General features: G+C 39.4%; 1 protein-coding gene and 2 pseudogenes across 1 annotated transcript; 1 reads left to right on the top strand and 2 right to left on the bottom strand.

The window, feature by feature from the left end:
- The first annotated feature begins 21,592 nt into the window (after positions 1-21,592).
- On the top strand, positions 21,593-55,403 carry BTLA (B and T lymphocyte associated). Its single transcript, XM_045186066.2, has 6 exons — positions 21,593-21,880; positions 40,264-40,587; positions 47,154-47,189; positions 48,512-48,652; positions 50,377-50,423; positions 53,385-55,403. Exons 1-6 carry the CDS (start codon positions 21,793-21,795, stop codon positions 53,658-53,660), a joined length of 912 nt encoding a protein of 303 aa, XP_045042001.1. The 5' UTR covers positions 21,593-21,792; the 3' UTR covers positions 53,661-55,403.
- On the bottom strand, positions 28,873-29,163 carry LOC112320622 (dynein light chain roadblock-type 1 pseudogene; annotated as a pseudogene).
- A 12,188-nt stretch (positions 55,404-67,591) lies between the features above and the next one.
- LOC112320578 (eukaryotic translation initiation factor 3 subunit E pseudogene) lies at positions 67,592-68,948 on the bottom strand (annotated as a pseudogene).
- Positions 68,949-72,089: the final 3,141 nt, after the last annotated feature.

Below are 72,089 nucleotides of genomic sequence, written 5' to 3'. Positions count from 1 at the left end.
TCCTGTAACCAGGGGGTGTTGCTTCCCAGTCCCATCTTGGGTGGAATTTGGTCCCACCCCCCCACCCCCCCCCCACCCCCGCTCAAAGCGTGGCCACAGCTATTTAACATATGTATGAAACCAGTTAAAGGTTATAAATATGTTAAATGACTGTGCCAGGGGTTAGCTGCAAAGCTCTTGCTACCCAAAACAGCTCTGAATGGCCCTGTTCCATGTGTCCCATCCCCCCTGGCTCAGGCCTGTGGGGGTGAGGACATCCTATATATATTTTTCTAATATTTCCTGGACACCTTGAGCTCTGGACCCCATTACAAATCCCTTCTTGGGGCCTTCCTCTTGGCTGCACCCTGCTTCAGTTGTAAAAGATACTTGGAATGCTTTTAATCTACTTAAATTTGTTGACTTGTTTTGTGACCTAACATGAGATCTCACCAGGGGGATGTGTTTCATGTGCACTTGAGAGGAATTTGTGTTCTTCTGTTGTGAGGAGAGTCCTACCCCCTAAGTATATTCCCCCAAAAATATAAAGACCGTATCAGTAGGATGGCAGAGCAGGAGGAGCCAATGCTTGTCTTCCCCACAGGCAACAAACACCAAACAACTACGTACTGATGAAAAGAGCGCCGGGGAGCTCCAGACTACGATGGGTAGCTGCTGATGCCTTGTGGAGCACAGCAAGCAGGCCAGGTGTGCAGAGGAGTGTAGGAAGCCTGCCTGTGTCAGTCACCTCACCCCCTAGTCGGCCACAGCTTGTTGCCAAGAGGGATGGGTCTGACCTCTCTCTTTCTTCTCTCTCTTTTCTCTGTGTTTTGTAATATTTTTGTCAGGTTTTGATATTCTTGGCACACCGACCTCATGAAACTAGTTGGAAAATTTCTTTTCTCTGCTATGTTCTGAAGTGATTTATGTTAAGATTGGCCTTATTTTTGTTTCCTTCAATATATGGTGGATAGTATCTACTAGCACAACCTTCGGGGTCTGTAGCCTTCTTTCTAGAAAGATTTTGATAACAGATATAATTTCGTTAACATATAGGCCCATTCAAATTTTTTGTTGTGTTTTGTATCGTATATTTTTAAAGAATTTGTTCATCTAAGATGTCAAATTGGTTTGTATAAAGTTATTTATTATATTTTCTTCATGTTTTGAATGTATATGAGATCCATGGGGATAACTTCTTTTCCATTTCTTATATTGGAAATTTATGTTTTTTCTAGCTAGAACTTAGTCAATTTTGTTGAACTGTTTAAAGAACTAACTTCTGGCTTTGCTAACTTTCCCTGGTGTTTGCTTGTTTTATTTCATGTAGTTCTGCTTTTTTCTTTCTTCTTTGGGTTTACTTTGCTCTTCTTCTTTTGTTAGTTTTTGAGCTGTAAACTTGGGCCATTAACTTTTACCTCTCTTCTTTTCTCAAATAAGCATCTAAAACTATAAATTCCCCTCTAAGCACCGGTGTAGCTGCATCCACAAATTTTGATGTTGTATTTCATTATCATTCTATTCAAGAGTTTTTAATTTCTCTCATTTTTTCTTTTTTTACCTATAAGCTATTGAGAAACCTGTTGTTTAATTTCTAACTTAGGGAGTGTTCTAAATATTTTATTGACTTGTAATTCAATTGTAGTCAAAGTACTGTGTATGATCGCAGTCATCTTAAATTGATTGAGACTTGTTGTGAAGGGAAGATACACTCTGCAGTTGCAAAATACTGATCTGTAAAATCAGTGAGGTCGAAGTGGTTGGTAGTGTTCTTCCGATCTGTCTTTATTAACAACTGCAAGTACCTAAATATGTCATTCACTTCAGACTGTAGTATGTATGGAAAAGAGGGAAAATAGCACCTCTTGTCAGTGAGTTTGATATTTTAGAACTCTGATTTTATTACAATTTTACATAAACATTTATATGGTCACTAATTAGTAGAGCTAATGGTTGGGATACTTGCAGTTAATTACCCATACCTGCTAGTAGAAATAACAGCTCTGAGTGTAAGGGTATTGTGCGTAAAGGTAAGGGGTTGCTGGTGACTTGGCGGGAAAATAGTTCAAAGCAGGAGGAATTTTTTATCAGATCTATGGGAGTTTGAGATATGGTTTGACCTGCTGCTGTTCAATGAATCTGCTGTGTTGTGGCCGGTTTGCTGGGCAGCCCTTTTCTAGGGAAGAAAAAAATCCACCATCCCTGAGCCCCTACTATGTGCAAAGCATTGGGTAATGAACTTTACACACGAAGGTTCATTTTTACTCCTTAAGAAGCCCTTTTAGGTGGATAAAATTACCTCCATTTTTAAATTAAAATTGTTTTAATTTTAAATTACAGTTGACATTTAATATATTAGTTTTAGATTTCAGCACAGTGATTAGACAATTATATTACTTTGAAATGATCCCCCTGATAAATCTAGACCCCTCCTGCCATTTTGTATTTCTCAGTCTCTTCACCTTAGTGCCCAGTCCCAACCCCCTCCCGTTCTTCCAAATGAGGAGACTCAAAAACGGTAATTGTCAGGTGCACAAAGTTAGCATGGCAGCGATGATGCTTTGTGTTCATCAACATTTAGTTTGATGATTTTTCTTCCTGGACCTGAAAAGTTTACTTCCCATCTCCCTGACGATAGTTCTAGTCAATGAGGTTTGAGATGCAGCAGTGAAAAGACCCTGCACCGCCCTCAGGTGCTCTCTCCCCTCCTCCCCGGATGCTGGGACTGTGGACAGGAAAGGCGGAAGGGCTGGGTCACTGCTGACACACTGTCGCCCTGTAGTTTCCCGGACTTCAAGCAGACACTTGAAAAGGAAGGAATACACTTTTGTTAAACCGCTGAGATTTGGAAGTTATTTGTTATTGTATGAAAGCCTGAACAATTCTGATTAAAACAGGAGGAACTGGAATTTGAATTCAGATCTGTTAAACACTGAAAGCCATGGATTTTTTATTCCCACTTGTCTCCCCCACCACACTGGAGTCGGGGTGGGTATGAAAGGAGTGTAGAGCCATCTTTCATTAGCCAGAGTGATTGGACTGGATATTTACATTACAAACCCACTGAGTGTTGGCTATTTTTGAGGTTATACAAAATTAGACTCTTTATTTGCACTGTGTACTTTTAATTAATTACCAACCACACATCAACTGTGCACTGAAAAAAATCCATTCTTGCATAGGTATTTGTTTTTAATGTAGGTCACCTGATCCTGAGTAGGTATTTCTGTTCATTGTTATTGCCTGACTGCTCCCCAACCCTGGTTTGCAAAATTTTGAGTATAAGGGCGTCGTGCATTTTTAGTAGCCCAGAAACAATAGAGCTATGGTTACCATATGGTAGCCACTAGCTGCACATGACTATTTAAATTTAAATGAATTAAAGTTAAACAAATTAAAATTCAGTTCTCTAGTAAATTTCAAAGGTTAATAGTCTGCTTTACACTAGCAGCTGCTATATGGGATAATGCACACTGTGGGCATTTCCATCGTCTCAGAGAGGTCTGTTGGCTGGTGCTGCTGTGGAGCTCTCATCAAGTTGCAGCGTCTGTGACTACAGCACTGTTAAAAACCATCGAAGGAGTGTGGGTGGTGGCTTCGCGGTGTATGAAAAGAGCTGTGTCCCTAAGAGGTGAACTACGACTGTTCAAGATGATCATGGTGGGTCTGCGGTATGAAATATAAGGGCCCAAAGTATAATCCACTGATCCCTTAGCAGGTAGAGACTTTCTACTTGGGGGGCCCTCTGTCACTTTTTTCTGAGGTATGCATGAGAGAAATGAGGTGAGAATGTTGTACAGACTCAGTGACTTAAATAAGAGAAATTTGGTTTCTCAGAGTCCACATTCGAGACACTGGCAAGTTCTGTTTCTGGTGATGACTCTCTCCTTGGCTTGCAGATGGCTGCCCTCTCACTGTCTTCAAATGGCCTTCCTCTGTGGTGAGCAAGGAGAGCAAAAGAGAGAGAAACCTCCTCCTTTTCCTATAAGGACAGCAGCCCTATTGGATTGGAACCTCACCCTGATGACTTATTTCACTTAACCTTTGTTAGCACCTAATAGGTCCTATCTCCAGATACAATCACATTGGGGGTAGGACTCTCACATATGAATTTGTGGTGAGGAGGGTTGTTCACACTTCATTGCAAGTAAGTATTTTCTAGAGATATACATCACAATTCCTGTAGCAAATGACAGGAAACAGGAAATTTCTTCACAAAATAAGTGTTAGGAGGGCACTGACTAAAGAAAAACTTGGTGTCAGACTGGGGTGCAGAAAGCTTTGAAAGAAATGTCCTCTTCATTCATTCGTTTATTTGAGAAAGAGATCTTGGGCATTTACCGTATGGCTGGCATCACGTTTCACACTAGGGCGTATGAAATGAACAGGATATGATAAATGCCACTGATCACCTAAAACTGAGCACACACTCAAGTCTGCGTAAGGTGTGGGCAGCCTGGAATTGTGAGCGGGTGAGTCATGGATCCTGTTATGTAAACTGGGTCTGTGGCTCAGAGTTAATGTTTTGTTTTAGATTTCCTGTGGTTTTTATGCGCTGTGATTAGAGATAATTAGAGATTAACTCAGAATAGTTTTGTAGAAAGTCTGGCTTCCTGAAGGCCTGCTTTTTTCCCTTACTAGGCTTAGAACATAGCAACACACCTCAAATATTAGAAATGGCAAAAAGAAAAAAACTATGAGGAGAAGAAAACAGTTTTTGCTCAGGCAGGGTAGTGAGTGCAGGCAGAATGATAATCTAGCCAAGGCCCTTTCAGTGGCAACTGATATTTAAGCACCAAGTAATCGAAAGTTTTAGGGCCAATTTAATTCCCTTACTTTACAAACAAGAGAATGTGAGCCCAGAGAACTTAAAAGGCTGTGAATGATCACACAGAATACTGATGTCAGAGCCAGGAAGAGTATCTGTTTTGGTATCTGTTCCTCTTAGTGCTACCCAGGGGTGTTGGTGTTCATTTTGCATTTATCACAATATAGGTACAGAAATTGAAAGTAAGCTTGCAGAAAATTTTCCAGCAGTTTGACATTGTCGCAACGTCCAAGAAATTGATCTTATTTCCAGTAATTCACTTTCATGGACTTTACAAAAGTATTGCTCCAAACAAATTGGAAAGGAAAAAGAAACTGGTGTTTTACCACAATTAGGCTGCTGTATACTGAGCCTCTCAAACAGTACCTGGAGGAACTGGTTCTGTTGATCTATAAGGGTGAGGCAGCCTGAGACTGGGACCTGCTATTTGTACAGACCATATTTTTCAGACCGTAAGATGCACCTAGTTTTAGAGGAGAAAAATAGGGAAAAAATTTTGAAGCAAAAAATGTGGTAAAATATTTAATAACATCCTTTAAAGCAGAAATCCTTTTCTGCTTTGACATCTCCCACAATACGGGAGATTCAGCAGGAGACTACGGTACACTATCCCATCTTTCTACAACAAAATACAGTAATGAGGGAACTATCAGCACTGTGCCCTTCATAGTTATGGGGGCGCTGTAGCTGAGAACGTCAGTGGATGATGCACTGTTATGGGGGGATCTGCTGCTGACACTGTTATGGGGGGATCTGCTGCTAGAGGGCCACAGGTTGTGCAACATTCTTGTGTGGGGACAACAGTTTTGCACAACCTGTGTGGCTCTGCAGCTGTTGCCAAATTACAGCTCCCATCATCCCAACCTGCCCAAGCATGATGGGAGTTGTAGTTTTGCAACAGCTGCAGGGCCACATTGACAGGTGACCCAGCAGTGGACTTTGCCTATGTTAATATTAATGGAGGACACACCAGTTCCGTGATGGAAGCACGTACTGGCGCTGCAGGCTTTCTTCTCCTAGCGTGCCTGCACCGCCTGTACCCTCCCTTCCCTAGCACTGTAGTATGCCGCAGCGGGGACTCCGCTCCTGCCTCCCTGGCTTCGCACCACCAGGACACCCCCTCCTTCCAGACCAGGGTCCCCAGCATCGCCCCACTCCTGCTGCCGCTGGCTTCCTGCAGCAGCAACCCTGCTCCACCGCCCCTGCACCCCGGCGAGCCAGGTGAGCTATATTCGGACTATAAGACGCACCCCTATGGGAGGAGAATGGGGGTGCGTCTTATAGTCTGAAAAATAAGGTATTTTAGGATAAAATAGCACCTCTAGTTAAAATTTGGGAAGGCTACAGAGTCTGTATTAGTCTATATTGACCTCTACATTACATCCATATCGCTTATTGAGAGAGACCCATGGTATTCAGAGACATAGGGATTGGTACAATTAGATTGTCCTATAATTACTTACTTACTTTATCCCACATTTCACACATAATAGTCTTAGAATGACAATATGTTTGGTTTCAGGAAAATTTTTAATTAGATGTTTCAGTATTTTTTTGCTTCGATTTTCTTAATCAGGAATTTATAGTAACTATATATTCAATCTTCTGTGCCTTCTTTTCTCAAATCCTTTTTATCTATTTATTTCTTTTGAATTTAAAAACTTGTTTCATTTTCACCTTCCATTTTATTTATTTATTTTTAGAGAGGGATTAAGGGAAGGAGAAAGAGAGGGAGAGAAACATCAATACGAGGTTGCCTCTCACACACCCCCTACTGGGGACCTGGCCCACAACCCAGGCATGTATGTGCCCTGACTGGGAATCAAACCAGTGACCATTTGGTTCGCAGGCTCACGCTCAGTCCACTGAGCCACTCCAGCCAGGGCTCACCTTCTGTTTTATTAAGGCATTCATTATCTGTTGTGTTATCCCACCTTTGAGCTCCTTCTTGTTCAGTCTTTGCTTCTGAAATAAGTTTATTTTATTTCTAACTCTTTTCCAATTGTCACCTCATTTTGTTTTTCTGATCTAAATTATGCTCTTCTATCATGTCTTGTGTTATTTAATCTTTTAGCTCTTCTTATATCTGCTCTGTAAACATGTCTTTCTGGCATGCTTTCACGGTTTGTAGGGAAGTCATTCTGTTCATTGTTCTCTTACAATAACATTGTATGGGATTCGACCTTAACACCTTCCTGTTTCTTAAGTAGTGTTTCCAAATTTTTAGAAGAAGGAATGATTCAGGGTAGATTTTCTAACTTTAAAGAGCTCTATTTTCTTGGGGTGGGGGGTGGTTCATAGAGTTCAAAACTATTGTGGTTTGCTTCTTGAACTTTGTTTCTCTCCTTTACCTTCCTATAAAATGTTCTTCTCTTCATCTATATCATCCCTGTCCTATACTACTACTCAGCACAGGTCCCTGGCTCTGGAGGGAGCTGCAGTGGCTCAGATTTGAAAGTTAGTGGGGACTAGATTTCTCCAGCCCTCTTACAGTAGTCTCCTGGGATTACCTGCTAAGGAGTGGGCACAACCCTCCCCGTTTCTGCTGCTGTCTTCCACTAGGCCCTCTGTGTGCTCCAGCAAGCACCCTTGCATCTGTTGGATGCCCTGCTGCATCCCTCTGCTTCCTCCTGCACTGAGCTGATGCCGCGCAGGCTTTTGACTGCTGTAGTTTGTCCTCATCTCTGGTTTGTGGGGCAGTTTGTTACCAGGTTTTTTTTTTTAATTTGTTTGGGTTTTTGTTCTTCTGTAAATGTTTGGCTATATAGTTGCTCTGTTTTGATGTGGAGATTTAGAAAAATTCGAAAATCATGCTGCTGCTACCCCAGTTACCCCAAAGCAAACAATGAGCTCTTGAATCATGTTAAGAATATAAAATTTTCTGAAATTTATTTGTTTCTCTTAATAAATCTCTTTCAAAGAGAGGAGGTTCCTTTGATTCTTTGGAGTTGTTTTCTCTTTTTAAAATAATGTTCTGTAGGGTAGACGGAGTCAGTCAGGCTCCCTCACCCTGATGTCTGGGCAACTAAGATAAGCAGTATCCCCATAGCCTTGAGACTGGGCCCGATAAAGTATTCCCATGACCTTGAGCCGGCCCTCATGAAAAGATCTCGCTGTGTTATACAGGATTCTGGCACCATGCTGTGCATTCAGTACATAAGGGAGTTGGGACTCCCCGCCTGCACAACACCCAGTGTGACACTCAGCTTGCGCGAGTGTGGAGCACCCACCTGTGAATAAAGGCATGTCTGGCATTCCCAGGGCTCCACACATTTTCTTCTGTCGGCCTGAATCCCGAGTGAACCTGCTCAGCCTTGACAGGCTGCAACACATGTTCAAAATGTGGTGGGTTGTTTTTTCAACTCTGTGTCCCTCCCTCCATCTCCCTCTGAAACTTTCCTTACATGTGTGCCCTATCTTTACATAGATATCCTATCATTTTTATCCTCTCTCACTCCCTCCCTTTTGTCCTTCCTCTCTTAAACCCAAACAAAGATGAATAAATGGGCTATCTGTGCTTTCAGTTATTAACCTGTAGCCAAGAGGAATTACAGCAGATGGTGTTCGAGCCCCAGCTATATCCATCACCCTCACACTTTGGTGCACACTGCCCCACTTGCAGTTGCTGGCCCTTCCCCGCTTTGCTGACAAGCTTTCCTTAGCCACCAGCGCCTACTTGGTCTACCTGAGCAGCACGCAGGAGGTCCTATTGCCCCTCTTGGGAGTAACGCTTAACTAATGATTGATCACTTATATGATAGTCAGAAAATCAGCACACTCAAAGATGCCCACGTTCTAATTCCCCAAATTTATGAACATGTTACCTGATGTGGCAAAAGTAATTCTGCAGATGTGACTAAGTTAATGATCGTGAAATGGAAGATTATCTTGGATTATACAGATGGGTCCAATCTATCACATGAGTCCTTATAAATGGAAGAAGGAAGTCACAGTTAGAGAGAAACTTGAATATGCTGTGCTGCTGGATTTGGAGATGGAGGAAGGGGACACCAGCCAAGCAACGCAGGCGGCTTCCAACAGCGGAAAAAGGAAGGAAACGAATCCTCCCCTCAAGTGTCTGGATGCAGCCATGCTACCACCTTGATTTTAGCTCCGTCTGACACAGTTTGCCCTTCTCACCTCCAGAACAGTAAGATAACTATTATTTTACGTCACCATGTTTTTGGAAATTTGTTATAGGAGCAATAGGAAACTAATAAAATGGCTAAGTGCCCCAGCATCCTCAGTTTTCAGTGGAATGACTCTCAGAGTTCCCAGAGGTGGGGGTTAGGTGTCTTAAACACAGTGGTAACTTGCTAGAAAACAAACAATGTATTAGCTTCCTCCCCTTTCTTCTCTTACTTTTTTACTCCCCTACTGTGTTGGGAACACTTGCAAATAATTGCTGGCACTTAAGTCTTTGAGTCAGGATTTGCTTCAAGGGGAAGCCAATCTGAAAGAGAACTTGAGATGGCTTTGGAAGGAGATTGATGTAAGTACTTGTTCTAGTTCTTCAAGTTTGGAATGAAGGAGAAGAGAGAATTATAATTTTTATGAATTTTTTTCACTTCAAAGATGCAGTGGTGCAGGGACCTTGAGAAGCAAGTGGAAACCTGAAACTCGGATTGGTCACAAAATGTCTCCCTATCTTGGTTACAGAGCCCTTTGGGGGGAAGGGGGGTGTTTATTGTGTGATTCTTCAGTACTTTGAATAAGACAGCACTGTGCGCTCCCCGAAGTGATTCACAGGGCCTCCATGGCCACCAGGGACTATGAATTTTAGGATGAAATTTGAGCAGATACTACAGATCAGCTGACTCTGTACCAGGTTTCTTGATGTTGGCACCATTGACATTTTGGGCTGAATATTTTGTTTTGTTGTGAGATCTGTCTGTACACTGTAGGATATTTAGCAGCATCCCGGGACACTACCCACTAGATACTATTATCACCCCGCCCCCAGTTGTGACAACCAAAAATGTCTCCAGACATTGTCAAATATCTCTAAGGGACAAACACCCTTCGATAAGAGCCACTCCTCTATATAACTCCAACTCCGTTTTTCTCCTGCCTTCTGGTACATTGGCGGTAGGCGAGCTAAAGACCACATTCCCCAGACTCCCTTACACTTAAGGTTCTGCATGTGAGACGTGGAACACGGAAGTACATCGACATCCTGGGGCAGCAGCCGGACACCTCCTCTGACAAGCACTGCCGTGGAGGCATTTGTCCTGTTTGCGTTCTGCGACGGTCCTGGTGAAAACGTCTTCTCTGCCTTCATTGGCAGTGAGCGCAGCAGCAGCAGCAGCGTGATTTTGTTATAACAACCCTACTGAATAACAAGATGTTTCTCTTTGCTGTATTTTTCCTCAGTATGTAGCACCTAAATTGGTTTCCTGGTATTCCAAGAAATTTGAAATGAATCCTTTTCTGATCAAACTAGCTACAGACAATTTTGTTATCTGAAATAGAGTCATTTTTTACCAGGACTGTGTACAGAGAGCATCACAACCTAACTTATGGCTTTGTCTTCATAAAGAAAGTAGGAAAAAAGATACTAGGGATTTAGATTTTGTAGACTGGAAAGCTCATAAACCCAGTTATATAATGTCGAACTATCCTTGTACGGTGGAACTCCATGCTGGCTAAGTCTGTAACATTAACCAAATTGCTAGGAATAACTAAAAATATTAGTGTGTGTGCTGATTTGTACTGCTTTCAGCAAAGTCCTGCAAGAAATAGATCAACTCAAACTAGAGGTAGAAGAAAGTAGCACTTGGCTGGGAGAGGCCAGGGGCCTGTGATCTGCAATCTGAGTAGACTGAGCCCTAGTAATTTGGAACCTTGAAGAGTTTTTAAAAAGTCAACTTTGGTATTTACTCAAATGGGTTAAAAACTTACGTCCTCACAAAAACTTGTGCATAGATGTTTAATAGCAGCTTTATTCACAATTGCCAAAACCTGGGAAGTAGCCAAGATGTCCTTCAGTAGGTGAGTGGATAAATAAATCTTAAATGCATATCCTACTAAGTGAAAGAAGCCAATCTGAAAATGCAATATACAGTATGATTCCAGCTATATGACATTCTGGCCACAGTGTTTGCCAGGGATTGGAGGAGAGCAAGGAAAGGATGGAAAAGTGGAGCACAGTGATGTTTAGGGCAGTAAAACTACTCTGGGTGATACTATAACGGTGAATAAATGTCATCATACGTTTTTCAGAGAAGGTGCAACACCAAGAATGAAGCCCGGTGCAAACTGTGGACTTTGTGTGATAGTGATGTGTCAGAGCTGGCTCATCTATTGTACCAGAAGTACTACTCCGGTGCAGGATTTTGATGTTAGGAGGGACTGTGTTTGTGTAGGGAAAGGGAATATATGGGAACTCTGTAGTTTCTGCTCAATTTTGTTGTGGACCCCAAAACTACTCTAATAAATAAAGTCTATTTGAAAAACCAGCTGCTTTTTTATCTCAATAGTGATGACTCTAAACTGTCACCCTAGAAGTTTTTTTTTTTTAATTTATATTGAATTTACGGGAGTGACATTGGTTAATAAAATTATATAGGTTTCAGGTGTACAATTGTATAATACATCACCTGTATATTGTATTGTGTGTTCACACTCAAAGTCAAGCCTCCTTTGGTCTCCATTTGTCCCTCCTTTACCCTTTCTCCACCCCCCTTTCCTTCTGGTAATCACCATGAATACATACGTGCACCCCTATGTTCATTGCAGTGTTATTTACAATAGCCAAGATTTGCTAGCAGACTAAGTGCCCATCAGTAAGGGAGTGGATAAAAAAGCTGTAGTACATTTTTACACAATGGAACACTACTCAGCAGTAATAAAGAAGGAAATCTTACTTTTTGTAATGGAATTGATGAAACTGGAGGGTACTATGCTAAGCAAAATAAGACAGTCAGAGAAAGACAAATACCATATGATCTCACTTATATGTGGAATCTAATGAACAAAATAAACAGAATAGAAACACTCATAGATACAGAGAACAGACTGACAGCTGTTGGGAGGGGGGTTGTGGGATTGGGTGAAAAAGGTGAAGGGATTAAGCAAAAAAATAAAAACAACCCCCAAAAACCAAAACCCAACAGACACAGACAACAGTGTGGTAATAACCAGAAGGAGATAAGTTTCTGATCTCAAGATTTATTTCAAAAGAGTTCCTTAAGAGTTCTTTGCCTGATGATCAGAGCTAGGTCATTGATAAAGATCAAATTAAGAATTGTCTTCCTATCCAATCCCCTTTCAAATAGTCTCAGGATAGCTGGCGGATAGGCTGAACGTAGTGGCCAGTGAGAAAGTCTTCTGGCTTAAAAATCCACGACTACACAAGTTCCTTAACTATGGTTATTTGTGTATGAAACTTACTAAAAATAATAGAAACACATCTTACTAGATTTTTGAGGGAACCTCAAGACTAGCTTAAAATAGCCTGTGACTATGAAACACCAAACACTGTACCTGGACTCCAACTTGCACAAGCAGAAGGTAGAATGATAAAGCTGTGCATCCCCAGAGTCATCCTCTCTGATTCCCAGGTCAGCTCTGGCCATAAAGGAAAAATGATCAGTGTACTAGAGGCTATGATGCACCATTCAGATTCCCTTACGGGCTGAAGAACTTGTTTCTGCAGCTCCTGGGAGTGTTTCCGGCTGTCAGTCTTGCCTAGGAATTTGCTGAAGAAAAGTTCTTCACCTTTCTTGGAGACAGCCTACATCCGGTGGCTGGTCAATGTGAGTACATAAAGTCCCAGGCTTCTTAACCAAACCAGAAACCACTGTCTGAGGCCAAACAGTTTGACACGTCCCTGTGGTTGGTTGAAGCTTTGGCTGAGATTTCATCACAGTCTAATGACTCACCCTGCTTTATCCTGCTCTCTTCTCTGCTCCTACACTCGATGTCTATCTGGACCACTCTAATAAATCCCATGCATGCTATTTTCTGTCTCAGCATCTGCTTCCCAGGGAACTTAATCTTCATAAAAGAGGGAAAAAGTACAGAGGGCAAAGGCTAGGGCAGTTGGATGCCCTAAGGAACTCGTCCACTGTTGTAGTAGGCACTCTTGCTGTTGACCAGTCGCCCCCTACATTTTCTTTACACCCTCTTCTGAATAGAATTGTGTGTGTGTGTGTGTGTGTATCTTTTTCCTGAAAACTGAAATCATATCAACATCTTTGCCCTTGGCTTAAGGCGAGTTCTATGTAATAGGGAGCTGTGATGCTCCACAACCTAGAAAGGATATACATAAACTTATGTTATCTTGGTCAATATAGACCAAATATTATCCAGTTAGAATTGAATACTGTTATACAATAATTTGAACTATGATTATGTATTATTTCCTCATTTGGGGAGGGCAGTAATTCTAAAAGTGGGACTTATTTAAGTTGTGCTTTATTATAGCAAGTAACACTTTATTCAATAATCAAAACTTGCTTGTGAAATTTCTAAAAGCACTATCACAGAAATTTGGGGAGCACATAACTTGTTTTTTAGTTTTTAGACCATGGAACCATGGGAAGACACATACAAATCTGATGGAAAAGATATGCGCCCTTCAAATATCTTGGCTTTGGATAAGCGAGCAAGGTGAGATATTGTCATTAGCCCTTTTGGAGCGGGGAGCATGTTCCTCCTGAATAGTTAGGTGGCCAAAGTGTTGCATGTGCTACAGACAGCTTTGGCCCTTCTCTCTTAATAATAGAACCTAGAAATTTAGATGGGTATTTTCTGCCTGGATAGAAGATTTTATTTCCAAGCCTTCCTTGTAGGAAGGTATGGTCATATGAGTAACCCGTGGTCAATATGCTGTAAGTGCATGTTTGGTACTGGATTTCCAAAAAGTCTCCCTACAGGGTCTCACTCATGCCCCAGGCCTGTCCCTTTTGCCCTCTGCCTCTCTGAGGGCCTGCAACTATTGTGACTGGAGCTGAGGTCATCCACCCTATACTTTGGATCCGGGGGAGGGATATCAGTTAATATCATGAAGCAAAAACACAGGAGACAAGGTTGCTTGTGAATGAGGAGTCACAATATTCTCCCTGTCCTGTCTACTTCTAAACCTCTTTTGAATGTGAAGGAAACAATGCTAAATTTTATTTAATCCATCACCGTTTGGGATTTTTCCACTATATACAGCTGAACTTAATCCAAACTGATACAGAATTGAAGTGATGTAATCCTAAACCATCCCTTTGACCTGCCATCACTGCTCCAAAGGCAGGACGGGGGACAGGCTGCCGGTGTGCTCCATAGTTATCTGGCACACCAAGCTTCACAGGAGATTAATGAGGTCTGAGAACTTTATAGTGACTTATGGTCCAGCCTTAAGCTGCACTATTTGTAAATGAAATTCCATGAAAGTTCTACAGCGATGCAAGTTTCCTCTTGTATTAGTATAGCATATTTACTGGACATTAAACATTTTGACATTTACTGGGAATTCATGTGATGGAGAGCAAAATAACACCACTCATTACTTTTCTACTGCCACTGCAACAAATCACCAGTCTCAGTGGCTTTAAATGACACAAATTTATTCTCATCTCTTTAGTTCTAAAGATCGGAAATCCAAAATGAATTTTACAAGGCTGAGGTCAGGATGTCGGCAGAGCTGGTCCCATGTAGTGGCTCCCGGGGGAGAGTCTGCTCCTCCTCTCTCCCAGCTTCTACAGGGTGGTGGCATTCTTGACTTGTGGCCACATCACTGCAATGGCTGCTTCTGTGGTCACATCCCTTTCTCTAACTCCTTCTGTGTCCCTCTCGCAAGGATCATTGTATTACAGCAGCCCCCTGCGCCCCCAAGATAATCCAGGATAATCTCTCCATTTCAAGATCCTTAATTTAACCAAATCATCAAAGTATCCTTTGCCAAATAAGGTGGCAGGGCTGGCAGGATTTGGAATGTAAACACATTTGGGAGACTTCACCCAGCTAGACAACCTAATTAGAAATTATCCAGGGGAGGTTTTTTTTCTAATTTAAAAGTAACAGAATTGGTTAGATATGGTTACTTTAAACAAAGCAACTTCTATAAATTAAAAACTACTATCAGAATGTTGAAAGGTAACCCCCCACACTATTTCCTGAAAATGGAACAGGCATGGTGACAAGAATTCAATATATTCAAATATACAATATTAAACTTTTAAAAATAGAACGAAAACCACTAAGACTTTAATTTCTTGACAAGCAACTAATTGTGCATGAATAACAATTCACGATGATAAACATCCTAAAATCTATTCATCTTTATTAAGCATAAAACTCCAGAGCAAATTGAATGTTCTACTTTTGAATTATGATGACCATGAAAAGATGTTACTAGTGCTGAGGGTGCAGTTAACTGTGTCTGGAGACCCTCAGAACTCGCTGCTAGCCATACACGTTGGCCTTGCTTGGGAGTCATTTAGCGCTCATTATCAAGAATTCAAAAAAATGTTCACATTTTCAACCCAGTAATTCCACTTTTGGAAAATCATCCAACATGCAGAAGAGCAAAAATTTTCATCTTTATGTGAAAAATTGGAAAAACCTAGAAGTCCTACAATAGGAAAATGGCTAAATAAATAGTGCTATAATTATAATAGCTGGAATATGTTATTCAGCTATTTAAATATATGTCACTGGAGATTATTCTTTCTAAATGACTTGGAGAAATGCCTAGAAGGGCAGGGAGAGCAATTTACAAGGCCACTGAGCAGAGAGCTAAAAATCTGTGCAAAGGTCAGCAGAACATGCCTTCCCCAGGCCTGGGCTTTCTGAGTTTCCTTTCAAACCATTAGGTTTGGCAATTTAGATATATAATTATTTGGGTTATTAACACTGACTCCAATCAGCATTAAGGGATAAACAGGACCAAAATTCAGTCAGTTACCATTGGCGTGGCTCCATCAGATACTGAAGTGTGAAATACTGAATTTCTGAACTAATGGGTGAAGGGCAGCTGGTTGCTGCCCTGAGCCCTCAGGTACTCCCTGCTTCCCTGGCCTCCTGGGCCCCTTCCTTGGTACCCCTCATTTGGGATCTTCTCATTGTTGATCAACTGAAATGGCGCATTTGGGGCCTTCAGGAAGCTGGTCCAGCTCTGTGGCAAGCGTGTGAGCTCACAGGTCCTACACTGACTGGTACGTACGTCTACGTCCAGCTATCTATCTATTTCCATTTCGGGACACACTTCTCCCAAATTCTCCCTTTGACCTTCCTCCAAAATAAAGCTAACTCGATTTAGTTTCTCTTGGAATCTATTATTTACCTCATTTTATTGATTTTTTCTCATACAGCCACACAAATCAGGAGAGGCTTCTGCTGCTGAGACAAATGTAAGTGGAGTATGTGGCATGCAGCTCTGAAGACACCGTTCACTTTATGTGATCTGATCCCCATTATGTTCTTGGCTACTTTCACTTTTACAGTTAAAAATATGAGTTTTGCACGTTTCTGCCAGGTTTATAATGCCATTTTTTAACCAATTTTTCCCATCGATTTGGCTGGTTTTCATGTTTTTCTCCCAAATTGACTGATGTATCCCTGCTATTTCTACCAATGTGCTTTTATGCCTTCCTACTTTCTAAAAATAGATTCTCCAATGAGACAATATTATGCACTGAACCAGGATAAAGGGAAAGCAAAATAAAAGTTGTATATTCAATTTGTCATAACTATGCAAAATTAATGTGTTAGACGAGGCTCTCCAAAAAAGACTCCAAAATAGGATACAATAGGCAAGGATTAGATTAGAGGAAATGCCTGTGAGGAAAAAATGGCATATTTCTCGTAAATTAGCTTGAACTATGTAGGAGAGCTGGAAGAACCATCAAACCACAAGTGGTGCCGAGTGACAGGAGCAGGAAGTGATTTGGGCAGAAGCTTCCTACCCTGCTGCTGTGCTCCAAGGAAGGCTCAGCGAGACTGCAGGGGAGTCCTGAAGCTAGAGTGGTCACTGGAAGAGCCCTGCGCCTCCCAGAAGTTGACCCGCCTGGTGTTTCTGCTGTGCTCAGGCACTGGGTGGGAAGTGTGGCCTCATGGAATGATGAATTTCAAAATGCAGGCCTCAGGGATCTTGGCCAATTACACCGTTTATAGTAAGAAATCTCTAAGGTATGTCACCCTTTGTTTTTCATGTAACCTCCTCCCCTGGCCCCTCCTGGAAGAATAAGCTGATGGTTTTAAACTCTCTTTGCTGAGGTCTGAAGCTGCAAGCACATCAAAGCGTGTATACATCCACAAAAGCAAGAGATAAAACAATTTGCAAAGCAATGATGCATCTGTAAGTTGGCTTCATAAGAAAAGCATTGAGGTAAACATATACAATGGCACAAAAATATAAGCACATAAAAAATAGTACACATAGGTTTATAGGATATAAAAGAAGCCAACTCTCTTTTTGTTCACGCTTCAAAGATACAAATAAACAAGACATAGGAAGTCTATACTTTTCTGTCTGAGTGGGAGGAGAGAAAGAAAAATGCATTTATCAGGAAATTAGTTTTGTGCCAGGCACTGTGTTAGGTGATTATCTTAAAATATATTGTATTACTTCTGTCCCTTATCAAATACTTGTAATGTTCTGGTAGGTGTTATTATTTCTCCTTTACAAATGAAGTAATGGGATTCAAAGAGGTCATATATAAAAGTTATGAATAACAAAATAAAATATTTGTCTCTGGCTGGCGTGGCTCAGTGTATTGAGTGCCGGCCTCTGAACCAAAGGGTTGCTGGTTGGATTCCCCGTTGAGGGCACACGCCTGGATTGCAGGCCAAGTCCCCCAGTAGGGGGTGCATGAGAGGCAACCACACACTGATGTTTCTCTCCCTCTCTTCCCCTCTCTAAAAATAACTAAATAAAATCTTAAAAAGATAAAATAAAATATTTGGAACTTGAAAGTATTCACAGTGGTCTTTGGTAGGCTTCCACAGCCATTACGTAATCTTTTTCATTCTTCTGGATTAAAAAAAAAAACTCTGATAAATGAATGTTTGATTTTTGACTGAAATCCACAGGTAAAAAAAAAAAATCTGCTTTATCACTAGGGAAAAAATTTAAGGAACTTGTCTAAGTTCACACATCTAGTAAATGATAGAACCAGCATACATTTCAAGTCTGCCAACAGGGTATAAGGGGAGAGGGGCATTCTTGGGTGTTCTCTGTACATACATTTTTTATTGCAAGTGATTTTTTTTCCCCAAAGCATCTTCATTCTTCTAACTTTTGCAACTGAGGGTATTTTATACCATCTTTTTGGATCAACCCTATCACTCTACAGTCTGAAACCAATCCTCTCACCAAAGGGACACTTTAGGAGTCAAGGGGAGGATCTCAATATCAAATCAGCTTCCTTGCCTAACTCAGGTGTGGTGCCAATGACTGTGATCCTTTTCTGTATTCCAGATTCAGGAAGTGGTCCCTGCCTTGATTAGTTGTTAATCCCTCCAGTCTTGCTCTGACTCCATGACTATTTTGACCCCTTACAGTCTTTCGGAGGGTTAGATAGACCTCTTTCCCTGAGGGACAGACCCAATGGCTGGGCCCTTTTTAAGACCTCTTATCTTTGGGCCTCTCATTCTTTCTGCCCTTTACTTCTCAGGCCTCCCTGCCTGGCTGATTCATCCTTGTGAGATTTTGTGGAATTCAGATCATCTGTAATCTGCTACATTTCTCTGCTCATCAAAGCTTTGTTATGACATTTACTTCAGAGCCTCTATGCAACAATGACTCTTGTTAGCAAATAAACACTTCAATTCGTTCTACTATCATTATTTTTTTGCCTGTTAATATAGGGCTTCCTGGTATCCATCTTGTCCAAATGCAAGCCCATCTTTTATTCAGGAATAATTATAGATGCAATTTACTAATTACTTTGCATACCCCAGTTAACCAATGTAACAGATAGATATTATTACCATTTGTGTCCAGGAAAATTGAGATGGGGAGAGCAGGAAATTGAGATATGGAGCAGATTTGGTGCTCTGAAAGCAGACACTGAGATAGATTAGGGATCAACACCTGTGAAAGTAAGGGGGCAGAAGCGAGATTCTTCAGAGAAAGAAGTCAAACTGTGATGCAGGCCTACCATAACCTTGGCTCACTCGACCCGGAGCTCTGGGTCAAGTATTACCCAACAGCAACCATGTGAGGCTGGCATGGCCAGCTCTTCATACACTTTCTTTGCTCCATTACTGGAGGCAGGCTCTCATGGGAAAGCATGACTTTGGACAAAGGGAGTCTCAATTGAGTAGACCCTGGAGAAGTTTACGCCTGGAAGCTGACTGCTGACTCCATTCCCCACAGTTAAGAGCAAATCTGTCCTTGGAGAGGGATCTGAGTGGTGCATTTCTGTGTTTCCTGAGACTCCAAGAATCTAGGAAATCTGTACAATTCTACAGCTAGTAAGCGACAAAGATATGACATCAAGTCTTTTATGACTCAGAAGTCTACACACCTCATCAATTTACAATTAGTTTCTAAATATCCATTTCCACCAACTGAATCAGAATCGCCTTAGGAGATTTCTTTAAAATAGGCATATTTGGCCTCAATCCTGTAAGAATCACATTCAGTGGATGTGGATGAGACACAGGAATCATACCCAGTTTATGAAAGTGTCCAAGCTCATTCTGAAATACAGAAACCATCGACACCAAACAATGGGAAAGGCTTTAAATGCTGGACTCCATTTATGCTAAAAGCTGTACAATGTTTTGGGGGTGTTAAAAATTCAGAACCAAGATTCGTCCCTATGGGCTGCTGTCTAATGCCAGTGTCAAGACCTCTCCAGGACTCAGCTTCTTGTTTTGTGATTGCTGTTTCTCTGATCACCCTGGGGTAAAAATACTGGAGAAAGTGCAGCTGTTACTATTCTCGAAAGCAAGTGAATCTGTAAGTGAATTGAAGAATTTACCCTCTAATTAGCTCCTAAAATGTCTGCAAAGTGAATCTGAAGATGCCAAATTATACTTTGCCTTTTGCCTTTCACCACAAATTAGAGATAAGTTCATGTTTTAAATCGTTTATAATATACAATGCAATCACTTTTAAGGATGTAGTAAATTCTTTAAATTTGCGCTTTTAAATAAATGTATAGTTTTCTGATCAAATAGTACATGATTATAATGAGACAACAGTTAAGATAGAAGCTTTATTACTAGACAAGACGTAAATGTAGAACAAAACTGACTTGTTCCCGAGCTCACAAACTTCTGAGACAGGCTTCTTTCAGTTCTTCTTTACTAATATGAAGATAAGAAGTCAGATCCTGAGGGAGGGTCTGTCTACAGCGGGGCATCCAGGCCCCCAGCTATGGAAACATAAAGCACCAGCCATGCTGAAATAAGTAACAAAACAGATACCAAAACAGATAGTAAAATAATGTACTAGTTGTTGCATAAATTTTTCCCCACATTTTACCTAATTAGCATAGACTTTTTTATATGAGAAAATCTTTAAAATAGTGAATCATAAAGGTGGTGTGCTGAGATAAACAAAGTTGGTACGACTTCTCTCTGGTTTGTGACAGTATCCTGAGATTTTTGGCTTATAGCTTGTAGCTTTTGACTTCTGAGACCATTTAAAAGGGACCATGAGCCTTGCCTCAGTTGCCATAAGCGGTTTGCACTTCATCTTGAGCAAAGAAGGAGAGTTGTGTAAAGGCTTCATGAATATTAGGCAGGATGTTTACTGGGTAATGGAAGTTCTAAGAAGCCGTGTATAGTTGCTTTATGTTACACTGTGGTGGTTGAAATGCATGGATATTTGAGTTTCAACACTAAAGGTTTAAATGAGAAAATTACGGTACTGGTTGATTGAGCTCTTTAAAATCAGGAACAGTGACTCATTCATATTTGCTCCTCCAACTTGTGCACAATGCCTGTTTGAACCACTAAGTACATGAAAACTGTTTTTTTTAACCTTATGCACTTAAAACCATTGAAGTTTGGCCTTGAAAGAAAATCACCAGCCTGTGAGAAAAAAACTGACAAAACCAATGTCTGTCAATGAACACAGATGTCACAAATCTAGATTTCTCACTTGGAATCTCAAGTGGGTGAATTTAATCAGCTGCTATGATTAGAAGCTAATTATTAGAAGTGGCCTTGGAGAAAAGTCCCACACCGCCCTGTGCTATCTGATCTTGAACTTTTCCATTTCTTCCTTTATTGTTTCTTTTCTATCCAGGCATAACCACATGAAGAATGTTGAAAATGGAAGTTTCCTTTCATTGATATTCAAGATGCCATTTAGCTCGGAACTTTATTATTTAGAGAGAACATGTAGCTAATACTCACAATGATCTTGTTCCATTGATATTTATCTACAGATTAAAGACAGCAGCCCTTCCCTCACCTGCTGAGGAAGTGCTTCCTGCCACTCATTTTCTCCATAACCTCAAGTCAATCTTCACTGGTTTAATGACAATAAGCATTCTGATTTTACCATGACATGATGTTTGGGAAGAAAAATCTAAAATCTTTCACATAAAAGAAGTTTCATAATCATAAGATATGAAAAGGGGGAAAATGTATACTTAGCCATAGGTACTTTTTATGATGAATTTCCTGACCTTGATTTGGTTAAATTCTCAGCCTAAAGATTGCAACAATATAGATTTCTTTACAGTTTAATTGTTCATTTCATTGAACTTTGAATGAGAAAAACCTCAATGTGGGGCACGAGGGGAGGTAAGCGGAAGGAGAAGTTAAGGACTGAGCTGCTCTGCAGAGCAGAGCATTTGAAAGTGAGCACTCAGTGTGACGAGCAGCAGAAACCACAGGATACCACGTACTCTCGCAGTGCACTCTGTTTCTCAAACTATTCAGAATCTTCCTATTGTGTGCTCCTACGTCCTCTCTCTTTACCTCACAGATGTCGCTGGGGTAGTCAACCCGATCCAACCCTGAAGAACTCGGGGGAGGAGGGGAAGCCTTCCACCTGAGAAGTTTTCCCATCCTGACATGCACAGGAAATGAAGACATCGCCTGCCATGCTTGGAATTGGGAAGTTGTTTTGGATCCTCTTCTTAATCCCACATCTGGGCATCTGGAGTATTGACGGTAAAGCAGCTGCTTAGATTGGGTTTTGTTTTATTTTTCAGGAGGTGTTGGAGGTGATGTTTTTCCTTTCTGATCTTATAGGATGTGTCATTTATGTGAAGGACAATGGTAGATAAAACCAAGTGGTTAGATTTGCTCACTGAAGACATTCTGGGACATAAACCAAATTAGAACATGGTATTCGTGGCTTTGGCCGGTTTTCTTAAAACATGTTCTGACAGTATGAAAAAGGAACTTGGCAGATGTTATAAGTAGTTAGGTACAAATTTATCACTACGCCGAGCCAAACTGCCCTGGATGTCACACTGATGGCGAGTAGCTTGTTCTTTGCAAACTGAAGCTTGGCAGAGCGAGTGTTATTTTGTTCACTGGGGTAGGACAGGTATTGAATACCTGACTCCGTGGTTACTCTTGAATAATGTCGTTGATTAAAATCACACGACTTGCTTCAGTGGGGTCTGTACCTGGAGAATACTGATTGAGAAAATGCTGGGAAATACGGGATTGGAGTTTTCTGTCATTGTGTCTCTGAAAATGGTTCTGACTTGGGTGTCAGTTCACATGGAAAACAGCTTGGGTTCTGCATGGACGATGTTTGGCCACTTCTGCAAAGATTTTGTGTAAGCAAACAACCAATTTCTTCCTTCTGGTGAGTTCACTTGCTCCCTTCCATGGACCAGGAGCCTGCATATTGTAAAGGGGGAAGGGCTATAAATAGCTAGTAGACATTTTGGATTTTCTCAGGTCTGGTTTCCAATATCGTACTTCATGGTCCCCACAAGCACACACACTCTCACCAGTCTGTGTGCTGTGGTTTTAAATTGGAAAATGTGGCCCCTGAAACGCGATAGAATGTCACCCTCAGTTCTGGAGCTGGGTGCTTTAGTGTTTGTCTCCACAGTGCCAGGATAGCACATCACCAGGGGCAAAATACGTCTTCCCTTCAGTCGTCTAAGTATTTTCGTTTGTATGTTTTTATGTGTGTATTTTTTATTATGTTGACCAGGGGTTTAGATGGTTGATTGAATTTTTCATTTTCCATCAGATGCCTACAATCACAGAGCAAAAACTGGAGTCAAATTTTATTAAACAGAATTTATACCAACTTGAAGAATGTATGAACTGTTCCCTGTAAAATGAAATCAAAGAATTTTTTAGTGCTGTATCACACTGAGATTGGGGCACAACGTCTATTCCCCCTCCCAACGTGCTTACAAAAAAGAACTGCAGTGTTAGAATTGGGTTAATTTACTGGTTCTGCCACTTACTGTGTGACTTTGGTTAAGTTTCTTATCCTCATTTACCTTAGTTTCCTTCTTTGTAAACTAGAGATAATAATTGTACCTAAATTATGGGCCTATTGTGGACACTATAAATGCAGTAATATGGATAAAGTACCTGGCACAATAAATGCACACAATAAAATGTTAATGGTATTTTTGCTAATATTCTTTTCACTAAGCAACCCCCTCCAATTCAATTAAATAGAAGTAAGTTTTAACATTATTATTTAAAATAGTTGAGTTTTTAAAGCTAAAATACAATGAATAAATGAAAGACATTATACAATGTATTTAGTCCAAAACCTAGTGAATCAAATTATTTGGAAAGTGGAATGGAAAGCCTTGGGCAGAGTTCTGGCCAGCTGTCTCACACAGCAGCGGGTGAATCACAGTGTCACTCGCATTCAATTTCGGGTACAGGTTGAGATAAGGAATGTTTGGTGAGATTGTTCTCCCAGACAGAGCTAATGACTATTTCTTAGAAATCTTATTACTTTTAACCTTTATATCTTGGGGAGTTCCTGTAATTCAGTTAATTTTTAAATACTGAATTCTTTATACTGGCACAGTCTCAAAGTTTTTAAAAATAATCTTTAAATTTTGCTTCCCCTCCACTTCAAAGCAATGTCAGATCTGTGTGCCTCTTCCCAGGAATCAAACTACATTGAGAATAAGGTTGGAAACAATGTAATATTCTCTACAGACTTCCTTCCTTATAATGAAACTATACTTACTTGCTTTTTGTGTTTCTCAACAAAAAATTCAGGGAGGCCCTCTGCCCCTCAGTTTCTGGCATAGAATTTCTGTGAGTGTCAAAGTGTCAGCACCTTCCCTTCCTGGACAGGTGGGCAGATCATGCTGGCAAGAACTAGGCTTCGGGTGGAGAAGTCCCTGTCAATCACCTGCCTCATGGTGGGTGAGCAGCTCCAGCTGTGAAGCCCTGGGCCACTTGTTTAGTGCAGGGTCAACCTGAGATTCCACCTTCAAGCAGGAAGGAGCGCTGCAGTTAACGTCTGACTACCACTCGGCACTATATATGATCCTGAATTAAGGCTGTAGAAAATCTTTTACTAATCACTGCTTATTGTGAGAAAAAAAAAATATCCGAATCTGGTCTAGTACCAGTGGACACTCATGGTTTGGCTCCTTTGAGAACACAGTGGCTGTGGCCTAGTCTCCACCTGAGCCTTGCCTGTGTCCTTTTAGCCTCTGTTGTGGTAGTTCAGTATGGAGCACGGATCCCTACTCCACGTCTCACACAGGCTGTGCTGCTTTACCGTGAACTGCCCTGCCCGTATTGTGGGGTCGGGTCGGAGCACAACCATTAGCGCGGAAGGCGCTCCGCATCTGTCTCTCATTCTTTGACGTTTCAGGGTCTTTATCAGGCTTATTTCTACAGCGATAGCTATTTGTTCCTATTCAAGTAGGCACAGGAGATGGAGCTGTGCCTTCTGCCAATGCCTGGGTATCATTACTCCGAGAATGCCTGCCACAAAACATGACTGCCTTTGACAGGAACGTCTAGGAATACATTCTGCAGCTACAGGATTTCCTGGATTGTGGAATGAAAAGGTTAATGTCTGTGCTGAAAACAGCCTTGAAGAGACTTTCCAAGCACTGAAAAGCTTTTTAATTAACTGTTGCTTCCTCTGTCCCACTATCAGAATTTCCTCTATTGTAATTTTGAAGTCAAATGTAATTTTGAACTCAAATGCTATCTCACTTCACTGGGACTGTCCTAATTGGTTTCTGGTATTTGTGAGTTTCACCTTTGCCTGGAGGTCAGAACTGTTGAAAGAAAACCTTCACAGGCATTTGTGATCAGGTCCAAAAATGAAATCAACCTTTTGCTTTGTTCTGTGGAGAGGCAGTGGAGCGACTCTAGAGCTAGATTGCCTGGACCACAGTCCCATCGCCATTTACTGGTGCTGTGACTACAGCCTCTCTGGTACTCTTTCCTCATGTAAACAATGGGGACAATAATGATACTGACCTTATTGGGTTGTTGTGAGTATTAAGTGAATTAATTCTGTGAAACACTTAGAACAGTGCCTGATGAATCATAAGTACTGTGCAAGTTTAGTTAATAACGTTTTTTTTTCCTTTTAGTCCAAAATTGAATTATCTTGAGAACTCACTAAAATAGTATTAGAAAACCATCTCTTATTTGGGTTAACAAAAATCATCTAGAAATAACTCTTCACATTGTCATCTCCAGTCACCAAGAAATGATAATAGAGTTTGGGAGTCACTAGACTTGAGTTACATTGTGTCACCGAATTGTATCACAGCAATTGGCTTCCCATTTCTGACATTCTCCATTCTCTTACCTCAAAATAAGCTCGCTATTATCCACCTTTCTGGTGTCCTCTCGTGGACTCTGATTTCTGTGCTTATCCTGTAGAAGAAATTACTTATGGGTATGCGTCTGTGTGTACACAAGCAGGGGTATCATTTTAATATGCTCAGACTATAAACATGTGCATTTTGAGGTTCACTTTGAACACAGCCCAGGAGAGTGTTGAAGGGGCCATCTAGGCCAGTCGTGGGCAACTTCAAGTTTAGCTGGTAGGGCTCTCTAACTGCTCTCCTCCATCCTGACAGCCACATTTATCCTATGAGCACAACCTGGAACTTGAATACATTGCAAAGAGTCCATTGCCCAGAAGTAGCTGTAAGAAAGGCTGGGGCATTTAGGTTCTAGCTGGGTGGCCATGGTCCCGTTTCATTTTCCTCTATGGTATTAGAAGAGGAGAATTAACATTGGGGAGGGAGGAATTGGCGGTTTCTGCCCACATAGATATTGTTAAGTATCTTCCAGGGCTTTGAAAATGCCAGTGAATCTCAGTGTGGTCTCTGTAGCAGAAGGTAAACATTAGGAAGGCCAGGAACTATCTGGGAAAGAAGCGAAACTGAACTTCCCCCATGTCTTTCCACTAACACGTAATCACACTTACTCCAAGCATCACAACTGGCCTTTCTATCACAAGGCAGTATTTAGAAGTACTCACATTGGTTTCTGAAGTCTCTCTTGGATGCTGTTGTCTACAGCTTCTATGACATGCTCCTAGCTTTTTCTGCTCTGCTTCTCTTCCTTATGTCACTGTGACCAAGGTGGAGGGCCAATCATCTCTGAAAGACAGGCCCACCTGTTTCAAGTAGTTAGTGGCTTCCCCAGCCAGAACTATTCTCTAAATTGTCAACGTGAATCATTGTTTTTTAGAGCTCATTAAGTTGGCTAAAAATTTTTGCTATGCTGGAGAGATAATTACACATCAGCTAACAAACTATCCACTAGATACTCATCCTTGTCACATAGGGTGGCTAATGTTTTACCCACCCTATGGTCCAGGACTCAGGACTCTGAATCTCTGTCATGCAGAGACAAAGACAGCGACCAACAGTGTGGAATCACAAGGGACATTTGTCAGTTGGTAGAGATGTATGTGGAAAAATACCCAAAGACATTTTTTCAAAAATCCTCACCCAAGGACATGTTTTCATTGATTAGAGAGGGCGAGAGAGAAACATTGATGGGTTGTCTCCCATATGCACCCCAACTGGGGATCAAAACCAGCACCTAGGAATGTGCCCTGACCGAGAATGGAACTGGCAGCATTTGGGTGCGTGGAACAATGTTCCAGACAACTGAGCAGCACGGCCAAGGTGCCAAAGATTGTTTTATTCAACCAACACTGGCCTTGCTGGGTAGTATATTTCTGTAGGACTTCATCTCTCAGATAAAAGGACACTTTTCTCCGGGATATACCGCCTTTCTATATGACACTTGTTTGCCTGGCGAGCATACCAGTGTTTATGCATCTCCGCTGGTCCCTATGGAAGCAGTTTGGAATCACTATTCTGCGCAGCGGCACTCGAGCCAGGTCCTCTGGGTTTCCTTCTTGTCTCCGCCACCTGTATGCCTTGTGACCCTAGACGGTAATTCAACTTCTGTGTCACCTCTCTAAACTCATTTTATTCAAAAAATGTGATACTTGGCACTTATTGTTTATTATGAGCAAGCATAGTCCTAGGAACTCTTCCTATGTGCTCTCATTTACACGCACAGCTGTCCCCTGCAAGGGAAGAGTGTGTGCTTTGGGGTTAGCAGGCCTGGGTTCCAGTCCTGGTCCTGGCTCTGCCCCCACCCGGTAGTTATCTTGACCAAGTGACTTAGTTTCTCTAACACTAGCTTTTCCCCACCTAAAGATAACTACCTCATAAACAATTGTTGGGAGGATCAAATGAACCTATATATACAACCTAAAAGTGAGTAGGACATAATAACTCAAAAAATATTAATCCCGTCTCCGTGTTTCTCCTGTCTGGAGGATCTGGGATGGGTCTGCAGCACTTGGCTAATGTGGGTGCAGTGTGCTTGTGGTCAAGGGGCAATTAATGTAAAGCAGTGATTCCGGAGGTGAGTTTCCAAATGTGACTCAAACTACCCATGTGCTATCTGACCTGACGATTGCTAAAGCTCTCTACTTGTCATATTCTTTAATATCTCAAGAGGAGACACGGCACATGGTACTTCGTAAACTTTGCTAACTTTTCGACAAAGCTATGGCAAATACTAGAATGACTGTTTCAAAACAGAACAACTTCAGAATAATTCCAAACTAGATAAAACCAAGAGATATATGGCTTAGTCTTAAATTGTACAATGCAACTAAATTGAAAAGATAGTCTTTAAAAATCCCCCCAAGTAGTCATATCACAAGATGAGAAATTCTAGCCCTAGAAGAAATTGCTTGAAAGTATGTTAAATAAATATCTTACAAAGCAAACTTAAAGGAAGGTTTCATATACCATTATGAGGAGATTTTGAAGAGGAAATAGTAATAGAAGATAATTTTAATAGTTCTCTCATATTCCCTGTTTCATGGTCTTCTTAAAAAGAAAATGGAATAAATATGGATTATAACATGTATATTCTTGGGGTGAAGTTATTTTCAGTTCCATTTTTGCCAAAGGAACTTTACATTATATAAGCACCTCTCCCTCTCTCTCTCTCTCTCTCTCTCTCTCTCTCACTCTCTCTCTCTCCCCCCCTCCCACACACTTACTGTGTGTGTTTAGACTGGAAAGAGATGCCTATTTCTCTCAAAAGACCCATATCAGACAATATGCCCAGAGAAGAAAACTTAAACTATTGTTGCATACTAGTTCTGTGTCTGTTGTCTATTTACATATGTGTTGTTTCTCAGGTAGGTGTAGGTGAGTATCTTCCACCTGACAGCAGGAACTGAGACTCAGTAGGTTTTTATTATACCCCTTAAGATAAATTTATAGGGCTTTCTTAAACTAACAATGATCACCCTTTATAATAGAAGCTCTGATTTTAACATGTATATGTATGCCTTATTCTTTTTTCAAGTTTCAGTTATTTTTAGTTAAAGAAAAATAGCCTGTCCAAGGACAACAACATAAACTGAAAGTCAGAAGGAAGCAGGGCGTGGGCCACTTACAAGCTCTTGCTCCAAAACTTGGACTTGAGGAAAGAGGGCCCTCCTGGGAACTCAGGGGCAACTGGCCAGCAGGAGGATGATTTTGGTGGGATGGGGTGGAGCTGCAGCCCACCTTGGTCACTTGATTTGTCTGCATGGGCTCTAAGGTGATTTTCACCTGCCAGTCAGTTGACATAATTAACACTATTATTCTTGGGGTGCTTTAAATTAAGGAATGACACATGCAGCTGAGAGTGGCTTATTCAGTTAGATTCTGAATCACAATCAGGAAAGAGTCTTTATCTGGTGCAACCATAATTTCACTTTTCTTAGAGTGAATCTGAAGGAAGGTGAGCTCATTCTGGGGGTCAGTTTCATGCACAGTGCTCGGGACCTTCAAGCTGAAGTCTAGCGTGAGGCTGGTGGGCTGTGTGGTGGTGGAATTGTCCACAGTGCTCTTAATGGGAATGACTTCTGGGTTCACCCTGATGATTCCCCGCACTCCCTTCTGTCTCTGAAGTCACTTCAGTGTCTCCCCCACCTCTGCCATCACAGATCCACGTTTCTGATTTTGTGAGTCGATGGCAGCTAGCTTATGATGAGAACGTCGTGAGGGCTTTCTGTTTCTATGCACGTAATTCTGAGACCGTCCAGGTGGATGTTCTTCCAAAATCCTTGATGTATGATTACATGGCTGCTGTTGCTGTACGTGAGTTGGCCTTGGCTATGCTCAAGCCACTGCCTCAAGGGATCACTAAACCCACATCATTTTGTAAGGTAAGAGGCACTGGCTTCTCTTCCTGGGTGGGCGTGATACCTCCTCTCCTCTCCACTACTCCAGCTCTACAGGTAGGCAGATCAGGCCACCTGCATCCTCTGAAGGCCTGTTTTCCTTCTGAGTCTGAAGAATTCTCTTTCCATAGCCTCCCCACCATGTGTCTGAAGTTTTTATCTGTTAGTTGGTTGGTTGTCTGTCATAGTATCTTCTGATAGAAGATCAAATCCTAGTTGATGTCAGAAAATTATTAGCATATTATACCTTTCATAATCATTTCAGTCTTTCAGAAATTATTTGGTTACATTTTTATGTTCAACTCTAATGCTGACTTCTCTGGTAAGATATTCTGCATTTATTACAGGCAATCATTTCTTTCAGTGAAAACAATCATTTTGAACTTTTCATAAATATGTCAGAATTTTCAATGGAAAGCTTGGTTGGGATATTCCTCATAGTGATTGTTATAATCAAGGCATATGGTTTTTTAAAATAAAAAATTGTATTTTACATGAGATTCAAATTACAAACCTTTTCTTTTTAAGAGCTAGTAGGTTTCACGAGTGCCGTACCCTCTTTGGCTCCTGACGACACCTGGACTCGCAGCTGCACTCGTTCAGCTGGAAGCTACTAGAGCAGGCAGTTGTTTGTGGCTGGCGTGCCTTTCCGATCGGTCGATCTGGGTTTCTGGATGACCACAGGGTGTCATTCATTAAATATTTCTAATATCACCCCTGAGTGAACATAAATCAGGCCTTTCCACACCGCATACTTATGAGGTCTAGCTTCTTTTTAATGGTTATAACGTAACCACTGCAGGGTATGTTGAGATGCCTTTGGCTGACCTCTCTAAGGGCTCAGCTGTGTCTGCTCTGTGACCTCAGCACACAGAGAGCATGAGTCAGAGCTGCGGACAGGGGATGTTTCTCTCCATGAAACTGCCTCTGTTTCGTCTTAGGACACCTCATGCCATTTCACCTTCATACCTTTTCTAAGGCCACCTCCTACTGCAGAGACAGGCACCCTCGCACCAAAAAGGGTTGTAGAGCAGATAGGAAGACAGATGCGTGAACACATACTTAATTATAAAAGAGTGATGCATGTCACACGAAATAACATGGGACATTCACCAAGGGGTACAGCAAGTAGACTTGGGTTGCTGGAGTATGGGGGTGGGGTGGGAGACAGGGGTAAAATGCCTTTTGATGAAATCTGAACATGTTCCTGCAAGCACCAGAGATTCTCTGGAGGGTTTTAGGCAAAAAGCCTTGTGACTGAATTTTCATTTTTAGAATGTGAACTGTGACAGGAATGTGGAGAAAGGATCGAAGTAGAGGGAGGGAACTAAGGCAAAATCTGGAATGTAGAAGACTAGTTGGTAGGCTGTGACAATAATCCACATGAAACAGCATAAGACCCAAATTAAAGCAGTGGCATCCAAACAAATTTGGATGCTGAATCAAGTGAACCTGGTGACTGATAAAATGGAGCAGTAAAGGGAAAAGAGGTCAAGATGGCCCCCACGCTGTCAAGTGGATGGGGGTACCACACTGCAATATGGGAGGGGACTGGACTGTCCCAGGGCGGGGCACGGGGCCGTGAGGGTTCGACCTCCTCCTCGAAGTGACCCAGCCTCTCTCCCTCTGGGAGATTTGAAAGCTTTGAGAGACTATATAATCAAGAAAATTTTTAAAATCTAATGGGAAAATTAAGAAGCGATGCAAGTCATTTTCTGCATGCTCTTTTCACTAGAAACCATCACATTGTCTTCACAGTATTTATTTACTTATAGTTTTAGATGATTTTTTAATTGTTATTCTATTACAGTTGTCTCCGTTTCCCCCCATTACTCTCCCCTGTCCTACCCACCCACACCTCCCACATTCAATCCTCCCCCCCACTTGTGTTTGTCCATGGGTCCTTTATACATGTTCTTTGATGACCCCTTCCCTTCTTTGCCTCGTTATCCCCCTCTCCCCTCTGGCTACTGTCAGTTTGTTCTTTATTTCAATGTTTCTGGTTCTATTTTGCTTGCTACTTTGTTTTGTTGATTAGGTTCTACTTATAGGTGAGATCATATGGTATTTGTCTTTCACCACCTGACTTATTTTACTCAGTATAGAATTTAAAAACAAATAAAAGTTGGTCTACTTTTAATTGTCACCACGTACAAGCAATTCTAAACAATATCAGTGATAAAACGTTCCTCTCCTTAAGAGGTTTAATTTCTTTTATTCTATGCAGCCATTTTAAATATTTATTTGTTTAAAATTGAAACAGTAAAACTGTATACACTGTGAGGTATAATTTTATATGTGAATTAAAGTTCATTCATACATGAAATGTTTTATTGATTAATATTTTTACAATTGAAATGTATTCTCTTTAAAGTGTTGTTTTATTTTTTATTTTTTAAATATATTTTATTGATTATGCTATTACAGTTGTCCCATGTTTTTCTTCCCCTTTATTCCCCTCCATTCTGTACCCTGCCTCCCACCAACATTCCCCCACCTTACTTCATGTCCATGGGTTGTACATATAAGTTCTTTGGCTTCTCCATTTCCCATACTATTCTTAACCTCCCCCTGTACAATATATTTTGTACCAATCATTTATGCTTCTTATTCCCTGTACATTTTTCCTCATTCTCCCTCCACAACTCCCCACTGATAACCCTCCATATGATCTCCATTTCTGTGATTCTGTTCCTGTTCTAGTTATTTGCTTAGTTTGCTTTTTTTTTTTTTAGGGTCCATTGTTGATACTTGTGAGTTTCTTGTCATTTTACTGTTCATATTTTTGATCATCTTCTTTTTCTTAGATAAGTCCCTTTAACATTTCATATAATAAGGACTTGGTGATGATGAACTCCTTTAACTTGACCTTACCTGGGAAGCACTTTATCTGCCCTTCCATTCTAAATGATAGCTGGATAGAGTAATCTTGGATATAGGTCCTTGTCTTTCATGACTTCAAATACTCCTTTCCAGCTGTTTTATGCCTGCAAGGTTTCTTTTGAGAAATCAGCTGATAGTCTTATGGGAACTCCTTTGTAGATAACTGTCTCCTTTTCTCTGGCTTCTTTTAGGATTGTCTTTTAATATTTAATCTTGGGTAATTTAATGATGATGTGGCTTGGTATGTTCCTCCTTGGGTCCAACTTCTTTGGGACTCTCTGAGCTTCCTGGGCTTCCAGGAAGTCTATTTCCTTTGCCAGATTGGGGAACAATCTTCATTATTTTGTCAAACATGTTTTCAATTTCTTGCTCCCCATCTTCTCCTTCTGGCACCCCTATGATTTGGATGTTCTAATGTTTAAAGTTGTCCCAGAGGTTCCTAAGCCTGTCCCCATTGTTTTGATTCTTGTTCATTCATTCTGTTCTGGTTGAATGTTTATTTCTTCCTTCTGGTCCAAACTGTTGATTTGAGTCCTGGTTTCCTTCCCATCACTGTTGGTTCCCTGTACATTTTTGTTTATTTCACTTTGTATAGCCTTCACTTCTTCCTCTATTTTGCAGCCATACTCAACCATTTCTGTGAGCATCCTGATTACCAGTGTTTTGAACTGTGCATCTGATAGGTTGGCTATCTCTTCATTGTTTAGTTCTATTTTTGAAGCTTTGATCTGTTCTTTCATTTGGGCTATATTTTTTTGTCTCGGTGTGCCTGTTACATAGTAAGAGGCAATACCTTAGGTATTCACCGGGGGGGGCAACCTAGGTCACTGCGCTGTGGCACAGAATATGGGGGAGGGGTCCAAGAGGGAAAAAAGCCACTTGCTCACCTCTCAACGGGCTTTCAGTCACTTCCCCTGCTACCCACAAGTGAATGGGGCCCTTCTGGTGCTTATTCCTGGGTATGTTGGTTTGTGTATGTTCTAGGACCCTGTGGGTCTCTCCAGCGGACTCTCCTATGAGGCTGGGACTTTCTCCTGCTGCTGGAACCCCCACAGATTTTTACAGCCAGAGGTTTGAGGCTTTATTTCCCTGTGCTGGGACCCTGGGTTGGGCAGTCTGTCTAGCTCCCCAGTTGTTCCTGCTGGTTTATTCACATGCAAGTGTGGGACCACCAGCAACCACCTTGCCTGCCCCAATCCTCCAGCTGCCAACTTGGCGCTTGTCCTCTCCACCCCAGCTGCCCATCTCTACCCCTCCTACCAGTCTGGATGAATGTTTCTTCTTTATCTCCTTGATTGTCGGACTTCCATACGGTTCGATTTTCTGGCAGTTCTGGTTATTTTTTGTCTTTAAATTTGTTGTTAACCTTCTTTTGGTTGTGCAAGGAGGCAAAGCATATCTATCTATGCCTCCAGCTTGGCCAGAAGTCTAAAGTGTTAACTGTTTTAAAATTAAAAATAAATCAAGATAAAAATATTATATTAGTGGTACAATTTCAGAATTGCCTAAATTTTATCTTTTGTGAAATTTCAGTTTTAATAAAATTCACTAATTAGTTACTGGAAAATTATATAAATTAATATATCAGGGTATAACTAAAAGATCAAAGTTCACACCATTTCTCTCTCTCTCTCCCTTCCTCTCTCTCTAAAAGTAAACATATCCATGGGTGAAGATTAAAAGAAAAAGTTTACACTATTTAGGAAGATATAAAAACTGTTAAGTAAATAGTTGTGCATTTTTTCTTCTTTGAATTCTAATGTTATTTTTCAATATCTTTTAACTTGTATGATTTTCTATACAAAGTTCAGTGAAAAATATTCACTGGCTATGTGTCTTTTCTGTCCATTTTATTATTTGTTTCATTTCATGATTATTTCTAAAAATATGTTTTAAATAGAAGAAGGGGTTGTTAAAAATGTACTCTGGGCATCAAATATGTTAAGTACAGCCTAGTTGTGGCATATATCAATACATATTAACTGTACCATAGTGGGTTCATGAGAATTTTTAAAATGAGAAGCATCCTTAATCTATAGTGATTTGAAAAAGGATATTGCATCATTTGATGGCCTGGGGATGATAGGGGTTTCATCTTTTTACTGCATGTACTTAAATTATTTTTAGCATTTGGGGATTTCCTGCCATTAAATACGAATGTTTAAAAAAAAGCAGGAGCAATAATAATAGCAGAAACAGCCACAACTAACATTAGTCCATAAACCCCAGCCAAAAGCAAACGTGATTTTCACCTCTCTTTAGAAGATGTTTTGTTTTGACAATACAAACCCCTTAGGGACAGCTTTAGATGTCCTGAGTATCATGAGACAGATATGAACAATTCAGGAAAAGCAGCAAAGAAGTGTCAACAATCTTGTCAGGTGGAAAATTAGAAGGGTCCAGGAGTCAAGGTATAAACAAAAAAGTTACGGTAACATAACAAATAGTATGCAATAAACCATTTAGCATTTTAAAAAGGTAGAATCATGCTACTTAGCTCAGTGTATCATTCCTCCACTGTAAACATTAGTTTTTGTTTCAGAGTAGGGAATATAATATCTTCTCTGTACAAAGAGGGAGTATACTTAATGACTTTTAGTGCCTATTGACAAGCCTGAATTTATCTATTCATTCCTCCATTCAAGCAAAATTCCTGTGCCTGGTAAGGTGGCAGTCAGTGATCCCCATCCTGCTGATAAGAATATGCAGGAACTTCAGGGATGTTTCTGTAATCTCATTGCAAATCAGTAATGTGGGCAGGACAAACAGCTAACTTTCCTCCACTTTGTGCACTCCTCCCTAGCATACATTCCAAGAATGCTGGGACTACAAGGGATGTTCAACTGTGCTACTAGCATTGGGTGACAGCTTAATGGCTAAATGGGAAGGTAACATATTGTAACGGAAAGTAAGACTTAGAAGTAATTTTGGAGTATGGGCCACACACCAAGGGAGGTGAAGCTATATAAGTATTTCTGTGTAGGAGAGGGTTGTGGGTAATAATTTTCTTCTATTTGCTGTCCAATCCTTTTACTTTATTTTAAAGAAATGGAGTGCCAGTGAGTCTGGGTGGCTATCTCAATATCACACAATGTGTTAGCATTTGACTAATCATGTTCAAATGAATATTCTAAGTTTTAGCTACCTCCATGACCTTTATAAATATCCCAAAAGAATCATGCTCTGCATTTTCTCATGGTTGATAAACAAAATTTAATCTTCTCCCACCTAATGCTTATTCCATTTATTCTGAAACAACTAGTGGTCTCCAAGTCACTGTTTCAGTAAATCATGATCCAAGTGTGTTGTAATTCATGAACCTGCCATAGATTCCTGGCCTCGATGTCTTTGCCCTTCCATTTTCTCAGTTTTAAAATACCTCTTGTGTTCAGTCACTGCTCTAATTATCAAAGATCTACTCACTCACTAAGGTTCAGCTCAAGTGCAACCTTTCTGTTAAGCCTTGCCCCAATAGCCCTAGCTGAAATGAATCCTCTGCACACCCCTGCAAAGTTTGCACCTCTTTACCATGTTATTTTGTTTTCCCATTGGTCTAGTGTCTTTCTTTTCCACTGGAAGGCAAGCCCCATGTTGACAGGAGCCATATCTTGTTTATTCCTGCAGGATCCCTCTGAGCCTTGCTTTTAGCCCAGGTAAGGTTGAAGTAAAAAGAGTGGTAGACAAAATTTATTTCAGAAAAGAGACCTTGTTGTTGGTTAATTTTGTCTCACCAATTAAATGGTAAGTTCCTTGAGAGAAGAAGGTCTTTGTAACTATAGTACCATTTTCACAGGGTTATAGGCTGCATAAGCTATGATTAACTTATTCAAGTAAATAAAATGGGAAGTTAGGAGGCTGAGATAGCCTGTTAACCTTAGGGAGAGCACTGGACTTCTGGAAACAAGGTTTCACTTGGTCTTTCTGCCTCTGCCTCCTTGCTTTTTTGTCATAAGTCTAACCACATCCAGGTGTTATATTGTTCAGCACTTCCTTTTGGTAAATTATCTTACCCTTTCTCTTCAATTTTTTGAAAACCTCATTCTCATAACTTGACTTTCAATTTGCTTTCATTTTTATTCTGAATTTTTGGAAGCAACTGAATTAGGAAGTTTTTAAGTGAACTTATTTAAGATCTCAGAGCAGTGATAAATACATAAATATTCAGATGTCCTGAAAGTTCTTTACAGGTCTCTTGTCTCAGTCTGATTCCTGAAAACTCAATCAGGTGATACCATATTTTTCAAATGATAAGACACACTTTTTAACCCCCAAATTTGGGAGGAAAATGGGGGGGTGTCTTATATTCCTAATCTTACCTGGCTCACCGGGGTGGAGTAGGTGGCGGTGGAGCGGGGTCACAGGAGACAGGAGCAGGACCACATTTTTTGCTTCAAAATTTTTTTTCCTATTTTCCTCCTCTAAAACCTAGGTGTGTCTTATGGTCCAGTGCATCTCATAGTCTGAAAAATATGGTACTTATTCTAAACAAGGATTGTTGATATGTGAGCAGAAATTATGAGAGGTTTATTGGGTGTTAGGAAATAGCTAAAAATGAGCATATTCATGCCAGCAAGGAAATAGAAAGGAGGTAGAACATTATGCTAAGTAAAGCAGTATGGAGAATGCAGGGCCAGGGCCATAATAACATATATTACTGGGGACTTCTAGTCAAGGTGGAGGTGTAGGTAAACATGGTGCACCTCCTCACACAACCCCATCAAAATTAAACTACAGTAAAGAACAATCATCACTCAGAACCATGAGAAATCGAGTTGAATGCAAGGCCAACAACTACAGAACTAAAGAAACCACAACCATCCAGACTGGTAAGAGGGGCAGAGATATAGAACAGGCTGGCTCCATATCCATGTGTGGTGGATAAAAATTTGGGAGAGATGTCTAGGGAGCAAGGAGTCTCAGACCCATACCAGATGTCCCAGCCCAGGGTTCCAGTGCTAGGAAGATAAATCCCCATAACTTCTAGCTGCAAAAATCCAACAGAGATTGAGTCAATGGGAGAAACTTCTAGAGTCCCTCTTAAAGAACCCTCACACAGACTTACTTGGACTCACTACCTATGACCTACAGCACTGGGGTAGCAGCTTAAGAGGTACCAGTGGCATATGGGGAGGAACTGAAGTATCTGGTATCAGGGCAAGAGCTGGGGGACAGCTTTCTCCCAGCCAGAAAGGTGGGTAGAAGCCATTGTCCCTCTTCTAGCCCTCCCCCCAGAGAGCCACAGAGCCCACAGGCAGATGCTATACCTGAGACTCTATCAACCTGGCTAACATTGTTTACTCTGCCCTGGAGATCCCCTGAGCCTCAGTTCCACCCAACTTACAGGCCCACACTTTTAACCATGACTTTTCCATATGAGTGGCTGGTCTGGGCTCATGCTTCAAAACTTCCTAAATCCTCTCAAACAAGCAACAGCTGGACTCAGTGAGCCCCCAGACTTGTACCTTTTGCTAAGTGGCCCCATACCTGGCACTAGCAGCAGCCAGCTTTGGATCACTTTGCCTTTGCCTGGGAACCTCCAAGCCCAGCACAAGTAGCAGCCATCTCAGCTTGATTTATAGCTCATGCAGGATGGCTCCAGGCAGAACACAAATGGGGGCTGACCTTGGCCTGCATCACTGCAAACCCCAGAGCATGCACACCCAGTGGGCGGCTACAGACCACATCATAGTACTACCACCCTGTCCCTGAGCAGTTGACCCTCCATGGATGGCAGAGGTTGGTGGTCAGTGTTCACAGCCAGTCCTTGAAGCTGTCTGGCCTGAGTAAATCCCTCCCACTGATCTGTCAAGAGCAATCAAGGCTCAACTAAAAGAGGAGAGTATACTCATCCCACATGGGGGTGCACTTCAACTACCCAGGTTGGGTGATAGGGGAGGCTGTGCCACTGGACCCAAAGGATACTGACTACACTAGGCCATGCAACCAAGATATGGAGTCAAAGCAGCTGTACATAATACTTAGAAACAAACACAAGGAGATTGCCAAAATGAGGAGACAAAGAATCATGGCCCAAATGAAAGAACCAGAAAAAGAACTAAACAAAATGGAGATAAGAAATCTATCAGATACAGAGTTCAAAACACTGGTTATAAGGATGCTCAAGGAACTTAGGACCTCAGCAGCATAAAAGAGATCCAGTCAGAAATGAAGGATACACTAATTGCAATAAAAAACAATTTGCAGGGAAACAACAGTAGAGATGATGAAGCCGAGATTCAAATCAGTGATTTGGAACATACGGAAGCAAAAAACAACCATGCAGAACAACAAGAAGGAAAAAGAACCCCCCAAATTAGGATAGTGTAAGCAGCCTCTGGGACAACTTCAAGCATTCCAACATTGGCATCATAGGGGTTCTAGAAGGAGAGGAGAAAGAGAAGAATTTGGAAATTTATTTGAAAAAATAATGAAATAAAACTTCCTTAATTTGGTGAAGGAAATAGATGTACAAGTCCAGGAAGCACAGAGAGTCTCAAACAAGATGGATGCACAGATGCCCTCTCTAAGACACGTCATAATTAAATCACCAAAGGATAAAGATATAAAGAGAGAATCGTAAAAGCAGCAAGAGAAAAGCAGTTAGTTACCTCCAGGGGAGTTCCCATAAGACTGTCAGCTGACTTCTCAAAACAAACTTTGCAGGCTAGAAGGGTTTGGCAAGAAATATTCAAAGTCATGAAAAGCAGGGACCTACAGCCAAGATTGCTCTACCCAGAAAAGCTATCGTTTAGCATCAAGGGCAGATAAAGAGCCTCCCAGACAAGAAAACACTAAGGAGTTCATCATCACCAAACCATTATTACAGGAAATGTTAAAGGGACTTATTTTTAAAAAAAGAAGATGAAAACTATGAACAATAAAATGGCAATAAATACATACCTATCAACAATTGAATCTAAAAACAAACTAAGCAAGCCATAAGAAAAGAGACAGAATCATGGATATGGAGACTATTTTGATGGTTGCCCATTGGGAGAGGAATGGGAAGGAATGAGTGAAGAGGTGAGGGGATTAAGAAATGAGTTGGTAGTTACAGAATAGCCATGGAGATGTCAAGTGCAGTGTAGGAAATAGAGTCGCCAAAAAAACTTATTAATGCATCACCCATGGACCTGAACAAAGGTGTGTGGATTGTCTGAAGGAGTTGGGGATGCAAGGTAGAAGGGAGCCAAGGGGCAAAAATCAGGACAACTGTAATAGCATAATGAATAAAATATAAATAAAAAACATATATCAGCAATTTCATCCTGTTTCATATCATGGCATACACAAACTAATTACTAAAATTCTGCAGCACACCACGGTATATATTTTTGCTGATCTGACAAAAATAGGTATAATTTTGATTAATTCACACCAATGGCTATTGAATAATGGATGTTGTCATTTTTCAAATTTGACAACCTAAGGGAAAAGAAGTCAGTGCCCTTGATTAAACAAACAGTCAGGTATTATATGTTTAAAATTATGGCTGAACACCAGTGTGCCTCTTATGGCACACCAGTTGAAAATCACTGTCATATATTATTTTTGTTGTGAGGATTAAATGAATTAAAGTACTTGTGCATTTCAAACAGACCTTGGAATTTAATAAGTAATTGACAAAAGATGCTGTTATTATTTACTACCTGTTAAAGTAGCTATAAAATCATAAAATAAGTAAAAATAAACTAAAATATAATTACATAACAAAATTTTTTTTGGAATTCTATAATATTTTGGAAATTTATGATATTATTGAACAAATGAAATTATTTATTTGTTTTTTTCAACAAATTGTTATTATGTACTTACCACATGCCAAATCTCTGATAGTGAGGCTTATGTACTGGAAAATATTATCTCAAAAAATTATAGAATCATGCTGGAAAAATCTTCTGCAAAAACTGTTGAAGTGGCAAATATCTGGTCCTTCCAGAACAGATTTGATTTTAATTTTGTTTTCATCTTTCAGGGGAAAAATCGTGTGATCCATATATTCATATTGAGAGAGATTCCGTGCATAAAGCCTTTGCAGGGCAATCGTTTCACCTGGAATGTCCTGTGGATATCTGTGCTAACATACAAAATGCAACCTGGTGCAAGATTGAAGGAGAAAAGTGTCCACCTCTTGGGCAAACACCTCGTACAAAAATGGAGTGGGATGAAAGGGAGGATACTAGGGTTTATCTTCTGCATTTTGATCAAGCACAGGCGAGTGACAATGGATCTTACCGCTGTTCTGCGAATGTTTCATCTGGACTCCTTGAAAGCTTCTCAATAACTCTTTATGTGACAGGTGAGTTCTTACACACTGAGATTAGCTAGTGTTTTTCTCATTATCTTTCAAGGGAAAGGAGAACCCAGGTTCTCAAATAATTATGTTAGACAGTGAACTTATATAAGTCATTAGAACACTGCCACACCTCACAGACTGTAAAGTGCACATATGCATAGTAGGTGTATGTGTGTTTTGGGTTGAGTGAATTAGAGAAGAGTAGAAAACATAATAAAATTTATTGGTTTTGCCCTGGATGATGTAGCTCAGTTGGTTGGAGCCTCGTCCCATAAACCAAAAGTTTGAGGGTTCAATTCCTAGTCGGGGTGCATATGGGAGACAACCAAGATGATTTTCTCTCACATAGATGTTTCTCTCTCTCTGTCTTTTTCTCCCCCCCTCCCCCTTTCTCTCTCTGTCTCCCCTTTCTTCTCCCTCTAAAATCAATGCACAGATTAAAAAGTTATTGTTTTGCTTACAATTTATTTGATAAGTCCAAAAGTAGATCACTGAAATGTGGGAAAAATTTCAAACTGAATACCAATAGCAGTAGACAGCTTTTTATTCTATCCTTGTTTTTTTTTTCTTTTATTTTTTCTTCCATTTTTTGTCTTTGACTTTTACTAATAATAATTCCTTAATGTTGTGTTTGTAGTGAAACTCCATTTAGAATAACATCAAATAATAAAGCACTTAGGAATAAATTTAACCTAGCAGGTGCAAAACTTATATACTGAACAAAATGTAGCTGAAAGAAATTAAGGATGTAAATAAATAGAAAGACACCCTATGTTCACGGACTGGAACGTTCAATATTGTTAAAACGGCAATAGTTGCCAAAGTTATCTGTAGATTCAATGTGATCCTCATCAAAATCCCAACAATCTTTATTTGCAGAAATGGAAAAGCTGATTTTAAAAGTTGTAGAGAATTGCAATGAGTCCAGAATGGCCAAAAAATTTTGAGAAAGAACCATGTTGGAGCACTCAATACTTCCCTATTTCAAAACTTATTACAAAATGACAGTAATTAAAATTGTGGTCCTAGCATGAGGATAAATGTGTAGATCATGGGATAGAATTGAGAATCCAGAATAATACATATGTTCTTAGTCACTTGATTTTTGACAAGAATGCTGAGGCCATTCAATGGGTAAAGAATACTTTTTTTAATATTCATATGCAAAAGATAAGTTGGACCTCTACCTCTCACAATATACAAAAAAAAAGTAAGAATTAAGTAAGAATTGATCTGATATTTAAATATAAGTTCTAAAACTATAAACTATATTTACATAAAACTATAAAACTATGTTTTTTTAGAAGACCACATAGGAACTAATCTTCATGATACTGAATTTGTCCATGGTTTCTTGGATAAGATACCAAAAGCATAAGCAACAAAAGGAAAAATAGATAAGTTGTACTTCATCAAAATTAAAAACTTTTCTGCTTCAAACTATCAAGAGAGAGAAAAGACAACATACAGAATGTGATAAAATATTTGCAAATCATATACCCAATAAGGGACTTGTGCCCAGAATATATAAGAATTCTTAAAACTTAACAAAGAAAAAAGCAGTCAATGAAAAAAATGGGCAAAGAATTTGAATAAATTTTATTCACAGAATATTTGTAAATGGCCAATAAGCACATAAAAAAAATGCTCAATATCAGTAGTCATCAGGGAATTGCAAATAAAAAATATAATGATATCATTCTATTGCTACCAGGGTGACTATAATTTAAAAAAATAACAAAAAGAAATAAAAGTAGGTGCTGGCAAGGATGTGTACAAATCAAAACCCTTATTTATGTATTGCCAGTGGGAATATAAAATGGTGCAGCTGCTTTAAAAATAGTCCAGCAGTTCTTCAAAAGGTTAAACATGGTTGCCACAGACCCAACAATTCCATTCTTAGGTAAATACCCAAGTGAAATGGAAATGTGTGTCCACAAAAAACTTGTACATGAATGTTTATAGCAGCACTATTCCCAACCACCAAAAAATGGAAACAACCTACAGGTCCATCAACTGATAAACAGATAAAGGAAATGTGGTAAATTATATAATTGGATATTATTCAACCATAAAAGAATGATGTACTAACACATTCTACAACATAGATGAGCCTCAAAAACATTATGCTAAGTAAAAGAAACCAGATACAAAAGATTCCATATTGTGTGATTCTGTTCCCATAAACTACCCAGAGTGGGTAAAGCATGATGAATAGTTTCCAGGGACTGGGAGAGAGGGAGAATGCGCAGTGATAACTTAATGGGGTTGGGGCTTCTCTTTGGGGTGATGAAAATGTTCTAAAACCTTGATAGCGGTGGTGATTGCACAACACTGACTATTTTAAATGCCACTGAATTGTACGCTTTAAATGATTAAAATGGTAATTTTTACATTACCGCATAAAGTATATTAGGATCAAAGAAGATCACCCTTTCATTATAAGAAATGAGATGGAGTTTCTTTAGTGAGCAGAAAATGACACTGAAGGTTATTGCGAATGAGAAATTTTATGAAGGTAGGTACAGCGGTTGCCTGTCTGAAATCTACAGGTAGTCGCACACAGGTACTTCTTGTATGGATGCCTTTCACTTAACTGTTTACATTGTGTGTGTGTGTGTTTAATTAATTTATGACTTTAGATGCACACTTTGCAGTCTTTGAATTCCCTTAAAGCAGCTCAATGAAGGAATCCACTTAAATGACATTAAAAACTTTAAATCACTTTTAATATTTTTAAAGCAGGCCAATGAAGGAATGTACAGTATTCTCATGCTAGCTGCAACCCTCTGCTATAAAGCCCAGAACTGTAGAATACATTTATGCCAGAATTAGATTTGGGGTCAAACCCAATGCTGGTTACCTGTGACCATCCATGCACTGGTTTATAAACTTCTTTAGAATGGATCCTGTGTCTCAAATATCTTTGCTTCTCCACAGAGAGAGAGCATAGTGTCTGATACATAATGGGTGCTCAGTAAAGTTCTTTGTAAATGAATTAAATAACTTAATATATGCTAAGTGAAAAAGTTGCCTTTAACTAACTGGAGAAGCCTATATTGAGGATGTTTAGAAACAATACTTCCTGGAAAGAACTGTGTTATTAAATCACTTAATGAAAGATTATAAAATACTGAAATTTTAAAGAAGCAATGCATTTTTAACCAGCAAAATAAATGTTAAAAATTTAAGCAAAATGTAAGCAAAAATGTTACTCCCAGGCCAATATTAATTATACTATTAAATATAAAATAATTAACTACTACTAGGTAATTTATATAACATATATTAATATAATGTATTACAAAATTAAATGTAGTGACACTGAGTCCACCTTCCTTGGAAGAAAGCCTTCTTGTGTAATTTAGTCTTACGTTGCGGGGACCAGGTCACTTCTATACAAGAGGGGAATTTAGCCGAGTGTCTATCCCATATTTGAGTCATCCCTGGACCACTCCAGATGTTTGTACAGTTGGTGAAGTGTCTGTTCTATGGAGTCAAGGTGAGGCTAAAATTAGGATTAATAATGTGTCTCCCGTGTGGAGACAGGGTGGGGGGTGTGGTGGCAGTCCCTCTGAAACCCTGTGCTCTGAGAGGATGTGCTTATTAAGCCCACACTGGCACAAAGAGCATAAAAGATGAAGAGGTCTGAAGGAAAGTCTAAGAGCTAAGTTAAAAACGTTAAGGGACTTTTTAATTCTCTTTGAGATTTCTACTTTCCTAATTTCCTTTTCTCCTTCATTTCTCACCATTCTGTCAATTAATGCTCCTGACTCCCACTGGGATTCTCCAGGACTTTTCTTTGGCTTTCTACTCTTGTTTGTCAGCAACCTCCCACTCTGCTGCGTGTTCGTCCTACAGTTTCTATGATCATCTCAGACCTTCATTATCTTCCTTCTCAATGATTTCAGTTCATTGTATGGTCTCCTTGTCTTTAGTGTTTCCCCATTTTTGTCCATTTCAGCCAAAAATCTTCCGGATACACTTAGTTTTTCTAGTAAACTTCTTTCATAATGCCATTCTTTTATTGAGTCCCCTGCAGAGCATCCCCAGCACTCACAATATTGGGCTCAAGTTTGTTAACCAGCATTCAAGGCCTTCCACAGTCCATCCCCACCTCCCTCTCTGGATTGTTTCTGAGTTCCACATGAAAACTCAACTCCATTGCCATGTCTTCACCATGATCCTTCCCATGCTGCTGTCACCACCCCTGGAGCATCCACTCATCTGTCCTATGCTACCTTTCCAGTCAAGCCCAGCTCATTTCCCAAGCTCTTAAGGAAGACTTTCATGTTCACCCTTGGAGAAGTGATTTCTCTTTTCTTGCCATTTTTATGCTATTAAGGGTCTGTGCCCTGGCTGGTGTGGCTCATTGGATTGAGAGCCAGACTGTAAACCAAAGGGTCGCTGGTTCGATCCCCAGTCGGGGCACATGCCAGGGTTGTGGGTGAGTCAGGTCCCACTAGGGGGCTCGTGAGAGGCAAGCACACATCAATGTTTCTCTCCCTCTCTTTCTCCCTTCCTTCACTCTCTAAAAATAAATTAAAAATATTTTTAAAATACTAAAACATAGAACTTAAAAAAAAAAAGGTCTGTGCCCCTCAATTATCACACATTTCCTTGTACTGAAATAAAGTGTGGATATATCTTTTATCCCCTTAAGGATTATACTGTCCTGAGAAGCAGGAACTGTGTCATAATCCTCTGGGTCACCTCTGCTTCTTTGAAAAGTCAAATAAATTATTTAAGAATTGGCTTTAACTGGGTGGAGTTTTCCTTCCATGAAGTAACAAAAACAAACAACAGAGAAAAGGTCAAAGAAAAATTCCTTTTCTTCTCTACCTGGAAGTATTCAGTGAACTAAGTATAAGGTGAAGAAAAAAATGTACTCTAAAATTATGTTTAAGAATCATGCTTTTTGTAAATACATTTTAGACGTATGATAAAAAATATTTCATTTTCTCCCCTTGAAATACCTTTCTCAGGGAGTATTGGGAGTTTTCCTGTTTTTCTATTTGACTCTCATTTGCTTTTTTAAAAAAATTACATTTATTGGAGTGACACTGGTTAATAAGGTTATATAGATTTCAGGTGTACAATTCTACAATACATCTTCTGTATATTGTATTGTGAGTTCACCACCCTAAGTCAAGCCTCCTTCCATCACCATTTATCCCCCTTTACCCTCTCCTACCTCCCCCTCACCTTTTTCCCTCTGATAATCTCTATACTGTTGTCTGTGTCTATGAGTGTTGTTGTTTTTGCTTAATCCCTTCACCTTGTTCATCCAGTAAGCCCCCTCCCCTCTGACAGCTGCCAGTCTGTTCTCTGTATTGATGAGTCTGTTTATATTTTGTTTATCTTGTTCATTAGATTCCACATATAAGTGAAGTCACATGGTGTTTGTCTTTCTCTGACTGGCTTATTTCACTTAGCATAATACTTTCCAAGTTTATCCCTACAGTTGTAAGAGGTAATGTTTCTTTCTTTATCACAGTCAAGTAGTGTTCCCTCTTGTAAATTTACCACAGCGTTTTATCCGCTCATCTATGGATGGACACTGGGTTCTGAATCTTGGCTATCATAAATAATGCTGGAGTGAACATAGGGGTGCTTATATTCTTTTGAATTAATGTTTCAGGTTTGTTCAGATATAGCCCCAGAAGTGGAGTCACCAGTTCATAAGGCAGGTCCATTTTAATTTTTTGAGGTAACCCCATACTGCTTTCCACAGTGGCTGCCCCAGTCTAACTTCCCACCAACAGTGCACGAGGGCTCCCTTTTCTCCACAATCTCACCAACACTTGTTGTTTGTTGATTTATTGATTCTCATTTGCAAAAGCTTAAATTAAGAACTGTTTTATGTAAGAACAGGGATGTGATAAAGTAAGAGCTTGCACACTTTGGGGAAAGCAATGCTCTTCCAGAATGAACAAATGCACTCTGAAGAGCAAAGTCTCAGAGGAAAAGCTGACAGAGCTGGGGAACAGTCACTGGACCGTACAATGGCCTGAAACTCCATCCCCCACCCCCCGCAACCAATCTGCCCTTGGTCAGTTCCTGATTAGGAATTTTGCAAAGACAAGTGGTCATTGTCTTAGTAGGAATGACAGGGTGGTATGAGTAGGCAGGAAGTGAGACACAATCTTTGTCTCAGAATGAGTGTCCAGCATGTCATCAAAAGCATTCTTTCCTTGTGGCCTTTCACACTACTTGGAATACCTACAGAATGTGCGTGTTGTTGTTTTTGGTACCAGAAGATGCCCTACGGGCTGTGTTGTGTCCTTGTACTTAAGGACAGGGGAAGAGAGAATCAAAGCAGACAGATGAAGGTTGTGTTGCATTTATTCAGTCTCTCTTTGAGCCTCAAAATAAACCCAGAAATTTACTTTGTGTCCACAGTCTCAAAGTTATCTAAAAGTGATGCGAACCGCCTTTTGCTGGATTACTGGATTCGCATTGTGCGCATGCAGGTGTCGTGTCACTAGCTCTGATTTTGGACATCCCTGATACACACCTGCAGTATTTTCACAACCAAATTCAATACTTACCTTCTTTTTTTTTTTCAGAACAAACTCAAAATAATTCAGAGCATCCTGTAATCAGTAAGTATCAATCTAGTTAAATAAAATTAAGGAAAATAGATTGTTTGATGGTTGGAGAAGTAATAAAATTTGGATCTTCTTAATTGAATGGATTTGTTTGTGAGAACCTTAGTTTTATTCCTACCCACACTCCTCCCCCAGACAGCTGTGTCTGTCACCCTTGGCAGTGACTTAGCTGCTCACCCAACCTAAACAGCAGCTGCTACATGAATTATGCAACATTTGCTACCACTCTGAATTTCCAAATCACTTATACCCAGTTCCAGTAGCTCCCGACAACCTATACCCCAAAACCAAGCGTATGGGGAAGTTAGTATATAATTACATTAATACATTTAGAAAGAAAGCTTTCTTGCATTAAAAAATAACACAAGTACAAAATTAAAGATGCGTGATGCATTCTGATATTTTCTATTCATTGTGTTTTATAATATTTTATTTTTATTTTTTAAGGTTTTATTTATTTATTTTTTAGAGAGGGGAAGGGAGAGAAAAAGAGAGGGAGAGAAACATCAATGTGTGGTTGCCTCTTGCATGCCCCCCACTGGTGATCTGGCCTGCAACCCAAGAATGTGCCCTAGACTGGGAATCAGACCAGTGACCCAACCCTTTGATTCAGGGGACACTCAACCACTGAGCCACACCAACCAGGGTGTGTTTTATTTTTTAACATAATTTGTAATCTATTATTTCATGACCCACAAATAAGTTGCAATCTATCATGGACAAACAGGGCCTTAATGCATGTTAACATTGATCAAAAGTAACAAGCACCAGTAGTGTGTCCAGCTAACCATATTAAAAAATATCAAAGATATCTAGAGATTCCAAAAGTATTTGGTATTTGGAGATACCTAAGAGTTATGAGACAATGACAAGGCATTGTGTTAAAGGAACTTGAATTTAGTTCAGAAAGATGTTGGCTTGAGTCACAAGTGGCACTCAGTAGCTGGCTGAACTTGGGCAAGTCTTAAAGCAATAATACTCTTCTCAAGTCACAGGACTTGATAAAAATAATGGCTTCCTTACTTCTCTGAAGTGACAAATGAAAGTTAAATAAGACACTGTAAATGACAGGCCATAGTGAAGCGTTTTCTGAGAACTATATGGATATTGTTTTACAGGGGATTAACCCTAGCAAAAAAAAAAAATTGTTGCAATAAAGCAAGAAGTGGGTGAGAGGGTTGGGGTTCTTGGGGAAGGCTTACTGGAAGGCAAAGGGAGGCGTCTTCTTCATTCAAGTTCTGTCAATGCAGAGGGTGTTGCCATTGTTAACATATTTCAGATTTCCTAACTGTTTTTAGCATTGACTCACATTTCAGATACAACCAGTGCTTCAGGACCACCCTCCAAAAACAAGACAGAGGACAGACAATTGATCCTTTATAGTCTGGTTCCTTTGGTAGGATTGCCTCTGCTCACTACTGGTTTCTGCCTATTCTGCTGCCTGAGGAGGCACCGAGGTGGGTTCCATCTTCCCACAAATGTGTGCTCTGTTGCCAGGACTCATATGTTTTTAGTTCGTTCCTGTTGTTTTCTGTTTTCTCTCTCTTCTTTTATTGTTGTTCAAGTACAATCGTCTCCATTTTCCCTCCTCCCTCCCCCCACCCCAGCCATCCCCACTTCCCACCCTTGATCCCACCTCACTTTGGTTTTGTCCATGGGTCCTTCCTGAAAACCCTTCCCCCTTCCCCCCCATTATCCCCTCCCACCTTCCCTCTGGTTACTGTCACATTGTTTTAATTTCAGTGTCTTTGGTTATATTTTGCTTGCTTAGCCATTTTGTTGTTTTCTTTTGTAATATTTTGTAATAAACCATGATTTCCTGGGGAAAACTTCCACCAAAAAACCAAAAAGGATCAACTCAGGTTCTCTCTAATCTCGGTGAGGCGTGGTCTCCACAGCACAGTGCTCCAGCTGAGGGTGGTGGTGAGGAGGGAACATTGCTGGAATTTACTCATTCTGCTTGCGTCAGTCTTTGGCTTGTGTGAGCAGCTCTTCTAAATTTGCAGGAGGTTGAAAGGGAAGTTGCAATAATCTCTCAGTGGGTCTGATTTGTGTTGGTCTGTCTCGCTCTCTTTTCACGGCCTCACCACAGCATTCCAGTCACACGTGCACTTGTCCGAATGCCACTGTCCTCAGCGGAAATTCACATGTTTGCACTTTCTGTTGCCATTACAAACACACACTGGAACTGAACCCTCACCCAACAATAACATAAAAACTGGGTTTTATATGAAAGAGGAGACATGATATTTTTAAAAACAATACCTTTCTGCTTTGTAAAGAATTCCCTTAATGGCATGAGGGAACGCTTAAACACTTAAGAGACGGATGTATGGGGAATTCTGATCTAGCTCTGGTCTGAGCCACTTCCGTTCTCACTGTCCTTCTTTCCTCTCTGCCATCTCCTCCTATCCGTTTTCCCACAACAACCACAGTGTAGCTATAGAAACTAAGCTAGACAAAGAAACCCTTATTTCTGCTATGAGGAATCTTAGTCTGGGCAAAAGTGCCTCTGGTGCTTTGTGGTGAGGACTTCTGGGGCCCAGAAGCTCCTCAGGATCCTGAGGGAATCTTCTGTAACCCCACCTCTGCATCTGCAACTCCAGGGATCTTTCTAGGGTCCTTCCTGAAGTTTCACCACCTACTCTGGGGCTGCTGGAACTTCTCTCAGAACTCCAGGGAGAAAGTCAGGGATAAATCCTTTTATTTACCACATTCAAAGGGAACTAGGCAGTAGGAGGTCCTGGCCATGCAGATGACAGGACAGCAGTGCCTCTGGCACCGAGTACAGAATGTCCCCAAACAAAGATTTCCAGCCTTTAAAAGTGATGTATGAGACCCTCCCCCTTCCCCCAGAATATGCTGGAGGGCTCTCTGGGGTAAGAAGTGAAGAACCAGTGAAGAAAATGGGGCAGCATGAATGCACAAAATCTGAGTTGTATGTGCTGTGCTAGTCACAACAGCTAAACAAGCCAAACTAATAATAGCACTCTCACTGGTATGCGAGTGGGTGGGCATCAGTGGCGGAGGGCATTCCACCTTTGCTCTAGGGACTGAGCTTCAGTTTAGCGATCTGATTCCAATCCGTATTCTTACCAAAACCCTACTTTACAGGGACTTGGGGAAGAATTGTGTTGTCCTTTACTCCTTTTGGTTTCTTATTTTTTGTTTTGAATTCCAGGGGAACAAAAGAAGCCTTCTGATACTGCAGAAAGGGGAATGAACCTGGTATGTTCACTGTGTCTGTTAAAACAAATGCAATCTGTTATATCATGTTACTATATATGTAGATTTTTAAATTGGAGCCTCTGTAATACTTATCATGCGCTAGTCACTGTTCTGAACGCTATACATGTTGACTTACTTTTAAAATGTGTTTAGTTTACGATCATTTGCAGCCGAGATTCTTCAGGATTAATGAGCCTCAAAATAAGCAGGTTTTTGGAAGAGCATGGGTTGGCAGTGTTGGCTCAAAGCAGAAAAGTCTGAGACTGAGCTGTAAACTTGGCCCTGCTCTTGGCCTGTTACATGACTTCAGGCTATTCATTTATTCCCACAAAGTTAACTCATAAGTTAATGAAAGAATGAACCATAAATAGCCTCGTTAAGTGAGCTATAATTTCTTCATAAATCACACCAGCAGATAAAGAAGCGTGACCACAGACTGAGCTACCGGGCAAAGTCTCTCATAATGTGTGTGGGCTCATCAAGGAAGAGACCTTCCAGACAAAGGAAAGGATGTTTTGGAGGCAGTGCCAAATTTTTCTACAAGTTCTTGGAATATAGGGTCAATCCTTTCTTTTGGGTTCAGCATTGTATAAATATTGAAACTCAAAAAAGAATGCAAGATGAGGTAATATATTCCTGAAAAAACTTGCAGAGTTCCTCAGTTACAAACAAATACTACAGTCAGGAAGGAGGTACTGCAGAGGAACGTGTGGTGTGTGTGTGTGTGTGCACGCGCGCACACGTGTGCATCTCAGTAAAACCAGAGGAGAGAGAATGATGCAGTGACCTTCTTGGAAGTTCCAGAAATATCAGATGCAGATAGAGCCAATAATTCTACATATAGTATTACATGGCGCTCAGCATTCCCCACCAGTTGCCTAATTTTAAATCAAACCAAATACAGTTAACTTTAAAAACTCCTATTAAGTTTTTAGTAAGCATCAGTGGACATCATTGTGATGGGTGCTAAGGTTTTGTTTCCTCAAGTAGGGAAATTTTCTTAAATAGTATCTCCTTTCTCCCGACAGTGAACAACAACAGCAACAAACCACATTCTGTTACAATTGGTCTTGAGAACTATGCAACCTTTTTAAAAATCATCTAAATAATTTATCATAGAAGCAAAGTCCAGGTTGGTCAAAATGTAGTCATATTTCTTCCTGTATGAGCTGGACAAATTAGTTATGATGTGAACTTTAATTCAAGAGGGGTTTTTCTGTGTGTGCAATTATTTGGGAATTTTGCTTTAAGGTGTTCATGTCTGTCACAGGAATTCAGTTTTGCCCCATTTGAGTTGTCAAACATTTCAAAAAATATAGAATAGATGCCACATTAGATCTTTGAGACCGACTAAAAGTTTTGTCAGAAGGAACTTGTATGGGAACCACGGACTGGAAACCCAAAGTGGAAAAGGGAACTGGTAAAAACACGGTAGCTGCATGTAAAAGCCGAAGTTCTCATTGTACTCCAGAATGGTCCTTTGAGGGTTTAAACGTGCTTGTATACTAAAACCCACTGAATTGGACACGGTACACGAATTACATCTCGACACGTTTTTAAAAGTGCGTCATGAACCGGAAGGTGCCAGCCAAGGGCGGAGTAGGAGAGCCGCGTGGGTGTCTGTCATCCCCACCTGCCAGGGGCGCTGCACCAGCCTGGGGTCACCCACCCGCTTCGCTGGGGCGCCGCAGGAGGAGGGCAGCCGCAGAGCACCGCGTTTGTTTTCCCCCATTCGTCCTAACGGTTTTCCGTGGAAATGAGCCATCTTTGGGTTGACAGACACAGATAGAAAAACACAACAGAGACTTTGTTGACAAATCAAGGGTTTATGACTATGTGTTAGGTCACATGACAGTCTTCTTCATTGCTCCTCCAGAGGCTTTATTCAGGCTCGACTGAGTGGCGGCTGGAACATTTTCCATCTGAGCCAAGAGGGGGGCGTTTAACGCAATCTCTAACGCCCTCGGTCCTCTAGCCTTAGCGCTATTTCCAGGGAAGACGCCTCCTCAGAGGGAGCGGTGTACTCGGCAGCTAGGAGCGAGCTTCTCAGGGCGGGCCCAGGCAGGCCTGGGGGTCGAACTCTGCTCGGGAGGCCGCGTGCCCCGCCGTGAGCACCACCAGGGGCCGGGTGAGGCGCGTGGGCTGTAAAGGCTGTGGACCTGGGACCTAAAAGCAGTTAGGCCAAACTTCAAGAACATAATTTGGCAAAATTGCTACTTAAAAACTTGAAGTAACACCACATCTTCATTTTTACCGGTTGAGTCCCCTTGAATAACTAGGAATGACAAGCAAATAACTGAAAAGAGTGAAAAACCTCAGGACCGTTTTACTTTCAGTTTCCGTAACTTCATCTCTTTCACAGAGGCTTGAAAATATTTGACTCTATTGGGAAGAGTAACAATTTTCTTGTGATGGAAATAACTATTGAAATATTTTTAAACTTTTTCTAAGTTTTGCACCCCCCCCCCCCCCCCCCCCCGCCAAACACAACAGCAATTTTCCAATTCCAGGTCTCAGATCATAATAATGTATCTTTGATAACTCATAACTTTATTCTTTCTGCCCCCTTAGAGGATATCTGTTCTGCTTTATCTTTAACGGTTTTACTCTAAACTGTGTTAACGCTGCTCACTATGCCGCAGGCTGCCTGGAGTTCTTGTAAATTTGGGCTGTGATTTTCATCTTGAAGGGGATTTAAAAGTGTTCGATGACCTCAAAAGTGGCTAATAATAAAGCACAAAATAACTATTTTGGAGGAACATGGTGGTCCTTAAGCCTTTCATCCTTTAATAAGTGAAAATCTGCTAAGAAAAAAAAGATATCAACAGCGTATGTGAGGAAAAGTCGATTAATTCTCTCCGTGTATAAGGACTCAATGTAGCCTGTACTCATAGTTTGCTAATAACTATGCACCATCACCCCTTCAAATGACAATTAAAGCAATTCCTTCTTCTCTTACAGGCTGCTGTTCCTCAGCCCTTTAGGAGTGAGCAAACTCAAGTGGACACCAGGCAAAATTCCCAAACCCTGCCGTTAGAGACTGAAGTTTATGATAATGACCCCTGGTTCAGGGTCCAGGAGGAGCCCGGGGTTTATTCTAATCCGTGTCTGGAGGAAAACAAACAGAGCATTGTGTATGCTTCGCTGAATCACTCCATCATTAAAATGAACCCAAGACAGGCGAGAAATGTGAAAGAAGCACCTACAGAATACGCAGCCATATGTGTGAGGAGTTAAACCTCGTCCTGACCTCCCACCAGCGATCCCTGAATGATCAGCACGTCGGTACCATTACCTGAGACCACAGAACGTCGGATCATATTCCTGGACCCGAGAAGTTTCACTTTAAGGACATTCACATTGGTGCTGGGGTCTTAAGGGTCCATAGGACAAATGACTAAAATTTCTCCCAGAAAATTCTTCTGGAACATTTTATATTATTGCCACAAACAACAAATCTCCTCTCCCAAACTGAGCGGTATCATGAGCAGCAGTGTGGTAGAACATTCACACTTAGCTACATTTACCCGACATGTGAAGTCAACACTTTCTTTGGAATTATCAGAAAGAATTACTATCACGTAGGGAAGAGGGATATACGCTGTCTGGATTAGTTCACTATATTCTTGAAAAAGAATGAACCAATTTAACCAACTAACCATAAGTATGGTAATAATAGTATGTTTATTTCCAGTTAATCTTTGATATTAAAAAATTCCCTCTGTCAATCTAATGTTGGGGCTTCTTAAATGTAAAGAGGAATAATTTTAGACTTGAGAACATAAGAAAAGAGTGGAAAGAATAAATAAATTGTGCAATAAAGATGTGGAATATACCAAGTAGATGGGGGCGGCTGTTCCCCATACCTGAGAAACAGGTATTTGTATCTGCTGGTTAGATCACAAAGCAAACATCTGTGGTAACGGAGCAATTAATGTACGATGCGCTTATAAACAATGTGGGGACTCAGGGTTTGGGTTACACAGACTAATGTATATGGATCGACATAATGCTGCTGAATTGATATACTTGTGGGTATCTGAATAAACGTAGAAATCAGGGAGAATAGTTATCATCAGGCAGGGCATATTGGTGGCTTAAACTGCATCTTGGCTGACCTGATGTCAAATTAAAAGCCCAATTGATGGAATGGAGAAAAGTCCAGAATATTTAGTTGGCCAGGGTGGGTCAACATATTTTCATTCACAACATCTGTATGTTGCTGTTCTCTTTACTAAGGAATCAAGGCAAATCATACATAGTGAGGTAGTACAATTTAATAACCATTTGTTTTAAAATATTGAGGTTGCAGCCACTTAAAAGTATAGCAAGAATAGGATTTCAACTTTCCAGAGTACTTGAGTGTAATTATTTCAAAAATAGCCTGCAACTTTATTCAACAATTTGAGGCTACTAGGGTTGTCAGGTGCTACTACTAAGTAATGCAACAGATCTTATACAATGTGGATAGCAGAAGTTAGAACCCAATGTAACAAATACATGAGCTGCTGTACAAATGAATGTGAAGCGGAGTGTGTGTGAATGCTTGTGTGTGTCAGCATCTGGGAGGAAGGGTGGGGACTTACAGAAATGGTAATAGAGAAACTGACAAAATCAACATACCATTTCAGCTTCCTAAAGAAACTCAAAATACCAGAGCAAATGAATCACTAAAGAAAAGTTATTAAAATAATGTGTGAAATTATGGGGATAAGAGTATGACATCCCAAAAAGACAAAACAGATTTTGTGTCTGAACATTTCTTATATAACACTGGCAATAAGATTTTGACCCCCGGATTGGGGTGGCGGGTATTGTTTCAGAGTCATTATTATCTACCCAGTATGACATCCTTACTCCCAGAATTTCAGGCAACAAGTTTTAGGTAGGTTTTTTCAGCCAAGCTGCCTTTACAGAAAACTTATGTACAAGAGATAAATTAACTGCCCATGGTATTCTTAAAAATAGAAACAGGAAGTATGGGAGGATACATGTAGCTGTCCTTATCAGATAAATATACAAGGTTGAACAGTTCCTTTAAAGTAAATTAAATATATATATATATATATATACATATATATATTTGTTTACTATGGACAATATTCTTAGCATGTATTACCGTAATGTTGATAATGATTTCATCTCTGTTAATGATTTATACTTATATTTGTATGATGCTTCCAAAGTCACAAATCATTTATGTTTTTATTTCCTCTTAATAAAAGTTATCAGAGTTATATATGTATTTCACAAATAAATCTATTTCTATATTATTTACATGGCTTATTTCTTTAATAAAATATGAGAAAAAGATCACATAATTTAATGATTTTCCATGAATTTTCAGCTTGTTGATTCTAATAACAAGGTAAAGTCATTAAAACTTATTTGGAATCAATTTGGTGTTGACTTTTGTACCAAAAAAGTTCATGGGCATGAAATAGAAGTGATTCTCAAACCCTATGACACATAAAAATAACTTGAAAAACTTGGTAAATTGCAGATTACCAACTCCCAGCACTCTGAGATTGTGAGTCAGGAGATTCAGCACGTGGCTCTATAATCCTCACCATTAAAAGGCACCCTGGATAATGTGAATATAGGTTTCTCATGAGAGGAGAGCAAGATGCCGCTGGCGCAGAGCCCTGCCTGTAGCAGTGGCTCCAATAGAAGACGTTTTGGAGGGAAGAGTAAGGAGAGCCTCAGAAGGGGGCCCCTGCGCTCACTGTCTCCCACTAGCACTTATTAATTGTGGGGGAGGGTCCTGCCCTCCATAGGAGGGGGGTGCCACTGGTGCATTTTCTTCCAGAGTTGGACTGGCCATCCAGACAACCGCTTGTCCTTACACCCAAACACTTTTTTTTTAAAAGCATATATGTGTGTGTGTATAAAATAATTTGTTTTGTCTAACAATAAACACTTTCTAGGTCCCAGAATTGATCCTCTGGCCTGATCGTATCTATCCATCTGTATATAGATGCTTTTTTAAAAAGCAGTTTTAGGTTCAGCAAAGCTGAACAGAAACTACAGAGCATTTCCATATAGCCCCTGCCCCCACACACGCACAGCTTCCCCGTCATCAACACCCCGGGCCGCCGCGGCCCATTTGTTATGATCGGTGAACCATGTTGACACATCATTGTGATCCCAAGGCCCTGGTTATGTTAAGATGTGCTCTTGCTGTATTCTATGGGTTTTGACAAGTGCATAGTGACACGTACCCTTTATTATAATAATGCACAGAAAGTTTCACTGCCCAGAAAATCTTCTGTGCTCCACCTATTCATCCTTTCCTCCCTCCAAACACTTGGCAACCACCGATCCATTTACCGCCTCCATAGTTTTGCCATTTCCAGAATGTCAAGTAGCCGGCAAACCATATCGCATGTAGTCTTTTAATATTATTTTTAGCACGGAAAAATATTCCAGTGTCTGGATGTTCTACAGTTTACGTATCCAGTCACCTACTGAATCACATCTTGGTTGTTCCAAATGTTGGCAATTGTGAATAAAGCTGTTACAATCACCTGTGTGCAGGTTTTTGTATAGACATAACTTTCAACTCATTTGAGCAAATAACAAGAAAGCTGATTGTTGGATTGTCTGATAAAAGTATGTTTAATTTTGTAAGAAACTGCTGAACTGCCTTCCAAAGGGGCTGCATCATTCTACTCTCCCATCAGCAGTACGTGAAGATTTCTTGTTGCTCCACATGCTCGCCAGCATTTGATGTCAGTGTTTCGGGTTTTGCCCATTCTAATAGGTGTAGTGGTTTCTCATTGTCTTAATTTGAAATTTCCTAGCCATATATGATGTTGACATCTTTTCATATTTACTGGACATCTGTATATGTACTTGGTGAGGTATCTGTTAAGGTCTTTGGCTTATTTTTTAATATGGTTGTTTGCTTTTGAATAGTTGAATTTCAAGAGTTCTTTGTATAGTTTGGATACCGATCCTCTATCAAATATGTCTTTTGTATATATTTTCTCTCAGTCCATGGCTTGTCTTCTCATTGTGTCAATGGTCATATTAGTTATAGTATTTCTTACTGCGTTGCTGACACATTAGACTGTGGGCTTCTTATGGACAATGGTTATGTCACATTCCTCTTTAGTTTCTTAGCCCAGTGCTTTGCACATAGTAAAATTAAATAATGTTTAAAGAATGAGTGAGTTTGTGAAGCGAGTCCTCTACTCCCGTGCTACTCAAAGGATGGCCCTCAAATCAGGAGCCCTGGCATCCCCTGGCAGTTTTCAGAAAGGTAGAATCTCAGGCATTATCTGCTAAATGAAAATCTGCATTTTCACCAGATCTCCTAAGTGACTTGTAAGCTGTGATCCACTTGCTCTGTATGAACCTACCCCTCCCTCCCCAGGGGGAGTTAGGAGTGGCAGGAAGCCAAGTCACTCATTTGGAAAGTTCTATTTTAAGCATCAACAGGAAGGGTTTCACAACCCAGCACAGAAAGCAAAAATAGTAAGAAAGAAAACATAACTAGTTCACAAAATGTTTGTACTGAACCTGAGAAAACAGCACTGAAAATCCCATGCTAGAAATCAAGATACAGTCTCAAAAGCAAGTTCTGGGCGTTGCTCTTTAAACTGGGCTTGAAGTTAGTCATGGGAAACCTTCCATGGAATCACTTCATCTGCAAACAATCTAAGACCACACACTAGGCACCTACCACTTTGCTAAGGTATGAGGTAACATGGTTGGTTAAGATTCCCCGTCCCTGCATATCTCTGCTTACAGAATAGTTGAAGAGGTAGAGACTGAGCAAAAATTACAGTCTGGTAGTTTGTTTTACCGTGGAGAAGGGTGCAAAGTGCTATGGAAACACCACAACTGTATGTCTTTCCCCGTAGGGGCCATGTTACATTCAGTTTACTAGAATCTGTGGTCCTGAGACACCTTAAAAATGGTATTACTAGTAGATATAACATATACACACAGACATATACACAGACATGTAAATATAAATTTATATATACCTATCATCTTAGTTAAGAATAAAATCTAAAGATCAAAGTTAAATCTAAATCTATTTAACTTTGTTACTCATTAATTTAGTTCAAACGGCTACTTCTTGGTGAGAGAAAAGAGCAGTGTGGAAAAGTCAAGATGGAAGTGCAACTTTAGTGAGTGTATCTTGGTATATAGAGTTTTAACTGGAATCATGAAAATTATTTGCATAATTAAATAATAATTTATTAAAAAAGGAATCCTCCCAAATTGAAAACAAGCTAAAACAAGTTTAACTGTCCATCAGGTTAATAACCATGCATATACATAATTACATTAAGTGACTCTTATCTGTGTTTTAATGATACATCCATGTAGTGATACAAGAACAAAAAGAACTATAAAGACATTGTAATCTGCATTTGGTATTTTTCATAGTTATATTGATATTATTTATTTTAAAATAATATGTGGATGGTATAGGATAAAGCAAATGTGTAATTATTAGTATATTTAGAAATAAAACTTTCTTGCATAACAAAACTTAAGTCAGTTATAAAATTAAAAATGTTAATAATGCTGCAATCCAAGTTTCAAATTGGAAGTATAAACATAAACTCATGATTTTTTCCTATTAAAAACTATTTTTAACTCTGACTACCAAATCAAAACAAATTAAAAGAAGCAAAATTATAAATATTCATAGATTATATAATTGTTAGCCTGATAAACCCCAGTAATCAACTGGAGATTTATTAGAAAAAAATTAAGGTAACGTGTTATAAAGTATACAAAAAGTAACTTCATTTGTACATTGCAGGAACCATGAATATTAAATAGTAGCTTCTCAGACACCAAGGGGTCAAACAGATTACACAAGTGAGCAGAGCAGACCAGATAGACAACTGCACCAAGCTTAATTAACAACTGCTTTGTCTAAGTCAGACACCTGACAGCTCTAGATTATTGCTAGGCAAAAATAAGCATTTTATATTGTCTATTTTTCCAAGTTTTCAAGAGAGGAAATAAATGCAGTTTCTGTGTAGAAGCACTTAATTTTTAAATCTTAAGAGAAAATGTTTTTTTTAATTGTAAAAGCCCCCCCAGTTCCATCCATGCTGTCTCGAAGTGTAGGAGCTCCTTTCTCTCTGCTGTGTAGAATTCCATTGTGTAAATGCACCAGTGTTTTGATCCACTCATACTGATGGGCACTTAGGTTGCTTCCAAAGCCAACTGGAACAGAGCAACAAGCTAGATTTGCCCTATGGTTTGCCAATTTCTATCTGTTATAAACAAGTAAAAACATAAAATTTAATAGAGATCCACTTTTTAGTAGTAAATATATACAAGGGGGACCCCCAAAAATAAACCCCAAATTATCTTCTGGAGGGTGGGCCCCTTGTCGTACAGGCTTCCCCCTGCTAGGTGAGTGTTCTAGAAACCCATCTGTATCAGTGAACCAGCTGGTTGTTGTGAGAGGCTGCGTTCAGCTTCAGTGACTTTTTTTTTGAAGACTTTTTAAAAAAAAATTGTTATTCTCTTACAGTTATCCTCACTTTTCCCACTTTTCCCCCTTTGCCCTCCTTCTCTCATCCCACGCCCCCCACTCCCACGTCAATTCCCACACTGTTGTCCATGTCCACGGATCACTCCTACGAGCTCTTTAACTAGGCCCTTCCCCTTCTTTCCACCACAATCCTCCTCCTCCCTCTCCTTTGGTCACTGTCAGTCTGTTCCATGTTTCCATGCCTGTGGTTCTATTTTGTTCTTTAGATTCCACTTATAGATGAGATCATATGGTATTTGTCTTTCAATGCATTTGCCCATTTAATTATGGGTGAATTACGACCACACCTGCTCACTGCCCACACCCCACCGAGTGTTCAGCAGTTTTTAACCACAATGGCATGACCCCTGTGCCCCACCCTCTCTCACCCCATCTTGCCCCAAGAGACTTTTGTTAGTTTGTTTGCTTCCCTGGATGAAAAATATCCTCAGAGGGAAATGTTTTGCCAATGTGGAAGAGGTGAAACAAGAAATGGCAGAAACACTAAAAAGCATCAAAATCAATGAGTTCAAAACTGTTTTGAGCAGTGGAAAAGACATCTCAATAGGTGTATTGCATCAAACGGACAGTACTTTGAAGGTGACTGAAGTTTAAACATGTAAGAATAAGTACACAATTTTAATAAGTAAATTCCAATTTTAGGGTCCCCCTATAAATAAAATATCTAGGTACACATGTATTAAGAAATGTTTAGAAAAAACAACAATAACAAAAAACATTAAAAGCACTGTTGAGGGACTTCTGCCTCAAGCCACAATGAGAAAACTTACATCATACTAGACCAGGTCAGGTAAAGACAAATACTGGAAAGCTATGAGCTAAATTAGCGATTTTCAACCAGCGTGTTGCAAGAATTTTTAAAACATGCAATACATGATTATTTAGTCAGGGGCACTAACCTTTTTTCCCTTAAATTATCAAATTAAAAAATGACAACAATCAACACAACAATAGCTATCTGGTGTGAATGAAACAAAATTATACTTATGTTTATTGTCAAATCAGCAAAATATATATTTTTTGGTATTCTGAAGAATTTTAGTAATTAGTTTATGTGTGGTATGAGATGAAAAAGATTGAAAATCATGGAGCTAAATGTACAGAAAGTATACAGATAGAAAAGTTGAACATGAAGATGAGCTTCAGGGACCTCTGGGACACTATCAGCCAGTCAGACACGTGTAATTGTCTCAGAAGAAGACAGTGAGACTGGGACAGAAAAGACATATTTGAAAAAATGATCATCAATCTTTTTCTAAATTTTATGATAAATAACAACCCATATGTTTAATAACTTTTCAAACCCCAAGCAGGATAAACAAAAAGAAACCTACACGTATGCAAATCATGGTCAAATTGCTGAAAACCAAATTTAAGAAGAAAAACTTGCAAGCAGCCAGAGTAAAAAGTCCATGTTATATGCAAGGGGTCAACAAAAATGGCTTGATACTGCTTATTGAAACGACCAGAATGTAATTTTTGAAATGCTGGGGAAAAAAAGAAGTTGACTCAGAATTCTGTATCCAGAGAACATGCTCTTCCAAAATAAAGATTCAGATAAACAAAAATGGAAAGAATTTGCCACCAAAGAAAAGGCACCGCCAAAATGTTGAAGAACAGTCTTTGGGCTGAAGGAAAAGGATACTAGATGGAAACCTGATTACACAAATCATTGAAAAGTGTCAGAAATAGGAAATATGTGCATAAATATAAAACACATTTGAAATCTAATTTCTATTTAAAAGATAACTGACTGATTAAAAAATAATGAAATATAGATTTTATAGAATAGGTAGAAGTAAAATATATGGCAGTAATAGCCCAAAGAATGAAAGGGTGCTAAATGAAAGTATAGTAAAACAACATGGTAGATTGCAGTAAATTAAGGATACAAATTGAAATCCCTAGAGCAATCACTAATTTAAAAAAAATTATAGCTAAAAAGTAAAAAATGAGATAAAAATAGACATTAAGTACTCAATAGAAACCAGGAGAGAAGGAAAATGGACAGAAAACATATGGAGAAGATAAACCAAATCTTAAATAAGTAAACTAAACTCCAGCCATGTAAATAATTTCACTAAATGTAAATAAACTATAGATTCTAATTAATAGTCAGAAATTGTCAGATTGAAAAAAAGGGAAGACTGTACTACATGCAGTTTATAAAACATACACTTTAACTATAGATATAGAGAGGTTAAAAGTAAAAAGGCAGAAAAATATATTACACAAACATCAATCACAAAAAAGCTGAAAAAGCTATATTAATATCATTGAATGTAGAACTCAAGTTTGTCCATTATCAGAGCTAAAGGACATGTCATAGTAATATAAGAATCAATCTTTCAAGAAAAATGGCAATTCAAAATACATATAGATTTAATAACAGAGCTTCAACATAAATGAAACAAAAACTGAGACATGTAAGGGGAGTAATAAACAAGGCCACAGTTCGAACCCCTAGAACAGGCAATAGATGAGTGGAACAAAAAGGGAGAGCTCATGAGTAGACTCATGTATTAATGAAAAAAATTTTCATAAACATGCCAAAGCTGTTGAATGGAGAGAGAAATGTCTTTAATAAATGATGCCAGAAAACTGGACATGCAAATAGAAAAAATAAACCTCAATCCCTACCCCACACCACACATAAAAAGTAATTCTGGTTGTAAAAGTAATTCTAGAGGTAAAAGCTAAAACTATAAAGCTTCTAAAAATATAACTTCTTTATGACCAAGAATCCTTAGATATCACTAAAAGCACTAATCATAAAAGAAATAATAAATTAGACTTAATCAAAATGTAAGATTTCTGAGCACTGAAAGATATTGTTAAGAAAACACTTGGGCAAACCAAAGACTAAAAGAAAACATTTTTGTTTTAAATATCTGATAAATATTCTGTATCTAGACTATTTAAACAACAACCCAATTTAAAAAATGGTAAAATACTTGAACAAACACTTCACAAAAAAGATATATAAATCAATAAGCATGTGGAAAAAAGTACAAAAAAGCATGAATCACTAAGGAAATAAAAATTAAAATCACAATGAAATATCATTATATATCCAGTATAATGCGTAAACAGACAACACTAAATATAGTGATAACACTAAGTGTTGGTGAGGGTGCAGAGCAACTGGACCTCATATGTTGCTGAGGAGATCGTGCAATGAACAATGAAGAGAGTTTGGCATTTCCTTATAAAGTTAAACATACACCTGTCCTATATTTAACAATTCTGCTTCTAGACAGTATTGACCTAAGAGATATAAAAACTTGTACAAGGACCTGTATGAGAAAGTTCTTAGCAGCTTTATTCATAACAAACAGTGTCCACCAACAAAAGAATGGACAAGAAGATTGTGGTCTATTTATACAATAGAATATTGCTCAGCAATGAAAAAAGAACGGACCACTATTACACACAACAATGTGGAAGCAACTGAAGAACGTTATGTTGGGTGAAGTGTCAGATGAAAAAGATTGTAATTTCATTTATATGAAGTTCTGGAACAGGGAAAATGAATCCTTGAAGAAAAAAATCAGTTGCCTGTGGTGAGTGTATGGAGGAATTGGCTAGGAAGGGTTGCCAGGGGATATTCCAAATGATGGAAGTGCTCTGTATCTTGTAAGGGTAGTTGCCTCTGCAGCCTTGAACATTCAGTAACTTTTGTTCACCTCGTGCTTTCTAGAAACATCAATTTGTCCCACTTATTTACGTATTCATTGGTTGATTCTTGAATGTGCCCTTGACTGGGGATCAAACCCGCAAACTTGGTGTATCAGAAAGATGTTCTAACAAGCTGAGCTACCTGGCCAGGTCACTTTCCACCATTTTGAACCTGGATAATGCCCATTCTCACATTCTTAGTAAGTCCTTCCATAGGTTCTCCAGAGAATTACTTATACCCCATTCTACATTTCCTCAGAATTTAGAATTTTAGATTATAAATTTAGATATAACTATATTCCTGAGAGTATCCTAACCACATTCTTCCAACCACATCTTAAGGGCATGGGTTATCCACCTCATCTATATGTACTCATTGCCAAAACAGTGTCTGGCATATGCTAGAAATACAATGAACATTTGTTTTAAATAAATGTTATAAACAGGAATCCATTTAACCAATAATTTTCATTAAATTGATATTTTAAAAATCTAGGTACAACCTGGTTTAACTCTTTTCTCAGTACAATTTATCTTTATTTATTAGTACCGAGAATATGAAATTCCTACTCTTACTCAATGGTAGTCCATGCCTGTGTTCCTATTTTCACTTTATATGCCCACTATATCAATGTTCAAAGCTTGAGTATAAAATTACTTCTTATAGTTTATTTAGTCTTATCAAATAGATATTCCAGACTATATTCTGCCTTAATCTTGACTAAGGATCCTTTCCCCCTAAGTCTTGTCTCCTCCCAAGTTAATGTCCTGTTTCATTCTCCAGATTTATGTCCCCACAAATCTATCCCAAGGTTAACCCATCCTCCTATGTTTGTGTTGGGAAGAAGCTGATTCAAGATATTAAGTGTGGGATATGCCTCTAGCTGACAGAGAAATAAGATGCCTGGAATGACCTCTGGAAAAAATTGAGAGAATAAATAAAGTCCTTATACTCTGAAATAATTAAAGACTACAGTATTTTTAGACCTCCTGTATCCCTAACCCTTGGAAAATTATGGTGGGTCTTAACCCAAGGTTCTCAGAATTGGAATATATTTCATTGACTGTAGGAGCCAGTGAATGGTGTGTGAACAAGGCATTTACTTCAACCCTTCCAGGTACCAATTTTTCAGGTGAAAAAGGAAGATCAAGGTGTAAAAATTGTCTATAGATCTTGTCCTCTTACTGTGATCATGCCAGTCATTTAACAGCAATTACATGACATCCTGAGAAGCCACTTCTGTTGATAAGAATTTGTCTTCCTCTGTGTCCCTTATCTTTTGAATAATATTTTCTTTTTCCTTTTTCTTTGAGTTATGAATAATTAGTTCCACATATTTTTTAATTTATTGATTTGGCAATCTAAAGCATCCTAATCATTACCTCTGACATCTGCTGTTTTCTTAAAATTTTAAGTAGAAATTTTATAGAAGGAAAACATTTATAGAGAAAAAGCACAAATGATAAGTGCAAAAGTTGTTGAAGTTGAATTGAATATCTTTATGCAACCGGCACCCTTTCAGACCAAGAGACAGACATGAGTGTCATAGCAGGAGCTTCCCTAATTTAACATCGAGAACTGTGAACGAATTTAGTTTAATGTTGAGAACTGTAAAAGGTCTGAGATATTACTTTACGTGCAAGTTGACAAGTGAGCTGCCGTGGTTTCATGGATACTGGGAGAAGACATGAGATTCCTGGATCAGAGGCAAAGGATTTTCTTATTTATGGAACAGTGAACAGCATGATCATCAGCATAGTTTTGTCACTTCCCCTTGGCACTCAAGTCCCACGACAGAGATGGAGATGAGCCCGATGGACGCCTGCACAAATGGTGGCTTGCGTTACAGCAGAGGAACTCCCAACTTTGGGACCCTGACCTTTTTCATGTGTGTTAGAACAGACCTGCCCTTTGCTATTTTCCAAGGCTTATTGCTATGCACAGATTCTGGAAAAGATAGTGTGGAATAAAAGACATTAAAAAGAATTAGAAGAATACATGCCTTTTTATTAAAACTCAATTTCCATGAGAAAAAAAGGCTTTAGAGAGTTTTTTGAAAGCTCTGTTGACTGAGAAAAATCTCAAAGGGCCAAGAAAAGAAAATGATCGCAACAAACACAACTGGCTGAAGTTTAAATTCCAGCTTTTCTTCACCGGCCCTTTTGGCTCTGGTGTTTAACACACAGCCCTGGCCACAGGCCCTAGAGTGTCAAAGGGTCCCCCAGATCATCAGGTCGGTTAAGTGGCGAGGTCTCAGGGGTCCAGAGCACGAGCAGGTCTCATTCAGCCTTCAAAGAAGCCAAACCGCAAACATCCAAAAACACAACAGGACATTGCCTGCGTTATCTCCCTTTAACAGTCAATTTGGTTTATCTCTTTTGAGTTTATGTGCAGTTACTCAATGGATTCTACAGCTGCTTTTAATGAATTTAGATAGAATTGTATTTCCTAAAATAGTGCTTTTGATTATAGATGATTTAAATTTAATTCTTATGAGTACCATTTTCTTTTCAATGGATCTGCTAGAACTGCATAGTACACATATTATATTTTGACTGAATTAACAATTCACTGTTACTTAAATCATGATTAAAGTCTGACATGCCAGGTGAAGGTATTTGGAAATAAAGACCACTCATCTAAGTATGAGTTATTATAAGAAATCTGTAAAAGTAACTTAACATGTAGTTAAATAAACTTGGCTTTAAAAATAACACACCAAAAAATGAAAACATCACTGCCACCACCTGTTAGTATTTTTATTAGTTAACCTATTACTATTTTTATTAGTTTGGCATTACATTCATAAATTAGGAGAGTTGGGATTCTACAACTATTGTTTCTAGTTTTATACTTTCTATTTAACCCTTGTATATTTGTTTCTGATATTCTTTGTTGTTTAAGGTTTCTAAATTCTATGTAGTGAAAATACATTTTTATTAAAATATTACATATGATATAAACCTTTAATCGTATGTATATACCATTATAAAGTCTCATCACTTTGCACATTATCTCTAATGTAATTATTTAATAATCAAGCATCACAAAGCCAGCAACCCATTCACATAAGACACTTTTCCTCAATCTATAACAAAAAATAATCTGTTCTTCAGGAACTTCTCATTTAAAATTTTCCGTTTTTCCCCCTTAACTGTGACTTGACTATTGTGTTGCAGCGTGTCAAGGTCCACTCCAGCTCTAGTGAGACAGAAGAAAATGCGTGGAGCCGTGGGGATGTGTGACATGCCTTTATTCACAGGTGGGTATTTTTCATCCTGTCAGATCTTTATTTTAAGAGAGTATTCATATTAAAAATAAAAGGCATAATAAGACACAATTTCCTGACACTCTAATAATAAAATTAACATCCCAAATATGACAACTGCTTGCTAGCAATTAATAATCTCAGGGTGTTATTAGGTTGGCCAAAAAGTCTGTTTTTAATTTTTTCCATAAAATCAAACTTACATTTTTCACTTTCTTCAATGCTTTATTGACGTGGATATTTTGAGTAGGCCGGCCCTCTCCCACGTGGCAGAATGTTGATTGCTCTCAATGTCTCGATTTGATCGCTCTCAGTTTCAACGGTCTGCCCGACCGTGGAGCATCATCCAGCAAGAAGTCTCCAGCATGAATCTTCACAAACCACTTTTGACACATTTGGTCAGTCACAGCACCTTCCCCCTACACGGCACAAATCTTTTTCTGTGCCTTTCAGTTATGTTTTTACTTTTTTTGAAATAATAAAGCAGAATATGCTGAAAATGTTGCATATCTTCTTCCACCTTCAATATTAAAATGGCTGCACAAAAACTCAGCACCTTTTTTTAGTGAAACAGCCAATTTTATTCAAATTCTCCAAAATTTATACTCAATGTTGTTTCTAAAATGTATGTCACCATTTATATAATGGTTTTATTATTTCATCTTTCCTTTATAGTTTTTTGGGGGTGGGGTCTTTTCTTTACAGTTCTTCAGTAGAAGCCAGAGTCTTGAGTTGCCCTGTTAGGAGCCTCTGACCTATTATTCTGATTAAGTTTCTTCTCAATATTCATGGCCAACATCTGGCTTCTAAATGAAAGGCTTTTGGTCTTTTCAATCACTTGCTGATAGGGTGAGACTGCATTGTTACCCATAACAACATGACCTAATTTAGAATCAATTTTGGCACCCAGTCTTGCATTTCTAATCAAATTTACGATCCCCCTTTCAGCTTCTTTTGGAGTCATGTTCAGTTTGTCTGCCAACATGTTAATGCTGATGCACTGGTGGATGCGACAAAAAGTCTCAAATATGAAGAGAGGGGCATTTTCAATAAAATCCTCAAGACAAGCCACCAAGAAGAAGTCATTCACAAGCACAGATTCATATTCCCTCAGCTTTTTCTGAGCTCAATCAAAGTCAAAGTTAACATATAAACATTCAACAAACTCTGTAATTGGGTCTTTATATGTGTAAGACTCCTGTTGAATAACTTTAACTAGATCTTTTAGCACCTGCCGGCGTTTTTGAACATCTTTGTTTGTTATGACTGCTGTAGTCAAATAGCGAAGAATATGTGGACACATTGTCTGAATTGCATTAAGATACTGTGGCTGGTAAAGGAAGAGATCAATAATATTATCACGCCCTTTGGGGTGGTTGAAGAAAACAAACAGAGACCAGTGAATGAGCCATGTTCGCTGCTGAAGAAACGGGGGTGGAAAACTCCCAGAATTACTATCGATGGTCTCTTTTAACTGTGTAAGGTCTTCCATGGCTGCATCCCAATTCTGCATTAAGATTTCAGAGGCCAGTTTCCCCCAGAGTGAACTCAAAGCATTTCTATCCGTTGCTGGAACCAATCTCTAAAGAAGTAAAGGTATTCTGCTGCTCCAGAATAATTCCCACATTCATATTGGAATTTTGTAGAGTGTGTCTGAATATTCTTGCCTAAAACCATGCTTGTCTGCCAGGCAGTCAAACAGCATCTGACCATCCCTGGCTGACTGCATTTGCCTTGTGGTTTCTGGATCTTCAAACATCTTCACAATTGGTTCTGTTGCTGCCTGAAGCTATTTCAGTTGGGCAACAACTGTGGTTCTTTTTTCTCTCAAAGCATGAGGAATATCATCAGAATGACGGTTTTTGTATACATCCATAGCAAAGTCTACCATGTTGGTATCACTAAGAAGATCCAATTTTCCTTGTAATAATTCTTTTTCATTATATATCTCCTTTATGGAGAGAAACTCAAGCAACGGAAAGACTAGATGCCGATCCAAAAAGTGCGTGATGCGAGTAGTCAAGTCGTACTCCGCCATCTTGCCAAAGAAAAAAGCAAAAACTCAGCACTTTTCATAAGTTTTTTAAATGCATGATTTTGTGACAGCTGTCACAACACAACCTAAGAAAATTGTTTTGAATGAAGTTAAAGACAACTAAGTGCTACTAGAGCCATTGTACAGAAAAAAAACAAATGAACTTTTTGGCCAACCCCATATATAAGTACTTAATATAATACTTCTTTTCTATGGCAAGTATTCAAATTTCATCACTGAATTTTTTCCAATTGTGTTTTTACCCCGAAACACTTTTAAATGTATATAGACTAAATTTTTTATTCTGCCAATGTTGCCATACTGCTTAAAGCCCTGAAAGCCCATGAGAGGGATTTTCCATAATTAAAAATGTGACAATATAATTGCTTAACCTGAAGCTAGGTGCTGATTATGTTATTTTATAGCTATAAATATAGAAGCCTGGTCCTGACTCTTTTATAAGACTTGGAGAATATTATGCTAAGTGAAATAAGGCCATTGGAGAAAGACAATTAGCATATAATTTCACTCATATATGGAATCTGAGGAACAAAATAAACTGACAACCAATATGAGAGGCATGCATACATGGAACAGATTGACAGGTCTCAGAGAGGAGGGGGTGGAGGGGACCGGAAGAAATTAACCAAAGAACATATATGCACATACATGCATAGCCGATGGACACAGATAACAATGCACTGAAGGCTGGAGGTGGGGCGGGAGGGCTTGCTGGAGCAGGAAAAAAGGTGCGGGAAATGGGAAACACCTGTAATAGTGTCAATAATTTAAAAAATTTAAAAGAATGTTATAACTTTTTAGTGTCCATCTCTTAAAAATATGCTTAGATTTACAAAAGGCCAAATAGAGCTGACCTTGTGCTCTCTTTGAAGTGGGTCTTTGCCTTCTGCTCAGCCACATCCCCAGAGTACTGCATGATGCATATTAGGAAATAAATGAAAGTTCAGCCAAATGTTATCAAATAAGGACTTGGTAAATTTTAGGCTACTGGAATCATGTGATAAGTTTTTATTAATTGTTCATATCCACTAATACTAAGGATATCAATCACTATGTTTACAAATATAGGTAATGAAGGGACATTAATTATTGTCATTGCTCTCGCAGAGCTTTGGATAATGTCGCTACCGATCCATAAATACTCAAAGCACCATACCACAATTCCCAGTGGTATGCATGGCTCAACATTTTTTGAGGGATAGGGTTTTGTGGTTTATAAACAATAGGAACAGTATTTCTAACATATCCTTAAATAATTAAAGATAATTAAATTATAGTTAAAATAATATACTATAATTAAAATTCACATGCATATATGAAATATATATATACATATACATATATATGATATATATATATGTATATGTATATATATATATAGTCTGTCCAGAAAAAGTCCATCGACGTAAACTGGCAGACAGGGAGAGTGGATTGGAATGTGCATGTGCAGACAATGATGGCTTCACTGTCAGTGGGGGTAGACTCTATTGAGTGAGCATGTGTACTGTGTGGCCATCGCATTCAAAATGACTGGGCGAGTAGAGCAATGAAACTGTATCCAATTTTGCATTAAGCTTGAACATTCTCCTTCAGAGACTCTTCGAATGATTCAGAAGGCCGCAGCAATAGGCAGCTAGTGATTGGCAGCTTCATCACGACAATGCACCCTCTCACACGTCATGTCTCATACAGAGTTTTTTGGCAAAACATCAAATCCTCCAGGTGCCTTGGCCTACTTACAGCCCAGATTTGGTGCCCTGTGACTTCTGGCATTTCCCAAAACTAAAATCACCTTTGAAAAGGAAGAGATTTCAGTCAATGAGATTTAGGAAAATATAACAGGGCAGCTAAAGATGATTGGGAGAACTGTGTGAGGTCCCAAGTTGCCTACTTTGAAGGAGACTGAGGTGTCACTGTCCTGTGTACAATGTTTCTTTTATCTTGTAACTTTTTCAATAAATATCTCTATTTTTCATAGTACATGGCTGGATACTTTCTGGACAAACAGACTTCCTATATATATCCTATTTTATATATCCCATTTGGATTGGAACCTGCTATTTATTATTGATATTTTGTACATTTCATATGTATCATTCTATTATTGAGATTATATTCTTTTAGTTTAATAGAGCTATGATATTGTCACAGTTAATTTTATGTGTCAACCTCACTGGGCCACAGGGTATGTAGCTATTTGGTCAAGTGTTAGTCTGGGTGTTTCTATGAGGGTGTTTTTGAATTAGATTAACTTTAAATTGATAGACTGAGGAAAGCAGATTTACCTCTCGAATGCAGTGTGCGTTATTCAATCAGTGCAAGCCCTGAATACAATGAAAAGGGTGATTTTCCATTGAGTAAGGTGTTCTCCCTGATGGCCTTGAGGCTGCAACATTGGCTTTCTTCCTACTTGCAGACTCAAACTGGTAAACTGGCTTTTTCTGAGTCTCAAGCCTGCCAGTCTTTGTACTAGAACTACACCATTGGTGCATCTTGCTTATCAGGTCTTCAGACTCAGACTGGAACTGAACATCTTTTATTTTATGTACATTATATCTTTGAAAAAGACTCCCAAATACCTAACTCAATGCAACACACTCAAATTAAACACTTGAAATAGGGACAACAATGAAATTATATACAAAAGAAATTTCTGAGTAGTTCCCTTGATTAGTAGTGTTTGGTAACCTGTGGTGTGAGTTTTATCCTGTGAATCATTTACTTGCAATGTCAGATAAAAAATGACTGCTCATTCATTATCACTTTTCTTTGCTGTGATCTTAACTTCTGCATTCTTGATACAAAATTCCCCACATAGCTGTGCTTCAGATATAGGAGGGGGGAAAGTACAGAAATGTTACTTTTCAACTAATTCAGGGGGAAGATGCAATTGATATGTGAAATACTCTGAAAAAATAGGAAGATTTAAGAATAGGAATAAAAAGGAGAATAAATGCACAAAGCTAAAAATAGGAGAAATTATACAAATATTAAAGAAAATAGGAGCAAAATACTTGACAGGATTGTAAAGGATTGGAGCATTATGATGATTAATTTCATGCATCAATTTTTTTTATCTTTCTTTCTTTTTTTGCTTTGGGATGAGATTTATTTGGGACTTATTTGTTGAT

Source organism: Desmodus rotundus, chromosome 2, assembly GCF_022682495.2.
Source record: "Desmodus rotundus isolate HL8 chromosome 2, HLdesRot8A.1, whole genome shotgun sequence".
Taxonomy (NCBI): domain Eukaryota; kingdom Metazoa; phylum Chordata; class Mammalia; order Chiroptera; family Phyllostomidae; genus Desmodus; species Desmodus rotundus.
Note: the sequence above shows the minus strand (reverse complement) of the source record. Positions and strands in the feature narration are given on the sequence as shown.

Bases quoted from the DNA above. Each gene is read 5' to 3' on its own strand.
- BTLA (XM_045186066.2), top strand. From the start codon at position 21,793: ATGAAGACATCGCCTGCCATGCTTGGAATTGGGAAGTTGTTTTGGATC. The intron at 40,588-47,153 runs GTGAGTTCTTAC...TTTTTTTTTCAG, and splicing joins AATAACTCTTTATGTGACAG to AACAAACTCAAAATAATTCA. The intron at 48,653-50,376 runs GTGGGTTCCATC...TTTGAATTCCAG, and splicing joins CTGCCTGAGGAGGCACCGAG to GGGAACAAAAGAAGCCTTCT.